This window comes from Cyprinus carpio, unplaced genomic scaffold (genome assembly GCF_018340385.1).
Source record: "Cyprinus carpio isolate SPL01 unplaced genomic scaffold, ASM1834038v1 S000000972, whole genome shotgun sequence".
NCBI lineage: Eukaryota > Metazoa > Chordata > Actinopteri > Cypriniformes > Cyprinidae > Cyprinus > Cyprinus carpio.
The window spans coordinates 3,996-76,084 of NW_024873695.1; the positions used below are offsets into that span (position 1 = coordinate 3,996).

Below are 72,089 nucleotides of genomic sequence, written 5' to 3' on the forward strand. Positions count from 1 at the left end.
ACACATCAAATGAGCCCAACACATGTGAGAGCAGAGTCTCTGTCAAGTCCAAATTTGTCGCAAAGCGATCTCCATCTCGAAAAACCCCACACCGATGTTGATCGCTGTTTTTTTTTTCTCTGTTTGTCCCAAAGCCTGCTTGCCTCAGTTGATCTACGTTTACCTTTTTGGGATTTTCTGTACTCGCCAATGAATAATCATGATCCATGATGACTGAATGACATAACAGTTGCATGCTAGATGCTGTATAAACCACCACTTCCGCATTTGTCCACGTGGGGTTTCCATTTTTGCTACAAGCGGTAACTGAGGATAGTGCAGATATTACGTCACTTACAGGTGACAATGACAAGGAACGAGTCATTATCTAAAATTTTAATTTCACTGGATTTACAAATTACAAATCCTTGGGAACTTTAGGGATAATGTTATTCACCCCATTAGTATGTGGGGACAGTAAATACAGTTTAAAAATTATAAGATGCATTTATCACAAACATACAAGTCAGACAGAGACCTATATGCTCACCTCCCCAAGCACAATGAAATGTTCAAGCTTCTCTCGGAACAAGACTGGCAACATGACAAGTGCTGTTGAAAAACAATGACTGAAAAATAAAATATGACGTACAAATATCTTGGAATCCAACCAATGCTAGAATTAGATGGGCCTAATAAAGAGGACAAAGTTTAAGAGTCAATTAAAAACACTCACAGATTCTTCTCTAGCTTCTTTGTGCAGCTTTGCTAAAAGAGATTTCCCTCGAGCGAGCTGTAGCACATTGGATGCAATGTTTCCAAAATTTTGTGAAATTGGCAGCATAGATTAACAGATTTATACAGGAAACCAATTTCTTGATAAAGCTGAAATTAGCTAAGAAAGACACAAGCATAAGAAAATGTAAAAATTTTAAAACAGGATTTTATACACTTTCAGTATCCTACATTCTAATGGATTTGTATAATTTGATAATTATAATTTGCACACTAACCCCTGATGGGACTCTTCAAGAATGGATATTTGTGGATAAAAGTATTGATTTCTTAATAGCCATCTCGCTAGTAATCTCCTTTTGGTCCTCCTAATTCTCTCTTCAACAATGCGAGTATCTGGCTTTGTGCTTCTGTACTGGTCCTGCAGGACTTTCAAATGTCCCTCTATTGATGCAGCATTCTCTCCAACAATGTCCTTGTGTATGGACAAACAAAACATCAGGCTAAATATTACTTCTAATTTCTAAGAAAGAAAATGAAAATGTTTGCACCTTGCCACTTGTAATAATGATAAATTGGAGAACACCACACTGGAAACATGTAGCTGTCACAATCTCTAGCTGGAGTGCCTGTGAGCTTCAGTAGAGGGTACACGTAACAGAAGACTTCGCCAAACAAGGATCCAGCAGCCTTAATGAGTACATCCAGGTCAGTCATGAACCCAGTGGCACTCCGTGGCTGTGATAAGGCAGGTAGAAAGTTTCCCACACGGCCTTCATAGCCGAGACAGTGCAGGCAGAGAGTTCACAGATGGCCTCCATAGCAGTGGCAGGACAGAACGAGAGTTCACTGACGGCCTTCATAGCCGTGACAGGACAGGCCGTGAGTTCGTGGATGGCCTCCGTGGCTGTAACAGGACAGGAAATGAGTTCATGGATGGATACTACTGACACCCTCCGAAGGTTCTGCAGCAGTTGCAGCCACCTCTGGAGGTTCCACAGCAGTAACAGTCTCCCTGACAGCAACACAACAGGTTGAGAGAACATTGCTGGGCGCCACCACCTCTAAAGTTTCAGTAGTGGTGTACACAGCCCAAACAACAAAGCGATCCCCAGCTGTGCGTGCAGATACCAGCGATGTATCCCTCACACTGGAACCCAGACTGGGATACCAAAGGACTGACCTTAAATATCTGGGTGCTACAGACAGGATGAGACGAGACTCTGGATGATCAGCTGAGACGAGACGAGGCTCTGGAAGTTCACAAATTTACCTGTGGTTTTACTTGACACATGGGGTTTAATGGTGACTTGACCTGACTCTGGAGGGTCAGCGGTGACTTGACCTGACTCTGGACTGTCAGCGGTGACTTGACTGGACCTTGATTCTGGAAGATCGACAGGGTCCTGACTTGACTCTGGAAGTCAACTGCGGCTGCCATCTTGTGCAGAGGTGTCGGGCTGGCGGCCATCTTGTGCAGTGGCTCTGGAACGGCGGCCATGACGTGAGTGAGTCCAGGGTCGTGTGCCTCCGCGACACCCACAGTGAATGCTGAGCCAACAATCAGCGATGCATAGTCCATAAACTGACCAAGAGATGAGCGGGGACCCTCACTGATTAATCGTGACTTGAGCGGTTCATTTAGTCCATCACAAAATAAAATCTATCAGCACAAAATCCAGCAGATCAGAGAAATAAGTGAGGTCTAAGTACTCTTGTACATAGTCCTCAAGTGATCCCGTGCCCTTCTCGAGGGCTAATAATAGGCTTGCCATATCCATACCTGGCCAGTGTCCATACGAAAAGCTGCTGGATCCTGAGCGGCGAAGTCTTCTGTTACGTGGAGTCAGAGACATTCGGATCCATTTGCAGAACTTTATTAAGAGTATGGTCGGACAGGCAGTAATCAGGAACAGCGTCAGGTATTTTAGGGATATCCAGAATCATAAACACTAACAAGCAGAGATCAGGGCAGGCAGCAGAGAATCAGTCAGTATAAACAATCCAAGATCAGACACGGGGAAGAACAAACACAGGGAAACTGCTCGGAAATGCTAGACGGGCTAAACAAGACTTCGCCCAGACTGAGAGTGATTGTGCTTAAATGTGTGTGTGTGTATTAGCTGCAGGGGTGTGTGTGTGTAATTAGATACGGGTGTTGTGTGTGCAATCAGTCCCAGGAATGAGGCAGGATGGGAAATGGAGTTCTGAATAAGTCCTGAGTGGAGTGCCCTCTACGGAAGCTCACAGGCACTCCAGCTAGAGATCGTGACAGTAGCAATGTAAAAAGATTATGAAAATATGCTTTCTTGTTCCATGTGTGCTATTTAAAATAATATTTGGACAAAAACAAAAACAAACAAAAATTACACAAAATAACAAATTGCACAGACAGAACCAAGAGTAGGACATTAAAAGTAACCCGCCTACTTACTTATCCATTGCTCTCTTTGTCTTCTAAAAAAGGTGTACCTCAGAGTCAGGGCCATAGCCACTTGAACATACTCTTCATTAGTTGGATACCTACAAAAAAAAATAACTGAATAAAATTAAACTGAATGTAAGCCATTAAGACATTTGCACAGTTAATGAGAATTACTTACATCTTGTACTGAGCCATGCTTTCATACAGTTTTCAATAAAAAAAAACTGTGTCGAAAGTTTGCATTCTTTTCAGTCCAATTTAGCCTGAGCATTAAAAAGGAAACATCAGAACTTCGAAAAAGCTGTCGATGGGTTTTGATATTACTATGGTAAAAAAGAGAAAGTAAAAATTTGGCACTGCAATGTTACAGGTATAGGCTACATACAATAATATAAATACTGTTTAGTACCAGTACTTAGTACTGAAAAGACAAATTATTACTTAAACAAACAATAACATTAACTTCAGCATTTCACCAAGAAAGTTTTAGGCCTACATGAAATATGTGCCCTACCCTTTTCTTTTATCATTTTAGTAGTCAATTCACAATACACTGTGGTAACCTAAATGAATGATTATAATGTAAACATAATAGAGATGCACAATTCCACGACAGAAGCACAAATGACCTTCAGTGAAGTAACAGGACACTGCTTCAGCATCACACTGGGCTTTGTTAGTGGATAATGCAAATAAAAAACCTTACCATTATTTAAAAACAAATATGTCTTTGCATTTATTTTGGATCTTAATTCTGGATATAGATTTTTCCAATCGAAAACTGTTGTTTATTATCTATATCAAATAATGTTTTATGTCATCAAGTGTTCTTTAACAAATAAATGTTCGCTTGCGTGCTGTCCTTTTACTTTATTAACCCTCTATGGTACGCATTATGTTCTAACCATGAAATATTTTTTTTAAATAAGATTTTATTACATGAAATAGCTTCAATTATACAAATCCAAAAAAAAAAAAAATGTAAAAAATTTTTTTTGGGGGGTATTTAGGAAAACGTTGCCATATGGCAACAGTGTACCACAATGGAAAATGACCAAAAAAGTAGTTTTTTTCTATTTAACTATGATTATCTTTTCTATTTAAATTGACATTTCTTTTAGATATTGATAGATGTTTATACTTGGAACTCATGCAAACCAAAAGTAAGCAGGTTCCTATCATTTAACCTTCAAAATAGTACTTAAAAGTATTATAATAAGGCTTGCAAACGGACAAAAAAAATTCGCTTTTGTACCATATATTCATATCAAATTCATCAACTTTTTATTGTTTTACATCCACAAAGATTCCAACAACAAAAACAAGTCTTTTTGAAAGTATTTTATACAAGTTAAGTAAATGTATGGTAGCATGGAACATGCACTAATACTAAGTAGAACATGAAAACATAAAATTCAGGTATTACGATAGGGGGCTCCCTGAAGTAAAGTGAAAAGTGAAAGTTGTGACATTTGCCAAGTATTGTAACCCATACTCGGAATTGGTGCTCTGCATTTAACCCATCCAAGTGCACACACACAGCAGTGAGTAGTGAACACACCGTGAACACACACCCGCAGCAATGGGCAGCTATATCCAGCGCATGGGGAGCAAATGGGGGTTCAGTGCCCTGCTCAAGGGCACTTCAGCCATCGGTATTGAGGGTGGAAGAGAGCGCTGTTCATTCACTCCCTCCCACCTACAACTACCGAGACTCAAACCGGTGACCTTTGGGTAACTAGTCCAACACTCTGACTTTTAGGCCACAGCTGCCCCTCAGTGTGGGTTTTCCCAGTCCATCAACTGTGCACATGTCTCAGTCCAACTCAAGTCACATTTCATGACATCCCATGAAACTGCAAAAAGCAGTTCCTTTCAGCTGTGATGCAAAGGTGCAAGTCACATTTGCTGCACTTCATGTGGACGATCCCCCTTCAGCCAGGGTATTTGTACTTCCCTTTATTCTCCATGACAGGCCAACTCTGCACTCTTCCTATTGCCCTTTCCATAAAATATAGCTGTATTCATTTTCTGAAATGAAGACATAATTGTGTTATTTATACATAAATACGACTATACTACAATAAACACTTCAAATCTTTAAATAACTGTGATAATTTTATTGATGCTACTGTCTATAAAAAATCCCAATGGGGAAATACATTACTGCAATTCCACTGTGGTACAGTGTTGCCATATGGCAACACACCTATTTTTCCATAGTGGTACAGAGTTGCCATATGGCAACCTTGATATTTTCTTAATTTACAGTAAAACTATGTTAGACAAAATTGATTTATGAATAAAAATATCTAATTTACTTACCTAAAGATGTTGCAAACAAATCCCCCTTGAGAAAAGATGTTTAGAAATTAGGTTAATAGAGCAATTTCTGGAGCACTTCAACAGGTGTGTTCTGTGTGAGGGTGACAGTGGAAAAAGGAGTTTTGGGAGGACATTCAGTTGTCATGTGACTTAAAAACAGCACATCATTGGCTACCTTAAGGCCTACCCCTTTTAATTCCCATAATGTGATATATCGTAGTTTTTTCAAAATAACAAGGAAATGAGTATAAATTAATTGTTGCCATATGGCAACTCCGTACCATAGAGGGTTAATCACTTTGCTTGCCATTTGATGTCTCAACTCAACACAAAATGGCCGTGTATAATCTGAGCGAGTGCGTTGGGCAATTCTTGTGCGGCCTATAACAAAATGTCATCACACTCGCTACGGCGAAAAAAAAATGTCTCAAAATGTAAAACATTAGTTAATCCACTAATTACAATGGCTAACATGCAAGTGTTGGCCATAATTATTATTAAAGCAATAAGATATGAAAGGTTGTGTAAATTTAGTCACGGATAAAAGGTGTTGTCACATTGAGAAAAATCTTCGAGAAAATACTTGATTTTCTTAAGACGTTTCAACATGTTACAACATACTATTACTCACCTTCAAAAAACACCCTCCTCTCCTCTTCTGTCACTTGTATACCAAATTGCATTAGCCGTAACATCTTCCCCACAGAGGTTAACGTACTCCAGCAAATCTGGTGCAAGTTCTTTTCGCAGGCTTAAAGCAGTGGGAACAGAGAGTTCGAGAAAATCCACAGAACATGGTGTGTGACACATGTAAAAATAAGAATATAACATTCCGCATTTACCTGAGAAATCCAAATACTCTGCATTTTTAATCATGCAAAGTTCTGTCAAAACAGGCCCACTTACTCACTCGCTTCAGAACCAAATGACCTTAGCCAAGCGGGGGACATTTTTCTAAGCAACAACAAACATAACGTCTGCATAAGCAATAATGTACATTTTGCATATAATTATTTGAGTATAATTAATTGTTGCCCATTCCACATGGTCCTTATTCGTGGCAGTCATGGCCTAATGGTTAGAGAATCAGACTTGCAACCTGAAGGTTGTGGGTTCGGGTCTCAGTACCAGCAGGAGTTGTAGGTGGGGCTGGAATGCAAACTCATCATGGGTGACAAGGATGAGCACACCCCAACCCACCCATCCAAAAATAAAACTAATATTTTTTTTTTACATTTTTTATAATAATTTAAAGCCTTAATTATTATTTTCTAACACTGTCACAATTCACTTTAAATGTTCACTTACATTATTGAAGAAGACAGGGAAAAAAACTGTCTCCTGGTGAAAAACTTAAGGGGATACTCCATCCCAAAATGAAAATTTCGCATTAATCACTTACCCCCATGGTTTGTTCCAAACCCGTAAAAGCTCTGTTTGTTCTTCGGAACACAATTTAAGATATTTTGGATGAAAACCTGGAGGCTTGAAGACTGTCCCATAGACTGCCAAATAAATAACAGTGTCAAGGTTCATAAAAAGGTATGAAAGTCGTCTTCAGAATACTCCATCTGCCATCGGGAAAACTTTTTGTAAGCGAAGAAAACAAAAATAACAGCTTTATACACGTAGATAGAACAGCACATCTTGTTTTTTAAAAGCAAAAAGGCATTCTCTGAATAGAATAGCCGCTTAGGCTCACTTGCATGAAGCGCCATCTACAGGTATTTCCCTAAACAACCACGGGTTAGATGTTTCTTGCACAGAATGAGAGCTTATTAAATCACGAACACGATTATTTTTTTTGCTAATTATTATTTTTCTTTAGTTTTTTCAGTTAAAAGCCCAGCTTAAATAACCTGTAGGGCCTGTACTGTATACAGCAGTAGGCTTTCAAGTCTAGGCCACGCCCTAGATTTCTCTGCTTCTCCCTTCACATCAGCTACACACCACAGCTTTCCCCGGTGCTGGGCCTCCTTTGGCAATGTCTGCCTCCCTCAATGACCACCTCCCCCCTAACGAGAGTATACCTCTGCTAGGAGCACTAGCTTAGATGTCTCTAACCCTCTCCCCCCTGTCGGTGGTCTGCCTATGCTTTGTGGCACAGTCTCAGTCTTCACAGCTTTTTCCCCCTCCTGGCGTCTCTAAACTCTGTCCCCTATCCGTGATCTACAGCTCTAAGCAGGCACTAGCTTGAAGATGCTTCCACTATCAGCGAAGGCCTAGACGTGTTATTTTCCTGCCCAGTTTCCTTCTTTCCTTTCCCTACCCTCCTTGTTTGCTCCCCAGCTCCCAGGGGCCGCCCCAGTGTGAGGCTGCCTCTGCAAGCAACCTCAGCCCTGGCCCTTCTCCCTCCTAATTCTCTCCACCAAGCTAAATCTTCTTTCTCTCTGTTCTCCAAAACACTGATGCCCATCCCACCCCGTACCGCTATCGCCTTGGAACTGCCCTCCCATCGCCAGCAAGCTCACCCCTCAGTCTTCCATGCCAACATTCATCCCAGGTGAAATTGACCAGCTATGTCCCCACAGCCAGCAAAACACCAACTTTGACTCCTCTGCTATGGGATTGTAGAAGAAAACACGCATCTTTCATTTTCAGCAGACAGGTCTGCAATAATGCTCTTGCCCGCTCAATATGCAATTTGGCTTTGCAGAGTGATTACACAGGGAGGGTGGGATCTTGGGATCTACGCAGGGTAGGGTGGTGGGGATCTTGCTTTTAAAGCTAGCTTGCTATCACTAGCCTTTCTGTATTCAATATAATGAGAGATGAGAGTCAATTTAATGAGAATAAACCATGTGATCCAAAGGTGACCTCAAAATCCCTGCAAAATCACACTGTTTATTGCTGAATCATGCATTCATTCACTTATTTGGCCTTTTATTGCACTTTATGCCAATATGTTCATTAACAACTATTGTTCATGTAAATTCATTTGTAGAATGCAGTTGTCGCTGGGGGCAAATAACTGAAATACATGTGTTCAAAACAAGATTAAGCTCAGAAGGGGACACTGTATGTAACTGAAGTGTGCACATGGTCTTTAAACAACCCATAAATTAACTTGACGAGTCAAGCAGTTTTTCTGCAGTGTGGACCTATTTCCTAACGAAACAGGATACTGGGTGCAGGACATATGGAAGGGCTTTAAACTTTACTGATAAATCCAAAAGGGTACATAAGACAATAATAATAATATAATAATAATAATAATAAATAATAATAAAGAATAGGAAAAGCTGCTCCCTTCACTTCTCTCTCTATATCTGCGGAGTCACAGAGGAATTATAATTTCTTTTGGTTTATGAGGCTGAACAAGAGACAAACTCACTCAAAAACAAACAGTTAATTTTTTATCTTGCATCTTTCAGTCTATTACTACTTACAATGTTATCAAGATATACTATACACTTTATCAGTATACTGTAATATATATACATAATCACTTTTCAGAGCATTCTCGTTCACCATTCCTGGCTGGTGGAATGATCTTCCCACCCCTATCCAGAATGCTGAATCCCTGACAATTTTGAAGCGATAGCTGAAAACTCATCTTTTTCTAAGCTACTTGACTTCATCATAGATGAAATTGTCTTTCTCTTTATTTATTCCTTCTCTTTCTAGCTTGTAATTAATTGAACAATGTCTAAAACTTGGTATTACAAGCATTTCCTGTTAATGTTTGTCTCTTTAAGAAGAATTGCTTTATGTATCCCCAATTGTAAGTAGCTTTGGATAAAAGCATCTGCAAAATGAATAAATGTAAATGTATGCATGATTTATTGTCATTACTATAGTAAATACATGTAACATGGAACAGGGAGACTTTAAAATAAAGTGTTACCCTACCTCCTCCCCATCATCTTGATTACTGTATTTGGAGTTTGCTGAATGTTTCTTATATTAGTAAGTACTGCAGTACTGCATTACTGCACCCGCAGCCAGGCTGCATGGGGTGGTCCAAACTGCACTTTTCATTCCATTGAGTTCCAATCATACACATGCAAATGAGGGAGACAGGAAATGCAAGCTCACATGAATCACTTTCACTGTGTTCCAAATTTCAAGTCTGGTGAACTCTGATCTGCGATTAAGAATCACATGAACACGTCTGACCGATTGATACGACTGATGTTCACAGCATGACCCTTTTGCTGAATTAAAGGATGCAAACTTTAAATCAGCAGGATTGCAGTGTTGCAGTAAAGTAGAGACTATAGAGAGAAGAGGCAACAAGAAGATAAGCAATGCATCCTCTCTGCAGGATTAAGGCACATTGCTCCTCTGTCCCACTTTTGGTTTTCCACTATTCCGCTGTAAATGTTATTTTCCTATTTTTTAATATCTAATGATTGTATTTTACAATAAATAAGTTCATTTATTATGTAGATATTTCTGAAATCCCATTTAATTCCCCTAACCAATGTACAACAATATAAAAACAAATGCAAATAAATGTACAGTCATGATCATTTCGTCCAACAAATTCCCCAAAACACCACAAAAGCAGTCCTAAAATGACTTATTTGCTACAGTCCTCTGGAGACAAAGAATAGATTTTTTTGAAAACAAATTACATTTTGTTACTTCTGTAAAAGAAAGAAATACAGAAATCACACCCCCCCCCCCTTCACTGCAGCTCTCAAACCTTATTCAGAAACATTATCATGTCATAATGAAATCATACTCTTAACAAAACATGAAACATAATCTAAAAACAAGTCAATGGTATTTGACATCAGTGACATCAATTATGCTGCCTTTATGAAAAAAGAGCAGTTCAAATATTATGCAACAAAAACAACAACAAATCTCCTTCTGTGTGTTTTATGTAAGCTAGAAAATTACACAAAATAGTTATAAAAGCATAGAAGTTTAGCCTTTGGGTAATCAAATCTTTTTAAATGAGCTGAATATGACACCAGACTGACATTTGAGAAGATGTTTTTAAGAAAGTGTGTTGATAAATCCACTTCAGGATTTTTTAATTAACAAAAAGTCTTATTTGTGTTAGATCTGTATGAGTGTGACAGAGGCTATATGTTTCTACCAGCATACAAAGAGCTGTTGTGCTTATGTTGACTGGGTGTGAGTCTGGCCTGGGTCATGTTCCCTCCCTCTCTCTCTGTGCTTTCCAGTCAGTTCTTCAATGTTCTCTAATTAAATAAAAGCTAATAAATGTTACATACAGTGTGGTGATATAAGTGTTGTCCGTAACTCTGATGGATGCAGATTCAATGTTCAGTGTTAGCATAATTCTTAACTACACACACACACACACACACACACACACACACACACACACACACACACACACCCCACACATATATATATATATATTATATATATATATGCAGCCTATACAACCCCCATTCACAGACCATGCACATACAGTAAAAATCCCAATACATAGAATATTCAGTCCCTACAATGGAAGTGACTGACACACAGCCAATAAAAACGTATCAAATAATACACCTGTTTCACTTTTCTTTTTTTTTTTGGATAGGGCTACTATTCTTGCCCGTTCAAACATTGGTTTTCACTTTCAGAGCTGTTTTAACTTCAGAACAACCTATAAAAACATATAAAATCAAGTCCCTTATTATTTACTACCTGCATTTCATGTGTCATATTGAGATGTCAACACACAATATACTAACTGAGAGAAAAACATTTAAGGAAATGAAACATCTTGCACAATCATAGTTTAAAGTCCAATGAATCACAAGATTAAGACAGTGACGCAAAACAAATGAAAATCTTTCATGTTTAATGTCACTGATTGTAAGAGATATATTAGACTGTAGTAACCCGGACTGTAACTTCTGATTGCTAAGGGAAACATAAAAATTCAACCATTTAAAAGTGTTAATCAATAGTATGTTTAATCACAAAATATTTAACATTTTAAAAAAGCCTCACAGAGTAAAAGCACATGCACTGAGATCATTCAGAGCCCACTAACATGTTTAGTTCCTTTCTAAAACAGGATGTCACTAAGTTTTTGAGGGGATGTGAAAGAATGCCACACAAGTCTACAGACCACTGATGTGGTTTCATGAGAAAGCAGACCTATATGCCAAAGAAATCTGCTGAAAACTGTAAAATAATGTAAGTTTTGACTTTATCATAATTAAGTCAAAACCTGAATTACTATTATTTACAGTGTTTATATTATGCATTTCATACGGCAAGCAATCCATGTTTTATGAATATAGAATATCACATTTTCAAGAATATCACATTATCAATTGTTATTTTAATCAGAACAGGTCTGAGAAATTCCCTAAATATGCCTATTTCCCCTCTCAAGTCAAATCCCTAAAAGAACCCAATCAATTTGGTTAATTTCAGTTTCTACTGTAATGTCATCTGTTGCTAGGAAATAAAGTTTTTAGAATTTAGAATAGTCCCAAAGTTTTTAGAATAGTCCTTTTACCAGCCCTGAAGACTGCTCACTGCTGCCACCTTCTGTCTACAAGAGCCTCGAAAAATAACTCAAAAGCACTACATACGCACTTTCATGAGATCGGGTTAGCATCATAGACTGTATAAAAACAGGTTAGCATACCAACACTTAATTTGTTGGCTATGAGTTCATGACATGGGTAAAAAAAAAAAAAAAAAAAGGGGCTAATACAAATAATTTGAATATCATACAAAATGCGTTGCAGAAAATCCTTTACATGTTAAGGTATTCAGAATAGAGCAACATAAAAAAAATTCTGAAAAGCTGCTATACAATTATAAGTTTTACAAAGCCTATATATGCCATTATAATTAGCGTTTTTATTTTTTTAATTTACGAAATTTATAAAATAAAATGCAACTTATAATCGGGCCTGTTTTAGGCTTTTCCTTATTTTTATATTTTAGATATCCATCAGATATGGTGATAAAAAAAAATGACTCGCAATCTCCTTGTTGGACGTGCCTTTAAAGAGATGAGAAATGCACGGATTACATAACGAAAGAGTTTCTATTTTTCGATTTAAATTATTTCGTTTTAAAGTAGGCTGGTAATTTAAAGCTTTCTTTAGATATACAGGTGCTGGTTATATAATTAGAATATCATCAAAAATTTGATTTATTTCACTAATTCCATTCAAAAAGTGAAACTTGTATATTATATTTATTCATTACACACAGACTGATATATTTCAGATGTTTATTTCTTTTAATTTTGATGATTATCACTGACAACTAAGGAAAATCCCAAATTCAGTATCTCAGAAAATTAGAATATTGTGAAAAGGTTCAATATTGAAGACACCTGGTGCCACACTCTAATCAGCTAATTAACTCAAAACACCTGCAAAGGCCTTTAAATGGTTTCTCAGTCTAGTTCTGTAGGCTACACAATCATGGGGAAGACTGCTGACTTGACAGTTGTCCAAAAGACGACCACTGACACGAAAGGTCACTGCAAAAGAGGCTGGCTGTTCACAGAGCTCTGTGTCCAAGCACATTAATAGAGAGGCAAAGGGAAGGAAAAGATGTGGTAGAAAAAAAGTGTACAAGCAATAGGGATAACCGCACCCTGGAGAGGATTGTGAAACAAAACCCATTCAAAAAATGTGGGGGAGATTCACAAAGAGTGGACTGCAGCTGGAGTCAGTGCTTCAAGAACCACTAAGCACAGAGGTATGCAAGACATGGGTTTCAGCTGTCGCATTCCTTGTGTCAAGCCACTCTTGAACAACAGACAGCGTCAGAAGCGTCTCGCTTCAAAAAGGACTGGACTGCTGCTGAGTGGTCCAAAGTTATGTGCTCTGATGAAAGTAAATTTTGCATTTCCTTTGGATATCAGGGTCCCAGAGTCTGGAGGAAGAGAGGAGAGGCACACAATCCACGTTGCTTGAGGTCCATTGAGGTCCACAGATGGCAGAAAGCGTTTGTTTTCTTTATTTTATAAAAGCACAACGTTTTGCTGATATTGTGTGATTGCACACAATAAAACTAGCCCTCCTCTGTGTCTCTCCATATCACTGTATGCTGCGTATGCTCTTCTGTGTCCTCCACGCCACAAGGATTTTTTTTTTCAAATCAAAGCTAAATACACGTAGAAACAGTGCATCCTTGTGGCGCGGCTGATACAGAAGAGCATACACTGCATGCAGTGATAATGAGAGACAGAGGAGACCGTTGACAAAGGAATTATTGAGTAAAGTCTTTATTTTTGTTTTCTTCGCTTACAAAAATTGTTCCCGTCACTTCATATAACCCAGATTGCACATTTGATGGCAGATGGAGTATTCTGACAACGACTTTCATACCTTTTATGAACCTTAACACTGTTATTTATTTGGCAGTCTATGGGACAGTCTCAAGCCTCCAGGTTTTCATCCCAAAATATCTTAAATTGTGTTCCGAGGACAAACAGAGCTTTTACGGGTTTGGAACGACATGGGGGTAAGTGATTAATGACAATTTTCATTTTGGGATGGAGTATGTTTGGAAGTTATTTCCACTGTTAGAAAAAAATGGAAGTCGCGCTGGCGCCTCCATGTCCTGCAGTGCGCGCTTCAGCTTCAACTCTCCGCACAAACGTCTTGGTTAAACATTTAAACTAACATTGAGATATGCTTGAACTGTTTTATATCTATAGATTTTATTTTAGGCAAGTTGTGATAATTTGAGAAGGCTAAATTGATCAAATATATAGGCTATGATCAATTCACTGTCTGCCGCAGGCAGTTTAAAAAAACAACAACAACAAAAAACAAAAACATACATTTAACGAACAAAAAATGCTTCAAACATCTTTCTAAATTTACTTTATAAAAAAACGAAACGAATATAATCACTTTTCCATTACATACAATCCTGAACTATTTTAATAGCTGAAACAGTAGTATAAGCTTTTTTTTGGGGGGGGGGTGGGGGGTAGTGGAAAAATACGGGCTAGGGCCTATATTTGAGGCCCTTACAGTGCTTTAATCCACTATATCCAACGCTGTTTTGTTCTCATCTGTGAGCATGCTCTTGATATATGTATTTAAAGCCATTTATACAGTGGCCATGAAGTGAACTGGGTTTGAGCCCACCTTTTGCCAAACTTTTTTTTTTTTTTTTTTTTTTCCCTTTTTCAAATCTCGTATCAATCTCGATTCTATTTACACTAAGTGAAAATAGCAGTATTTTTAGCAATATGCTCCTCCTTATTATTATTGCCTCTAGTTTGAGCTCCGTCACGTTATTTCTTTATCGTATATTTTGTATTCTTGAAATCTATTTTTATACACCATCATTTTCGTTTCTATAACGTGTGAATATATCCTATCGTATTCTACAATAAAAACAATCAGAGCGCCTTGTCTCTAGTTTTATTTTGATTTCCCGAGTCCGCTAGTAGCTTATAGCCCATTAGCATCGCCAGCGTGGTTGTCGCTAAACCCGCGTGCATTGCTAATACTCTATTCACACACATTACCATTGATTTACTCACTGTTACTTGCTGTAATGGCGGATGTATGTCTACCTTTGAGTGCAGATGACGACACGTTCGAGCTGCATTCGGTGCAGAACCAGATTCGGGTCCTGGAGCAGAGGCAGGCCCAGCGGAGAGCCGCGCTGGAAACCTCCCGGGCTGACGCTCACAAGTCCAGGGTAAATATGCAGTGCGCTACTAACAGTCCCACCACCTCCACCCCCGTGTGTTTCTCTGCACAGGCCCGGTGCACCCAGGACACGATCTGGCCAGATGTCCTTCACTCCGGTGCCGGGACAACCACGGACCCTGGGTGCATCCGCAGTGGAGGACGCGAGCCAGGCCCCGGCGCGACGACCTCTCTCCCCCTCCGGTCTTCGAGATCTCCACACGGAACCGCTTCTCTCTCCCTCCGCGAGACGGAACGCGACGCTGTGATCATCGGAGACTCCATCATCCGACACGTCCATGCTACGTTAGCCGAAGGTAAAGTGCACACTCACTGTTTCCCTGGTGCTCGTGTTCTCGATGTTTCTGCGCAAATACCCGCGATCCTGAAGGCCCACGAGAGCCCCAGAGCGGTCGTGCTTCACGCCGGGTTTAACGACACCACGCAGCGGCAGACGGAGGCGCAGAAGAGGGACTTCAGGAGTCTGATCGAGACGGTGCGCAGCACGACGCCCGCGGCGACGATCATCGTGTCATGACCACTACCCACGTATCGACGAGGACACGAAAGGTTCAGTAGACTTTTTGCTCTAAATGAATGGTTATTGTCATGGTGTAAAGAACAGAAACTGCTCTTTGTTAATAATTGCAATCTTTTCTGGGAGCGTCCTAGGCTTTTTTGCGCTGATGGCCTGCACCCCAGCAGAGTCGGTACGGAACTCCTTTCGGACACATCTCCAGGACTCTACATTCCATTTGACTAGTAAGCCAATTTTCAAATAACTGCTATGATGGCTTTTGTTCTACCCACTTAAATGTTAGAAGTACTTGCGCTGTCCAATCTATTAAGACTGTGTCTGTTCCCCGAATAGTGAGGTCAAAATATAAATTTAATGTAGGATCTAGAAAAAATCTTATCGTGATTAAACCAGAAAAACGTAAAATAAATTAACATAAACAATTTCTAAAGTTTGGGCTCATAAACATTAGATCACTCACACCCAAAGCAGTTGTTGTAAATGAAATGATCACAGATAATAGTTTTGATGTACTCTACTTGACTGAAATCTGGTTAAAACCAAATGATTATATTGGTCTAAATGAGTCTACTCCACCAAACAACTGTTATAAGCATGAGCCCCGTCAGACTAGTCATGGGGGATGTGTTGCAACAATATATAGTGATATTCTTAGTGTTAGCCAGAAAACAGGATACAGGTTTAAAATCATTTGAAATACTTATGCTTAATGTTACACTGTCAGATATGCAAAAGAAATCTATCATATCTCTTGCTCTGACTACTGTGTATAGACCACCAGGGCCGTATACAGAATTCCTAAAAGAATTTGGAGATTTCCTCTCAGACCTGTTGGTTACCGTTGATAAAGTGCTAATTTTTGGAGATTAACATTCACGCTGATAATACAAATGATGCATTAGGACTTGCGTTTACTGACTGACTGTTTTGGAGTAAAGCAAAATGTAACCGGGCCCACTCATCGGTTTTAATCATACGCTAGATTTAATTAGATTGCATGAAATCGATCTTACTGATATAGATATCGTACCTCAAAGTGATGATGTTACTGACCATTTCCCTTGTATCGTGCATGCTGCGTATTACTGATATTAACTATATGGCTTCGCGTTTATCGTCCAGGCAGATCTATTGTTCCAGCCACCAAAGACAGATTCGCAAATAACCTGCCTGACTTATCTCCACTGCTCTGTGTACCCATAAATACACATGAACTAGACGAAATGACTGGCAACATGGGCACTATCTTCTCTAATACATTAGAAGCTGTTGCACCCATCAAGTTGAAAAAGGTTAGAGAAAAACGTACTGTGCCATGGTACAACAGTAATACCCACTCTCTGAAGAAAGGAACTCGTAGTCTTGAGCGCAAATGGAGAAAAATCTAACTTGGAAGTTTTTAGAATTGCGTGGAAAAATAGTATGTCCAGCTATAGACGGGCTCTAAAAACTGCCAGGGCCGAGCATATCCACAAACTCATAGAAAACAACCGAAACAATCCAAGGTTTTTATTTAGCACAGTGGCTAGATTAACAAATAATCAGACGTCACCCAAACTTAATATTCCCTCACAGTTAAATAGTGATGACTTTATGAATTTCTTTACTAATAAAATTGATAACATCAGAAATACAATAACAAATGTAGATTCTACAGCATCTAATACTTCAACTTCATTCATCGCACCCGAAGAAAACTGCAGTGCGTTACAACTATAGGACAGGAAGAGCTAAATAAACTTATCACTGCATCTAAACCAACAACATGTTTATTAGATCCTGTACCCACTAAATTACTGAAAGAGTTGTTACCTGTAGCAGAAAAACTGCTTCTCAATATTATTAACTCGTCGTTACCTTTAGGTCACATCCCAAAACCACTCAAGCTGGCGGTTATTAAGCCTCTTATTAAGAAACCACAACTAGATCCTTGTGAACTGGCAAATTACAGACCCGTTTAAAATCTTCCATTTATGTCTAAAATTTTGAAAAAGTTGTGTCTGCTCATTTGTGCTCCTACCTGCAAAAAAATGATCTCTATGAAGAATTTCAGTCGGGTTTCAGGCCCCATCATAGCACAGAAACTGCACTTGTTAACATTACAAATGACTTGCTTCTTGCGTCAGACCAAGGCTGCATCTCATTACTAGTTTTACTTGATCTTAGTGCTGCGTTCGACACCATAGATCACGAAATGCTCATATATAGATTACAAAATTTACCAGGTATCCAAGGGCAGGCTTTAAGATGGTTTAGATCCTACCTGTCCGATCACTACCACTTTGTTTATTTAAATGGGGAGTCATCTCATTTATCATCAGTAAAATATGGAGTGCCACAAGGATCTGTCCTAGGTCCTCTGCTATGTTCAATATACATGTTGCCCCTTGGTAATATCATTAGAAAATACGGGATTAATTTCCACTGTTGTGCTGATGATACTCAACTATATATCTCAACGAGACCAGATGAAACGTCTAAATTATCTAAGCTAATAGAGTGTGTTAAAAATGTAAAAGATTGGATGACCAATAATTTTCTCCTATTAAATTCAGATAAGACAGAGATATTACTTATTAGACCGGAAACAGTACACAGAATCTCGTAGATTACAATTTGCAATTAGACGGATGTACTGTTACTTCCTCTACAGTCAAAAATCTGAGTGTTATATTAGACAGTAATTTGTCTTTTGAAAATCATATTTCCCATGTTACAAAAACAGCATTCTTCCATCTTAGAAACATTGCCAAGCTACGAAACATGTTACCTGTTTCTGATGCAGAAAAGCTAGTTCATGCATTCATGACCTCTAGACTGGACTATTGTTGTCCTGCATCCTCAATAAACAAGCTACAGGTAGTCCAAAATGCAGCGGCTAGAGTCCTTACCAGGTCAAGAAAATATGATCATATTACCCCAATTTTACAGTCTCTGCACTGGCTACCTATTAAGTTCTGTATCAGTTTCAAAATATTATTACTTGCTTGTAAGGCCCTTAATGGTTTAGCTCCTGCGTACCTAACTAGTCTTCTACCATGCTACAATCCATAACGCTCCCTAAGGTCACAAAACACTGCACTTTTGATAGTACCTAGGATAGCAAAGTCCACTAAAGGAGGTAGAGCTTTTTCGCATTTGGCTCCCAAACTCTGGAATAGCCTTCCTGATAATGTTCGGGGTTCAGACACACTTTCTCTGTTTAAATCTAGATTAAAAACACACCTCTTTGGCCAAGCATTCCAATAATGCATCTCATAATTTTGGACTGCTCTATTCTTTAGCTTGAGTTAAACTAATTAATTTTACTTGGCTGGAACAGTAGCTACGCTAATTATGTCTCTATTTGTTTCTCTGCGGTAACTAGGATTTCCACAAGCTCCAGTCTGGATCCAGGTTTCAGTAACCGCAGTTAGTGTTGAAGCAGCCATGTCAGGGAGATGCTGTGTGTATCTAGAAGAAAGCAATAGCACTTTATTTGGCCTTACGAAAGTAGATGCTTTTCGGAATCTTTAAGATTACTTACAACAGAACAGCAACTCATTCTATGGACGACCGTTTCGTGAACCTAGAAGAGGAGGTAGTTCTGACTTTGCTATGACAATCTGGTGCTTCTGAATCAGCTACTGTAAAGTATGTTTTGTTGTTAGTTAAGTATTTCCTATTGACTGTTCAAATGCAGAATTTTGCGCTTCGTGTGTGTGTGTATCATAGACTGTATAAAAACAGGTGTGTATGTATGTGTGCGCGTGCGTGTGTGTGTGTGTGTGTGTGAGAGAGAGAGAGAGAGAGAGAGAGAGAGAGAGAGAGAGAGAGAGAGAGAGACAGGTTCACACAGTGGAGTCAGCTGTCTTAACTGTCTGTGGCTTGTGGTAGTAGGCCTGGAATCTTCAGAAATGCACTTTTCGCTCTCATGGTCTGAAATTCGTTTTGTTGCTAAAAGTTGCTAAATGACATTGTGACGTAATTGCGACATGACGTCATTACGTAATCGCAACGCAAAACTACATAGATATTATTTGAAATGCTAATTTAGATTTGTTTGTAAAATAAATACATCCACACACAGCATTTTTAAAATGAATACAAACAACACTTTTTCATGACCAGATTTATTTTTATTTTTAAACACAACATTGATATTGAACAGTTAAACACTTTTGAACAATTACATTTTATGTAGGCTATTTTCCTTTTAACCAGTGAAACTACACATGAACTGAACAATTAAATCCCTGTGGTAGTTAATATGCTACCTAAATGATCAACAGTTATAACAAGATGTATCAGTAAATTAACAATTAGGCTATATTGAATTGAACAATTGCAGCTAGCATCTTAACTTAAATGTGTTTTGCTAGGGTGTTTGTCTATTGCTAGGCACCTCTTTACACCTCTCTACATAGAATGGTGTGGTGTGCTGCTGGGTTGGTTAGCTGTTCAGTGGTTTCCTCGATTCATTCACAGTGCAGTGTACACTGCCACCATCAGCCTGGATTCCCTCGGTTCCGGAAAATCCATTCCTTGATGAATCATAGATTTACAAGTAAATCATCTTCATCTTCACTGTCCAATGAGCTGGTATCAGCAGAAAAGGGTGGCATGGCTTTAAAGCTGTATGCTGCTGTGGTGCCAAACTGTTGCAGAACTTCACTGGGTAGTTTATGCTGGTAACAAGTATCGCTGTGGTGCCAAACTGTTGCAGACACAAGGAGTATGGAGTTGAGAGTGTGCAGTGACAGTCTATTTCTTAGCTTAGACTTGACCACACTCATTTGGCTGAACAGCCGTTCAACCTCTGCATTTGAATGTGGCAAGGAGAGGGCAGCCAGAGCAGCTTTGCACAGTTCTTCAAATGGTTTTAACATTTTTTTTTTTTTTTTTTTTTTTTTACTGAAGCGTCTGTGTAGTTATACACTTCGCTCCAAAACTCAGTGGTATTTTCAGTTGATTCCCACCTCAATAATGGATATTTCTCCATTGGGAAACAATTTTGTCAATTGTCTGGGGCTGGTACCCCAATAGCTCAGCTACTTTAATAATTTCATTGGTGCCTCTATTGTGTTTTAGTGTTTCCTTAACACTGAACAGGGGCATGTTTCGTAAGGTTTCGAGATTGTCTGGGAGCCTTCCTTGCAGCTCCTTGCTTAGAGCAACAACATAGTTGATGCACCATCTCCGAATTACTTTTTCGTCCTCTGGCGCAAGGCTGAGTTGGGACATTGTGCTTTCGAAAAGGTACCCAACATATGGTGCTGGACTGAGATGACCATCAATGGCATCCTTCAGGACATTAATTTTTGCCATAGGGTTGACTACTTTGCTACAAATTGATGATATGAGATGTACCAGATTGTCCAAAACTTGACAGGATCTGTATGTTCTCCCTCAAATGACTTCACTGCAACTTGAACTTCAGACAGAATTGATTTTAAGAATGTAAGGTAAACATAGTTGGTCTTGTCCATGTACATGGCATGGAGCACATCTGCCATGTAACAATGCTCACTGGCCTTTGTCAACTCAAAGTGGAGTTTCAGATCTTCCCACTGCTCCAATATGCGAGTAATCGTAGGCTCAATTGATAGCCAACGTGTGGCACACACTTTGGTGATCTGCAGGGGTTTCTGACCGCAATTAATGGTGGCATACACTGCTTTGTATGCCTCTTGCCGTTTTGGGGAAATCGAAAACCAGTTGTAGGTTTCCCTGATTAAGTATTCAACACATCTAAGGATGGTTTCTTTGGATGCTACACTGACAGCCAATTGTAAAGAATGGCACACACAGCGGATGAGTACCAAATTGGGCAAAGCACATTCTTCCTTTAAAATCTTATGTACTCCATTGTGCACCCCAGTCATCACAGAGGCATTATCAGTGCCAATACCCTGAAGATTCTCTTTTTTAAGGCTACACTTTTCAAGAAACTAACTATTGCTTTTTGTATTTGTTTTGGATCTGGCGTCTCCAGTTTAACCAGCCCAAGAAATGTCGACACAAGTGTTCTTTTTTTTAGCACTACAATACCGAATCACCACGCACAGGTATTTTGAGACACTGACATCAGTGGACTCATCCAAAAGGAGACTGAACCTCTCATCCCCCACATCTGACGTTATCCTTTTCAGAAAATAAGGAGCCAATACTCACTTAATCATTTCTGTGCACTTGGTGCGGTGCATTTGGAAGTTTGTTGCTGCCACAGAATCTGAAAAGGCAGCTTTGCAAGCCATACCTAAATGGTCACATGCTAGCAGTGAACAGTGTTCCGCAATGAACATTGCCATAGTAGCTTCTGCACTTTTGCAGTTATCCACTTTCTTAACTAGCTGTGGTAATGTAGACTGCTTTGCGGGGTTATATGGTTTTGATTATTTATATGCTTTGCTGTAGCACAATGTTTTTTGATGTCATACATTTTTGCAAGCATATCTGATTTGCAATACGCACAGTATGCTCGACAGTCGTCCCCAACTACTGGCTTCAGCCAACCTTTAAATTCAGGTAAAGACTCCCACTCTTTTCTGTACCTCTGGCTGTACAGTTTTGATTGAGACATGTTGATAGATGTAGTTTCTAATCAATGGCTGTACAGTTTTGATTGAGACATGTTGATAGATGTAGTTTCTAATCAACAATCAAACATCAAACACATTAAAAAACAAAAAATACTTAATTCACTAAAGTTTTGTGAGCAGTGAGTGAACTAGCATGCATTAGCCCTTTTTGAAGTGCTAATGGTACTTGTGTAGGAAATTATAAATTTGTCCTTTTTTTTTTTTTTAAATTGTGATTTGCTAACCAAACAATTGTACTCTGAACTTAATGCGTTGAAATTATTTTGCCAAAAATGTGAAATGCGTGCGTGCTACTGCTGGTGCACTCAACAAATAATTTTTGCTACTGTCGCCTGCAGTGCAGCGGCAGCCTTGTGCCTGGCTATATATAGACCTTGTGTAGCCCCGCCCCCACTTGTTGTCTTTTGTCTTCCGGTTTTTACAGCTATTTCCACAGCAATCTTAAGGAATTATGAATCAACCGCTCAGTCTATTTAGCTAGCTTGTACGTGTGCTGTTTTGGTTAGAGTCACTTTTCAAAAGTTGCTAAAAGTTGCCAAATAAATGTTAAAAATTGCTAAATTTGTTGCTAGGTGCTTTTTGGAAAAAAAGTTGCTAGTGTAGTCTGAAAATTTGTTGGTTCTTTTAACAATATTGCTAGGTTGTTTATAATATTGGTTAATGGATGTAGGAGGAAGATTGCTAAATTGTTAACACTGGGCAAAGGCGGACGGTGAGCTGATTGGTGTAGAGATGTGTGACGCTTTTTACAGCTTATTGGTGTAGAGAATTATTACGCTGTGAGAATGCATTAGTAGACATTCAAATGAATACTTTTAATATAAATAAAAAAGCGAATATAAATTGTGTTTTTGCGTTTAATGTTGCGTTTCCACAACATCCCATGAAAGTTGAAAGCAGAATATAAATAAATGGTCTAATTTACAATTACTCCCTCAATGGCTGATAAACATATACATATATATGTGTGTGTGTGTGGCAGACTGTCACCAGTCTCTAAACGCCACCAATATAGTAAACATTCCCTTAGCCCCTACGAAAATTACCATGGTTTTGCTACAAAAATTATAGTTAACTATGGTGTTTGTATGGTTACAACACATGGTAATCGATATGCCAACAAATATTTTTACTACAATAAAACCCTGGTTACTTTTTGCAGGGAAGGAACTATACAGGTTCTAAAGAACTTGAACCCAAAAAACACTCATCACTTTTTCTGTTATTTGTTATCTGAACTGCATTACTGAAAAACCTCATTAATCATGAATTTATGTAGTTACCCACTTTTATATAAAAACTTAAAACCATAATACATTTAATCACCCCTTTAAATACTCTTTAAAATCATTGGTAATTGAAATATAACACAGAATTGTCACAACTAAATTAAGAATTCATTAATTAGATGGACTTCATGCCTGCTTAAAGCAATGCATAGCAAATTATGTTACCATCAAATATGAGAAACCTTTAAGAATGATAAATGTAAATGACTGAAACCTGTTGTCATGCACGTGTTTGCCATAGCTTTTCTATTAAAACACTATACACTGCAAAGTTTAACTTTAAATTACATCAATTAATACATCAAAACCAGTTGATCTCAGTTCATTCTCTCTTTCACTTCTATGAACTTAACACACCAATGTGTTTCCTGACGCAAAAAAAAAAAACAGTCCTGGGAGCAAAATCCTGTGCAAACATCTGAGTAAAAGAACAGAAGTTCACCACGTCGGCCTCTTCCCCTACACCCTGGTGGGTATGACTTGAAAAGGGCTCTGCACTGCAAGCATTCCCTGCTGCTGTATATCCGTCTGAACTCTTTCCGGTAGACGGGAGTGAAATTCTTCCAGCTGGCCACAACTTATAGTGTAAAGACAAAATACAGGAAAGATAAATAAAAAAGTTTAAAAGCCTCATAGTACAAAATTCAATTGGAGAATGTGCATTGAACAGGGGAAAAAAAATCTTACTGTCTAGCCAGGCAAAGTGTGCCGCTTTCCGAAAAAAACGTCTTAAGTGACCCACATATATAACCTTCTACATACCAGAGAAAGTGTCAAATATGCAGAGTCACCCGTTGACAAAATAACTTCACTGAGGATTTCAGAAAGGATTTCCAGGGGAAGCTGTTGAAACAAAAACATACATATGTTTATTTATACTTGTATATAAAAGTTATTAAACATTATATAAACACTGACTACAGACAATCTTGGTTTAGACAAACCTGATAGATTGTTGTCACAACTGCATACTCTGAATAAGAAAACAATAAAGAGTAATATTCTTTTATAATACTACTAATAAAATATTACTATATACAGTACCGTGCAGAAGTCTTAGGCATGTTAGTATTTTCACACTGAAAAAAATGGTTTTTTAAGACAATTATTTACATCTTTTGCAGTAGTGTGTCAGTAGGAAATATCAGTTTATAGGTTTACATTTCCAAACATTCATTTTGCCATTGATTTTAACAATCCAGTGAGATTTTGTATGTACAAGGAGTCTGACAACAGCATTGAATATAAATATTTCTGTCTTATATGGTGAACACAATCCACATTAGATCGCAAACAGAAGTTATTTCAAACACTCGCTGCTGTCTGAAAGTGAGTTAAGCTGAAATATTTTTAAATTTCTTTGATGCTGATGTTAACTGATAGCTTTAAATGAAATGATCCGCGGTGTTGACCAATATAGTACTTGTACATAATCCCTTCAATTTCATATCTGAACCACAATGTAGCTGTTAATACTACAATAATAATAATACTACATAACTATGTAGTTATTAACAATTACTATTCAAATTTAACCTACCATGGATAAATAAATGATCGAACATCACGTCAAATGACTCTGTTCCCCTTTTGGGCTTGAACTGATGAAAAAACTAAGGAAATTATTAACTGTCTTTACATTTATTTTGAAAGTTGAAGCTCGCGATTATGGAAAGTGGCGTTACATTTCCGATGAGTGCTTGCGATGCTGTCTTTACATTTATTTTGTGGGTTGGTTGTCGAGTTTGTGGAGAGTGGGGTTGTCAGAAGGAGGGACTTTGTAGAAAACGACGCATTTGAGAAAGGTGGGGCATAGAGGATCGAATCGGGAAATCAGACAGATTAACCACAGAATTACATAAATATTAGTTTTCATAAAGTTTGCTGCTAAACTGCTTTTAGATCTTTGTTTCAGTTGTTTCTGTGATGTACTGAAATATAATTACAAGCACTTCATACGTTTCAAAGGCTTTTATCGACAATTACATGACATTTGTGCAAAGAGTCAGTATTTGCAGTGTTGGCCCTTCTTTTTCAGGACCTCTGCAATTCGACTGGGCATGCTCTCAATCAACTTCTGGGCCAAATCCTGACTGATAGCAACCCATTCTTTCATAATAACTTCTTGGAGTTTGTCAGAATTAGTGGGTTTTTGTTTGTCCACCCGCCTCTTGAGGATTGACCACAAGTTCTCAATGGGATTAAGATCTGGGGAGTTTCCAGGCCATGGACCCAAAATTTCAACATTCTGGTCCCCGAGCCACTTCGTTATCACTTTTGCCTTATGGCACGGTGCTCCATCGTGCTGGAAAATGCATTGTTCTTCACCAAAACTGTTGTTGGGTTGTTGGAAGAAGTTGCTGTTGGAGGGGTGTTTTGGTACCATTCTTTATTCATGGCTGTGTTTTTGGGCAGAATTGTGAGTGAGCCCACTCCCTTGGATGAGAAGCAACCCCACACATGAATGGTGTCAGGATGCTTTACTGTTGGCATGACACAGGACTGATGGTAGCGCTCACCTTTTCTTCTCCGGACAAGCCTTTTTTCCGGATGAGCCATGCAATCGGAAAGGGGCTTCATCAGAGAATATGACTTTGCCCCAGTCCTCAGTAGTCCATTCACTATACTTTCTGCAGAAGGATCAATCTGTCCCTGATGTTTTTTTTTTGAAGAGAAGTGGCTTCTTTGCTGCCCTTCTTGACACCAGGCCATCTTCCAAAAGTCTTGGCCTCACTGTGCGTGCAGATGCGCTCACACCTGCCTGCTGCCATTCCTGAGCAAGCTCTGCACTGGTGGCACTCCGATCCCGCAGCTGAATCCTCTTTAGGAGACGTTCCTGGCACTTGCTGGACTTTCTTTGACGCCCTGAAGCCTTCTTTACAAGAATTGAACCTCTTTCCTTGAAGTTCTTGATGAACCTATAAATTGTTGATTTAGGTGCAATCTTAGTAGCCACAATATCCTTGCCTGTGAAGCCATTTTTATGCAACACAATGATGGCTGCACGCGTTTCTTTGCAGGTCACCATGGTTAACAATGGAAGAACAATGATTTCAAGCATCACCCTCCTTTTAACATGTCAAGTCTGCCATTCTAACCCAATCAGCCTGACATAATGATCTCCAGCCTTGTGCTTGTCAACATTCTCACCTGAGTTAACAAGATGATTACTGAAATGATCTCAGCAGGTCCTTTAATGACAGCAATGAAATGCAGTGGAAAGGTTTTTTGGGATTAAGTTAATTTTCATGGCAGAGGAGGACTATGCAATTCATCTGATCACTCTTCATAACATTCTGGAGTATATGCAAATTGCTATTATAAAAACTTAAGCAGCAACTTTTCCAATTTCCAATATTTATGTAATTCTCAAAACTTTTGGCCACGACTGTACAGTATGTGGAAAATAATGTGATAAAAACTTAAGCAGCAACTTTTCCAATTTCCAATATTTATGTAATTCTCAAAAATGATCTTTAAAAAGCATCATATGACACCTTTAAATTTCTTTCTAACATACTGAGTTGTCAGTCCTATATCCAAATTATTTTTCAGTAATTCATGTAATACAATGTGTATTTTGAGTTTTCCACAGGCACTAACACAGGAAACAGTATGTGACAAAAAACAGAAACACAGAACACACTGTGCATGCAGTTGATTTCAATATTACAACATAAAGCATAGTGATGGATCTCTGTACTGAAAAGATACCAATGTGTCACTTGACCCTGAGGGTTACCATGACAACATACTAACTGAAGCCTTTGAGTAATATATTCACATCTATTCAGCTACCATTTAATTAATGAATATGTAAAAGATAAAATTACAAGAATCACAGTAGCTGGGGACTTAAGCTCAGACTTTTCCTGATGGAGAATAGGAGATGAGCTCCATTGAAACTTGATGCTCAGTTTAGCGCTTCTGTGAAGAGTAACACTCTGTCAGAGAACATGGACTGATTTTAAGAGCTGTGATTTTGGTGAAAATGTTGGAATTTGTCTAATATTAAAATGTTCTCAGGAGGGTGTACAGTATGACAGTGAGTTCACCCCTGCAGCTAATTTCTCATCAGTTAATGGAATAGTTCACCCAAAATGTAGATGAGTTTGATTTATTTTATCAGAACAGATTTGAAGAAATGTGGGTGCCATCAGTATAGCTGATTAAAACATCACAATAATTCACAAGTAATCCACATGACTCCAGTCTATCAAATTCACTGCAGAGGATCCACTGGTGAGCAAACAACGTAATGCTAAATTTCCCCAAATCTGTTCTGATAAAGTCTCATCTACATAATTTTTTTTATTTTTTTTTATTTTTTATTTTTTTATAGTGTTAAACTCTCCATGTTGTACTCCTTAACCAATTCAATCCCACAATAGTGAATATAAAGAAATTTTTAATTTATGAAGCTCTAAAAATGTTACTGGCTGCTGTTTTAGTGAATTTCTGGCAAATATGGAGAGAATAAATGGTCTCAATTAAATTTGTGTTGTTTCACATAGATATTGCAAAATATAACATGACCAGAACAGTTTAAGTATATCAGTAGATGATGGCTGTATCAAAGCTCCAGCACAAAAGGTTAGTAAAGTATGTTAACATAAAGACATTACACAGATTTTTGGTACACATCATCTTGAAGGTGTCTAGTATTAATATATGAAAGTTATTCAGTGTTGTTGAGTCTGGTCATAGAATGAGTAAAGATGTTGATGGCAACAATAGTGACCGGTGAGAAAATAAAGATGGTTGTATTTTTATTATTAATGTTTTTTTTTTTTTTTGTACCTTTTATCTCATTATTCCTGCAAGTGTTGTATAAGGGTTTTTATATTTAATAGTAAGCCTAAAATGACAAGAAAAATATTAAAATGTGTTAAATAACTGGGCTGATATAGGCTAAATAAGAATTTTCAGTATACACATTATTCCACTGGTCACAATTGTGACTGAACATAAAACACATTTTTAATGACACCTCATTTGGAAATTAAAACACATTTTTAATGACACCTCATTTGAATATTTGCATGGAAAAAAATATTTTTTTGTTATTTTTTTTGTTATACTACACTCCATATGGTTTTATATTTGGGAAGAACACAAATATGTGTAGAAACTTGAATTAAAATCTCTCTGTCCAATGATAAAAAGCCTAATAATTCAGTCAATCATTATCGGTCAGTGGGTGTATAAAGTACCTGAAATCCATAGAGATATCTTACTAGAAAATGACTTTGGTAGAAGCTGAAGTCACCGTTAAGATTATTACTTGGGTAAAGTCTTAAAGTACTGTATGTGATATTTATTATACTTAAGTACGAAACGATATATATTTTTTTAAATCTTAAACTTACTTAAGTACTGAAAATAAAAGTACAAGTAAATGCAAAATGGAAAAGAAGCAAATACATATTTATAAAATAAATGTTCATACACAGCTCGAGTAGCAAGATTGTGTTCAGTTTTAACTCTTTCTTTCATTTTGTATTTTTGGGTCAGAATAAGAAGCACTTCATCCGGTACTAAGTGTCTTTCATTCCGACATAAAAAAAACATTTCTGGAATCTGCATATGAAATAGCATTTAGATGTATTTACACAGTTAAATGTAGGGTACAATGGGGCTTAAGGCCATTAAAATGTGCCATTCACTGCGCTTAAAATGTATAATTGCAGAAAAAATATATACATTGTATTTGAACATTAATGGAGCAACAGATTTTGCATCAAAATAAATCATTCAAGTTGTTTATTTTGTTTAATAATCTTATAAATGTATAAGGTGGCAAGAGGGGTCTTTTACACCACACCCAGTACACAGTATTGATACAAATTCTTCAACTAAAATAATGTTTTTTTTTATTATTATTATTATTATTGAATAATGTCTAAGTTAAAACTTGTTCAAAACAACCACTTTAGCAAAGTATTTACTATTTTCTGCTTATTTTGAAAAATAAAATATTTTTTTTTCAATAAATATACTATCATTAAAATATGTTAATATACAAATATATTTTTAAATACAGAAACAAAATCGTTTTCATAAGTAAAGATTCTGAAAGTATTGAAGATCCAATAATAATTGAATATATATAATATATAAAATATATAATATATATATATATAATATATATATATATATATATATATATATATATTGAATATATATAAAACAAAGGATGTTTTATTGTATGATTTGATTAATATCATGTTTTAAATATGATGGTTTCATTCTAAACATGGTGATTATCTCTAATATAAACACCCAACATAATATATCATATTTACCATCTGAATCTAACCATGTCATGTCAACAATTGGAAAAGTCAGCCATCTATTATCTTGTTAATTACTGTGTGCCTTTAGCCCCAACAGCAGGGGCGCTTAAATACATATTTTAAAGTATCTTCAACAAAACTGAAAATCATAAAGAAGACCTTTGTCTCAAAATATATGCATTCATTTTAGCGATTCTCATTTGCTACTTAAATTTACAACATTTAAAAAAAAAACGTAAAATATTGGATCAAGTAAGCACAGAATCAACTTTGCGCTGCTGCCTGCAATCGGGTCAAGGATCAGACAAAAATACATGTGCATCTTGAGTGGATGTTTTGGAAAGTGCTACGCTACGTTCTTGGTTTAGAAGAAAATAATATGAGAGGTGCCTTTTACCCCGGGGTGCCCTTATCCCAGTTGTACCCTATATCAGAGGGGACATGGATGCATTTAACCTGCAGTTACAGATGGATAAATAATGTTTTGTTTTTAACATAAAACGTTGAATACTTAGATTTGAAATTATTTAAAGGGGTCATATGATGTAGTTTCAAGTTTTCCTTTCTCTTTGGAGTGTTACAAGCTGTTCGTGAATAGATAAGATGAGCATGAATACCTAGAGGCAAAGTGAAACCACACGCCTCATAGTCTGCTGAAATAGCACTCCTGGCCCAGTGGGACATCCTCTGCTTAGTGACAGCTTCACCTCTGTTATGACCGCTGTAAGTGTGGTGGAGCAAGATCTCTAATACTGAGTGACCAGGGCAGTGAACTGGATCCAACCTGTGCTCTTTACAGCATGGCATAGATAGCTGCCACTTACAAGCATGAATCTGCCTTGTTGAGGGAGCCCTTGCATTTAAGATGGTTTCAGAAGAGAGGCCAGAAACCATCAAAGTATTTTGTTCAGACACCAGACCCAGAGGTTCCACAACTCTGGACAAGCATGAGAAATTGTTCCATAAGCCTGAGACACAAGTCTAGTCCGAGCAGAATCTCCCAAGGAGGCCCCTCTAAGACCAGTTAGATTCCACACCTGGCATGACCAAAATGGAGCTACTAATACCAGACAAATTTGTCGTCCCTTACTCTCAAAAGAACTGCTCAAAGCAATTGGTGGGAAAGCATACAGACTGGTCTTGTGCCACATCAGTGTCAGCTGCTGGCACAGCATCGAGTGAACCTATGAAAGGGAAACTTTTGTTTTGAAATCAATATATTCTTTTGTTCCCCTCCCTCTAGTTGTATTACAAAGCATCACAAACCACTTTATCATAAAAAGTGCTTTCTATTCGTCACGTCATGTTCTCATTCCTGTGCTGTTTGTTTATAGTCTTACTGAGAATTGTTGACGGAAGGCTGAGAGCACAGGCTTGTCACCTGAGGAAAAAATATTGCCCACGATTATGATTAGGTTTGACATTATTATCTGCATGGTGTAAGCTGGTTATATGAGCCGGGAAGAGATTATGTGGGACAGTGAACTAATCATTCCACTGCCCTGTGTGATCGGTCCAAATAGGCCAGAAACTATAGGACTGGGAACAATTGGACAATCAGAATAAATGTTGCTCTCTAAGTATTTTGCGGTTGTTTTATATAATTATTTTAATCTTAAAACACTTGAAGTGTGTAGTTTTTGTACCATTAATGACATTAACACTATAAAGTTTTTTTTTTTTTTTCAAAGTATTTTAAGTTACAGTGTAATTACACAAATAAGTACTGAGTAGTATTAATTAACTACATGTACAACAGGTTAAGGTAAAAGTTAGGGTTTGGTTTATGGTTAGTTGCTTGTAATTTTGCATAATTCACTCTTACTGTACTGTATAGTAAGTGCCTGTAACACGTTACTGTCACAATAAAATAAAAAGTTACCTTGGGTTGATCAAATGAACAAATCAATGTTTTAAAACATCATAACATTTTTCATAAAGTCAACCTTGCATTAGAATACAAGAAAGGATTTTTAATATTGTCTGGCCACTGCCTGGACTGCTGAATATATCCACGTTGTATAACTACTGATTTGTTCTTGAGTCACCTTTTCACATAAAAGAGTGTCTTTTTTCTTTTGTGGCTATTTTAGCATGGGGCTGATTGTGTTACGTGTGGTGCAGTTGTTACTCAGATAATGCATCATTGTTGAAGTGCCAGTTCTGTTTTTAAGTTGCTTTATGTGGGGCTGACATTCATAGACTGCTGTAACAGCACTGGCTAACATGAAGCAAACGTGAAAAACCAAAATCTATCCAGACGTTGTGATCATTACACTAGACATTATTCATCATATATGACAACACCGGTCCTATAATGTTGTGTTATGTCCTTGAGGGAAGTTAGCTAATGAAACTCAGATTAGTTTACATCACATCAATATAAATTCAAGTTTTTATTTAGGAGTATCCTGCATAAAATAATATTGCATCTAATGAAAAATGAGCAGAACAAATTTTTGCATTCTTATTTACATTGAGACACTGATTCAATTTGAGAAGTTTACTTAAGTGTGGTTTTACGGTGGTTTTGTTTAGAAATTCATCCTGCTATGTTTGTTTTTTTCTGTGTATTTTATTGTTTTTGAAATAGTTGATTTACTTTTTTTTTTTTTTAATTTTTTTGTTTTACAATATGCATAATTGGGATTTACTGAACGTAATAAATCAGCCATTATTCAAACAATCTTTATTCACAACCACCAACTATTTCTATGTCATCCAATCACACAACAAAGATATAGTCTTTAAATACTGAGGCCACACTGTTGCTGCTAGCCAGAAGTCAGATTCAGAATGTTAAAAGAATAGCTAAAATTACAAATTCACTCAGTCCCATGTACTTCCAGAACACACTTGGAATACAAAAGGAGGCATATAGCACAATGTTCACTCTTCTCTTCTCCATACAATGATAGGGAATAAGGATAGATGCTGCTTAGGTCCAAAAATGACTAAATAAAACAAGAGAGATAAAGAAAAAAATAACATAAAATCCATTAAGGCATACCATAGAAACTGTGCAATGACTTTTGTCCGCTTAAATATGGCACATTAAAACATTTTTTGCCAGGTTTGATGTCAGCGATGGCAAACAGCATTGGTTCTCACATGTTTTAGGCTGTTCGTGATGTCCCATGTATGAATATGCACTTGATTGAATGAGAACAGACAAATGCAAACTGATTTTCAGCAAATCACAACTAGCAGTTTTGGACAGATGTCATTCATTGTTTTTTTTTTTTTTTTTTTTTAAAGATTCTTCAAAGTAATCTGTCTGCAACAGTAAATCAACTGTTTATCAACAGGCCAAGTAAGAGAGAAAGAAGGTGTCTTGTCCTTGCTAATTACTTAGCTGCCTTTAAAATGTATGCATAAATTGAAAGACAGTAATCTGTAACATTGATAACGTCAGTAACATATGAAAACATTCTAAACCCAAAACTCAACAATGGTAAGACGTGACGAGGTCGAATCACATAAGCCACTGCTCTTTCTCCTTACTGAAATGTTCTGCCCACTTCCTGGTGAGCTCTAGATAGTGGTCTGGCTGATGGGGTTTGTAGTCCAAATACAGACGGGCCACAGTCTTCTTAGGCACGGCCCTCTCAATCTGAGTTCCTTCATGCCACTCATTAAATGACGTTACTGTGATGATATCAGGCCTTACGGACATCGCTGCCTGCAAAGAGGTCTCGTAATATCGTCCATTCACTCGGTTGCGTGTGTTGTGGTTGTTCCACGGCCGGACGGCGGTGTCCATATAACCAGGTCCAGCACTAGGCACAAACAGCAAGTTGTTCTTGTCGCAAAATGCTTTGATCGCTTTCCAGTTCTGGTGAGACGATCCAAAGGAAAAGCCATTAGAAGCAAAGTAGGTGTACATGCCGTCGAACCCACCAGCCAGGATGTCCTGCTTGTGACGCTCTTCCACTATGAGAGCGATGAAGATGCCATCGTAAGGAGTTCCTCGCAGACTGAGAGAGCCTCTGACAGTCAGCAGCTCAGCCCAGGCCTCCGGTGGGGTAAGGTAGGAGTCGTACACATAAAAGAGCGGAAGGATCTTCCCAGTGCTGGACTTGAACCTGTAGAAAGCCCTGTGTGTCCCGTATCTGTAAATATGAGTTATTTAATATATATATTTAAATAATCTTTTTATATAATCTACATATACTGCAATTTTTTATGAATTATAACTTTTACATAAAACAATAATAAATTAATTAGTAACACTGAATTACTTAATACATTAGATATCGTGAACTAACAATACAACATTTTTACAGCATTCATAAATCAAAGCATACTATAATGCTAATTCATGAATATATATTCATTTTTAATTCATGTGTTCATAATAAATTAACAAATATACATTTTTACAATTTGAAATACCAAAAATGTTTATTTAGGAAAATGAACATTAACCTACTTTACTTAAAAAAATATTGTTCATTGTTAGTTCATGATACCTAATGCATTATATTAATGAAATAAATCTTGTGGTAAAGGGTTACAGGAAGTTATATATATAAAACCTTTCTGTGCCTTGACTGTGGTAGTTACCTTGCTGTCTATGTAGGGTTAGAAAGCTCTTGGATTTCATCAAAAATATCTTAATATCTGTTCTTTCCAAAGCATTCATGTTACTAGAGAACAATTCAAATTACTTTAACATAGTCATTTTGTTTAGCAAATATATTACAGTCAGTAGACTGTCATAGTGTTATAGATTTACACACTGCAGCCATTGTTCTCTTGAACCTGAGTGAGTTAGCCACAATACCATCGGGTCATGTTATACGTTCTGTTTCATGATTGATTAATGGAAGAATAGACCTCTATTTTTAAAACACCACTCTCCTTTCTGTTCGCCAGGCTGGATTGAATTTCACCCCAACTCCTGAGTTCAAAGCAAGCCAGCTCATCAGGATGGAGAAGGGCTAGACTTTCAGGTTAGCAAAGTGATCTTTAGTTCTGGTATGGTGCAGGAGGTATTGAGGAGGTGCAACTTACTTGTCAATGATGTATTTGATGTTGTCGTGCACACTGAGCTCTGTCCGGCCTTTGTAGGGCTGCAGGTGAAACGCAACCTGAAAAGAGTTGAAGTTAAAAAAGTAAGACAATCTCTAGAAGTTTCTAAATCATGTATCATTCAGTCATACTACACATCTGTCTGTATACCTGTAATAAACTGATACAAATCTTGATAATGATATAATAGAGGGCATACAAATACTACTAAAAAGTAATTGGACACTTAAGTTACACAAAAAAATGTGTAAATGTCATTGCATTAAATGCAAAAATATCAAAACAGGTGTCATCTGATCAATTAAATGCTGCATGGAAAATTTTGTGCTGGTGTGTAAAGTTCACTTCTCTCAAGTTCACACAGGCGTCCAAAATCACAGGTGTAGTTCTTTAAATTTAACCATGAGCATGTTCCTCTAACATTTCACAGCTATAAAGAGTTCACTTTGAACAATATTTCCATTTTTTGGTCACACTTTATTTGAAGGTCCAATTCTCACTATTAACTAACTATGAACTAAGACTTAAAAAAAATCTTATTAATTATGCTTATTAACAGTTAGTAAGGTAGTTGTTAAGTTTAAGTATGGGGTAGCATTAAGGGATCTAAAATATGGTCATGCAGAATAAGCCATTAATATGTACTAATAAACAGCCAACATGTTAGTAATATGCATCCTAATAAGCAAATAGTTAACAGGGAGAATTGGCCCCTAAAATAAAGTGTTACCCTATTTCTTTCTACAACAGTTCTTAAGTTCACAATGCCCTGGAGATGAAGCTTATCTGTGAATATTAGACATTACTTCATTACCCATGTTATCAGAGATACTACTACTTCTGCTGCAACACCTTTGTAAGGTGGCTGACAGATGACTTTCTCAATGTCCCAGAAACATGGAAGCTGAATACACAGACGTGTCATGTTGAATACTCAGAGGAGACAGACCCTCTCCACTTCAGTGACGGCAACATGCACAAGGGTGACTGAACTGCAAAGCCCTTATGGCCTTGAATGAGAAAAGCCAAGCGCAAACACCCACCATTTGTCCACACCGCCAATCCAGAAGGTCTTCATAAACTGTTTCCATGACAACCTGCATTTAGCGATGCAGCTCTGTCTGTCATGGTCAGTTTGACATCAGACACTTTGGACATGAACATCTGCACTATACCAGTCTTTTGAGAAGGAGGTTGCTGATAATACAAAATAGAGGTGCTCAACACCTGAAATGATCCACTGACCCTCTGTTTCTTGAGGATTGACCGCCAGTGTAGTCAATAACTGGTTACAGCTACACCTATTTCTATAGAAATGACTTGTAATGGTAGAGTCAATGAAGAAAAAAAAGCCTCTGTCCATGTTTATTGTTTAAACTTACAAAGGTGACACACTCACATGATGCATTAGAACAAAATGATGGTGCCCTGAACATGTTCTGTTGAATTATGAATTTGCTTTGACACATTTTTGCAAATCAGAAGTGTCAATTTCCTTCTGAAATCTCTTTTGCACTGCCATCTAACAGCCAAGCACAAAATGTCTCTTTAAAAAAAAAAACGTTTTAACCATGAAATGCAAATGAGATTAACATTTCAAGGGAAAATGTAGTGCTTTGGTGGTTGGAAAGTTTTAAAGATGTTTAGAAAAACTAAAAATGACTAAAGTACAAATTCATCCCAGATATGATATCCACAGCGCATGGACAGGTTCTTTAAGGTTTTCTGGAAGGCAAGGTGTCTAAGTCACATCAGTTGACTCAGTGCCTCAGGGTTCAGTGGTTCACAACACATTAGACTCGATCATACAAATACACCATCCTGACAACCTCAAAGTTTCAGCATCTAGCTCTGCCAGCCTTTCTGACATCTCAGCCGGGATGAAACAACAACTTCAGCTCAGCCTTGCAAAGACAGAAGTGGGTTGGAATTTCAAGCTCAATCTTCTGTTACAATGCAAGTAATAATAACCTGCTTTCAAGTAAAATTTTCAAGTTACAATAATTGGCAAAGTTACGTTTGCTGATTAGCTGATTGGTAACATGGTAACAAGAACTGCAACCTTGCCTTGTCTTGACTAGTCGTAGATGATAAAATTATATATATATATATATATATATATATATATATATATATATATATATATATATATATATATATATATATATATATATATATACATACACACACACACACACACACACATCATTGTCAAACATAAAGCCCAGACTCCAACACTATCAATTCCGATGTGAAACAAAGCACATGCAGTGAAGAGATACGCTTCATTCATCCACTGCTCAAGCACCCACTGGGAGCATTCATGAATGAGCACAAATGACTGTTATTGCTTTCTGTTTCCAAACTAATTCATATGTTTTCTTCAGAGACTTTGCAATCAGCCCCTAGTGTATTTCAAGACTTAAAACTACATACAGAATACTGTGATCTGTGTTTACCCGAAACAATGCAGTTGAGCAGGTCGAGGCCCCAATGTTACGGCTAAAATTTAACCATTCCTAGACACATGGGAAGAAAACACAACTAATACACTGACAACAACATAACAATAATCACTGGTATGGTGTTCCCGACTGGCTTCTCTAGACACCAGGGGATTCTGGGCTTACAAAACAAAACAAAAAGGCCCAGTCACACCTCATCAGGCAGAAATGGTGAACACAGCTATAAACAGTAAACTAAGACTTTTGCAACCACTATAGGCAAGCTCTAGAAATTACAATCAGTGGCTCATCTACAAAAGCACAAGCGATTCAGCGGTTGCAACAAAACTGAAAACCATGTTTAGTGCCTATCTACTATTTTAGTAACTCATAGATCTTGTTGAATTTTTAAATGGGATATTACAAGGAATTATCATATGTAAAATCATATTTACTTCCTTTTATAAGGAAACTGATAAGATATAATATCAGCTTATGTCCTGATATTTATACACCATATGGATGATGTAATGTGAAAACTGCAAATACATAACAGATGTCTTTATATGAAGTCTTACAATAGAGGCTATATATTTGTTATTTTAAAATATAAGCACAGACTTGGTGTGGAAGTTGTTTTACCATTCACCTTTACCGTTCAAGGTGAACACTTTAGGTTTAAGGTATCAGGTTAGGGTCACTAAATTGTCATGATATGACATAACCACATACTGTAAATATAAGCTCACATATACATTCACACACAGAAAAAAAGGGTATATTTAGGGGTACATAAATTTGTCACTGGGGCATCTTAAAGGGACATCTTTGTATTTAAAGGTTTTTAAAAGATTCCCTTAAGGGTACTACTCTAAGGCAGGGGTTCACAAACTCCTGGGGGATTGAGAGGGAACTGCAGGGGGTTTGTGAATTGATGAAAAGCATGTAACATTAAAATTAACAAATGAGGCTTCACAATTAATCAATAAAACTGAAATAGCAATATATCTTTTAAAAGCACAATTATCAAATAAAATACTGCAATCTAAAGAAGTAGCTATATAGCTAAAGAAGTAGATACAGTATATAGTTAAAACATAGCTGTATAGTTTACACACAGGCAGCTTGTAATACTGTTTTCAGAGCAGCTCAGTTCACAGTTAATGCATCTTTGACAATCCCATCTTTGCAAGTGCCGTGAGTTTAATGAACAATTTTTAACTTTTTTTATGTACTGACATTAACAGCATTTCAGCAAAATTTAAAGAAGCTTTACCCCTAAAGGTACATATTGTGCATATTCATTTCTGGCAGTGTTTAAAACAAATACATCAGAAAAAACTCCATAAACCAAGTGTTTGTGTAAGCAGATTAGTTTTATGGATCTCTCGCCAGGTTACCTTGATACTGTGTCTATGGGCAGCATCCATTACAGCTGGCACTACATCCTCAGTGGGTTTGCCATGTTCATCTGCCACACCAGGAGGGTACCAGGACAGGACCAACACACCTGGCATCAAAAGTGGAAATACATTGTTCAACAAGCAACATTTTGTCTTTTTTTTTAAATGATGAACGACCATCTACATTGTACTATAATAGTCAAAGAAACATAAATATAATTAATGACAAGCATAATTCATCAAATTGCATCTTGGCCATAAAACCTGCAGCCGCCGCTTCGATTTGTGCCATGTGGGATTCAATGACATCTGGATCTCTGGAGCTGTAGGGTCCCAGTTCAGGGTAATAACTGGACGCAATGTCATCTGGAGGATTGTGTCGTCCATTTGGGTGACTGGCAGCTATTTTGGGGTCCCAGTGTGGTACAAGTACATGGTCCCAGTGTATATAACTACTGTCCATCTGTGGCGAGCCATACCATAAATAATAGAAGATGTGAATGTCATAAAATATGCTGTGGTCGGGACCAGAGCTGGAAAACACTATCTTGGTGTCACTGCCCCCAGCAGTGTGGTTTTGACCTGCTGATTCAACTACCTGATTGGGTCTCTGGTCTATTCGCTCTCCAACCAAAGGCATCAACTCCATTCCTGGAGCAAGATCCGAGAAGCCATCGGTGGGTTTGAGGGTTCGTAGGCCCATCATAGTACCAAAAATGAACAAAGTGAACAACAGAAGAGCCACGCACGCTTTCCTGCGTAACCTGTTTTCATGGTCGCTGTCCGTGGTGCTGGAAACGGCAGTTTCAGACAGAGGTTAGTATAATCGAGGCCTCCAAAAGTGGGCTGTGAAATGCATTTCTTCCATCTCCAATTCCAGTTTTGCCCTCTATGAGACTTGCATTTGGCACTCTGGACTGGTCGCTTGGTCCTCATCAGGAAGCATTATCACGGCATATTCACAACCTGACAGAGCATGCTATATTTCTAACTCAATAGTGCATAAATTTGTCGCACAAACCCGTTTGATTTCGACGGAAAAGCGTCCATGCAATCATGCATTTATGACATGCACCAGTACATCCGTCTCCATCGCTTCATTTGCGCTGCTTCCAACCTGCAAACTGAACGCCGTCTTCTCTCTCGTGTTCTCCCACGCGTGGACCTGTATTCTAATCGTTTTGCGCAGTATGAAACACTTTCAAATCAGATGCACTGGCTTTGTGGAAAGCATCGGCTGATTTCTGTGCCTCTGTCGCCAGTGTTCTCGTGATAAATCATCTCTTGTTACTGGAAGGTGGAGTCTAGTGGGTTTGTCATCATGCACGCATGCTCAAACAAGAACACTGGCTGTGATCACAATGGCGTGATTCTGGCTGCATACTAAGCAGTGCATACTGAATACTGCATACTATTTAAAAGAAAGAGTAGTATGTAAAAAACAATGCTTGTTATGCAATGATATGCATTTCAATCAGTAGGATGTTTTACTTTTGTTACCTCTTAATGTATGTATATTTGATTCTAGTTTCCATCTTTAAGAAATATGGTTATTTTTAATAATAAAAAAAGCAATATGAAGTGAAAACGTTTGATAGTTATAAAAAAGTCACAAATTGTCATCAAACATTCATCAAAATGAAAAAAAAAAGATCTTATTGCTCAGAATACTACTGCTTGCTGCATTTTAGTATTTACCCACTGTTTTTTACACTGTTTTATCTAGAACAGAATGACATTTCAAACTACTTTCACACAATGACCATGCACTTTTACACTGATGTTAACCAGATTAGTTGGAACCATTGCTTTTATCACGTGAAGAAATTAGAAACACATCAGCCTGATCAGTGGGTTTTATACTCATGAGAGATTACTATGAGAGATTCTCAATCCCAACACACGTTTTCAATCTACCAAACTCTCTCTGTTTTCCGTTTGAAAACGTTGTTTTGATTACATTTAATGTCCTGAGACGACATCTAGTGGAGAATAATGCATTGAGCGCAGAGCGCTCCAGTCCAGTCTATAAGTTCAAGTTCCAGTCCGTCTGTCAGAGTCTATTGATTTTATATGATAGTTTGGTAGATGAAGACTCTTCGAATACCTTAGATATATAAAATGAGATCACAACAATCCAAGTGACATTTAATGTCAGAACAGAACATTAAAAAATCAAGAAAGCACAAAATTCAGTTCATAATGAGAAGAGCTTTTCATGGTTTGCTCTTGTACATATTGACATTTTATATTGACAATTGCCAATGCATCACATTGTTACAGCCACATCACTTTCCATAAATTAATCTGTTTAGTTTGGAACAAGTTGAACAGTAGGCCTACAGACAGTAACCCACATCTTGAGTAGAAACACTAAGCCGTGTTGTTTCTTCATATACATTCTGACAAGATAGGTAAGTTTTGTATGTAATACTATACAACATCATAATGTGAGAATCGGTGAGAAATTAGGATTAATTAATATGGCTAGAGAGCCCTGAATCAGCAAATGAGTGTTTTTTGTTTTAGAAATGTTATGGGAGCAAAGGGAATAGTTGGACTATAGTTGTTATTTACTGTTTAGTTCCACACATTCTTCTAAATATCTTCTTTAATTTTCAGTTGAATAAAGAAACACATGATAGGTAAAAATTTATAGCCTGAATGCACTGTAAGTCGCTTTGGATAAAAGTGTCTGCTAAATGCATGAATTTAATTATTTTAAATGTAAATTTATTTTATACAGGTCTGGTACGACTTGAGAGTGAGTAAATGATGACAGAATCAAATTTATTTATTTATTTTGAGAGTGAGTAAATGATGACAGAATCAAATTTAAATATTTCTTATTCTTTTCAGTGCTTTATTTGTTGTATTTTTAGTTTTTTTTTTTGGTGTGTAGAATTGAGCACAATAAAGCAGTCCGATCCCTCTCAGAGCTGCCCAGGACAAAAACATGATGAACAGAAATGAAAAACCATCCTGCTGTAGGGCTTCTCATCATTGGTAAGTAAAGCTTTAATCTAGAATACTAAAATGTTAATACTGGCCAGTATTATAGATTAGCATCTCTCTCTCTCTCTCTCTCTCTCTCTTTAATTTGACTATGAAAAGTCATGCATGTTAAGATATTACAGCAGTTATATTACAGCATATTATAAATATAATATAAATATTAAGGCTGTTGTAAACCCAGTTAACATTTGCTTTCTCTCTTTAATTTGACTATGAAAAGTCTTCTCGAATCATCCTTGACATTTGCAAAACAGTAAGTGCATTTCTCAAAACAACTCGTACAAATAGCAAAACACCATGGATTACCTGCAAAAGCCAGTCTCTTGCTCAAAATCCTTAGTTCATCTCTCAAAAAATAAATATCTGTGTCAATGAACATGTCAGTGCCATCAGAATGACAAGTCCTCCTTGTGTCACTGTGTACGGATAAGACAGTCAAATTACTTAGTCATGTTGTCAATATATACAGTGTACTCTGGAGGGATGTTCTGATGTAAACTATGGCATATGGATGACAGTTACTGTATTGAACAGTATGCCATATGTTTTATGTATGTCATATATCTATTTCAAAAGTACAAATTACTGTATGTGGGATATTGATTTAAAGAGATTGGATAGAATTCCCATAACACTTTTACTAGTAGTCTGACCAAAAAAAAAAAAAAAACCTTTACAATGTCATTGTGATATAGAGAAGGAAAAAGAAATATGGGCACAAAGATGAAAATAAAAAGATAAGTCCACTTTCAGAATTTGTAACTCTTGTGTTGGCCTTCTGTCTATACCGTATATGCTTTCCAACTGAAGATTCATGAGATGAACCTTTTGAGCTATTTCAGAGAAATGGTTTATCATTGGTTTATCTACATTCTCTTTATTAGTCAAGATTCACTTGCACAATTCATGCCAAATTTACAAAAAGTCTAATAATAATGTGTTAAAAAAAATTGAAAAATTAATTCCAAATTTACAAAAAGTCTAATTAGATGAACCATTTTGCATTCAGTGACATATTCGATGAACTAACGACCAGATGTTTTGAGGGGTAAGACTATTGCACAGAAAACTATACAATACATTTTGAGCAACATAACATTAGCAACTGATAATGTAGGAAACCGCAGATAAATGTGCATAATCAATTGCATGAATGTACAAAAGCAATCGCAACTTATTCAAAAGAATTGAGGAACTGGTTTCATGATGTGTATAAATGACTAGATGATGTGGAGGGTTGTACAAGTAGTTTTGAGAATTTCATTTCTGATTTGAGAAATGCAGCAAAGCGACTGAGAAAAACTGAGGCTGTTGTATTTTGAGTTATATTTTTTAACATTTTGCTGTTTGAGAGTAAATGTAAAATTATCTTCAATATACAGTGGGTACGGAAAGTATTCAGACCCCCTTAAATTTTTCACTCTTTGTTATAATGCAGCCATTTGCTAAAATCATTTAAGTTCATTTTTTTCCTCATTAATGTACACACAGCACCCCATATTGACAGAAAAACACAGAATTGTTGACATTTTTGCACATTTATTAAAAAAAGTAAAACTGAAATATCACATGGTCCTAAGTATTCAGACCCTTTGCTCAGTATTTAATAGAAGCACCCTTTTGATCTAATACAGCCATGAGTCTTTTTGGGAAAGATGCATCAAGTTTTTTCACACCTGGATTTAGGGATCCTCTGCCATTCCTCCTTGCAGATCCTCTCCAGTTCTGTCAGGTTAGATGGTAAACGTTGGTGGACAGCCATTTTCAGGTCTCTCCAGAGATGCTCAATTGGAATTAAGTCAGGGCTCTGGCTGGGCCATTCAAGAACAGTCACGGAGTTGTTGTGAAGCCACTCCTTCGTTATTTTAGCTGTGTGCTTATAGGGTCATTTTCTTGTTGGAAGGTGAACCTTCGGCCCAGTCTGAGGTCCTGAGCACTCTGGAGAAGGTTTTTCGTCCAGGATGTCCCTGTACTTGGCCGCATTCATCTTTCCCTCGATTGCAACCAGTCGTCCTGTCCCTGCAGCTGAAAAAACACCCCCACAGCATGATGCTGCCACCACCATGCTTCACTGTTGGGACTGTATTGGACAGGTGATGAGAAGTGCCTGGTTTTCTCCACACATACCGCTTAGAATTAAGGCCAAAAAGTTCTATCTTGGTCTCATCAGACCTAGAGAATCTTATTTCTCTGTTTTTTTAGCAAACTCCATGCGGGCTTTTCATGTGTCTTGCACTGAGGAGAGGCTTCCGTCGGGCCACTCAGCCATAAAGCCCCGACTGATGGAGGGCTGCAGTGATGGTTGACTTTCTACAACTTTCACGCATCTCCCGACTGCATCTCTGGAGCACAGCCACAGTGATCTTTGGGTTCTTCTTTACCTCCCTCACCAAGGCTTTTCTCCCCCGATAGCTCAGTTTAGCCGGACAGCCAGCTCTAGGAAGGGTTCTGGTCGTCCTAAACATCTTCCATTTAAGGATTATGGAGGCCACTGTGCTCATAGGAACCCAAGTTCCTTTGACCTCATGATTCTCATTTGTTCTGACATGCGCTGTGAGCTGTAAGGTCTTATATAACCAGGTGTATGGCTTTCCTAATCAAATCCAATCAGTATAATCAAACACAGCTGGACTCAAATGAAGGTGTAGAACCATCTCAAGGATGATCAGAAGAAATGGACAGCACCTGAGTTAAATATATGAGTGTCACAGCAAAGGGTCTGAATACTTAGGACCATGTGATATTTTAGTTTTGCTTTTTTTTTAATAAATCTGCAAAAATGTCAACAATTCTGTGTTTTTCTCTAAATATGGGGTGCTGTGTGTACATTAATGAGGGAAAAAAAGAACTTAAATGATTTTAGCAAATATATATGAAATCAGTTACATTAAATATGATCATTAATAATTATCTTGAAAAATAATAGTGTATTTGGCCTAAACTGGCATAGCATAAGCTTTTTCTCCCATAACATCAGCTATGATTCATGTTCTTTGCTTGGCTATGTTTGGTATAGAAATGTAATATGCAAATGCAAATGACAGGGTGCTTTAGAAATATGCATTTTCTCTCCTTTTGTTTTTAATTATTTATTTCTGATATACATTTTCAGACAAGAGTTAGGTAGATTTATTAATGGAAATTGAGTGTAATGTGAGTATGAGAAAAGTGCTGATAAAAAATAAATAAAACTATTTAAACTATACCATAATAAAGTGCTGAAATTTACAAGAATACATTAAGGTTCAGGGTGTGTTGTAACATTTTGTTTTAAACTAAACTCTTTGTAACTTTTTACAACATATTATAAAATGTCAGCAAGTGCTAAATACACTGGCAACACGCTAGAAACATACTAAAACATGCTAGTAACACTTAGCTAAGTGCTCTAAAGCATGCTATTAATGCAGTGAAACTGGAAGTTACTGTAACTCAGGCATGCAGTGTCCAGTCTGCCCCAAATTTAACCAGTTTGATAAGAGTTCTGTACTGAACACATCAATATGCCCATATTTGATTATAGTCATAGCGCCACCTGCTGGCAACAGGAAGTGTCATGTTTAACACTGTTATGGACTCCTGGCAACATATTAAAAAGCATCAACAAGTGTTAAATAGGCTGGCAACATTTTAGAAGCATGCTAAAACATGCTAGCAACACTTAGCTAAGTGTAAAAGAATTGTTTTATTGGATTGAAACATTATATTAGTGTGACTTGTGCATACAATATCCAATTTGCCTTAAACTTCACAGGTTTGATTAGAGTCCTGGCCTGAAGACATCTACAGTACATGTTCATATTTGGTTATAGTTATAGCGCCACCTAAAGCATGCTATTAATACTATGAAACAGGAAGTTGTTGTAACTTATGCATACAATGCACAATCTGCCTCAAACGTCACACGTTTTATAAGAGTCCTGGCCTAAACACATCTTGAGGCCAATATTGATTTATAGTCAAAACGCCACCTGCTGGCAACAGGAAATTACTTGTTTTACACTAACTTAAACATGCAATGTCCGATCTGCCCCAAAATTCACATCTTTGAGTTGTTGTTGGTTTTGAGTAATTTGCATGATATTATTCAGTTGTAATAATTTTTAGTTGTTTTGGCTTAAGATGCAATGTCCGATCTGCCCCAAACATAATTATGAAAGTCTCTTTAGTTGGATGTTGATAATGAACTGACTTTAACTGAAAAACTGAGTGTTTTCTATTGACCTTCCTATTATCGACATACTATTTTCCTGTATAATCCTGTAAAGATGCTTTGACACAATCTGTATTCTATAAAGCGCTATATAAATAAAGGTGACTTGACCTGACTTTAACTACAATTAAGTGGCCGTTTATTCCATTAACATTATATTTTGCGCAAGTACAGTTTAAGATTTGAAGCACACCACAAGTGCACATTCAATACAGTTATGCATGCCTCTTTTTCATAATGGCTAACTTTTTTTTTTTTTTTTTTTTGTTTACAAAACTTACAAAAACTGACCACATGTTTGGTATCCTTCATTTCTTTAGTTGCCTGACTGAACACTCCTGGGATGTGGATGGCAAGGGACCTAAGATGCTTCCCAAGTTTGATATTGTGTTATTTTTTGTCAATTGTTGCATACAGATAACACTAACAGTAGAACATTAAATACAGGTAATAAATATAATATAAAGTGCAACTATACAAATATACAAATAGGTCATGTACAAAGAAAGATAAGTAAAGCAGTACAAGGCGCATGGCAGACAGAGTGCAAACCAGTGAAGTAAACAGTGCAGATATAATTATTGTAGTGCAAAAGAGCTTATTCAGTCAAAAAGTGTCAAGTTATAATCATAGCTCCATCTGTTGGAAACTGACAGTAGAGGTAGTTGAATGAGGTCAGTTAACTGCTGAAAGAGGTAGTGAGCAGACCAATGCTGTACAAAGTGTCTGGTGCAGGTCCCAGTGTGTTAGTGGGAGCTGGGGGCGGGGGGTAGGGACTGAGGTTCAGAGTTCAGAGGTGCATTGGGAAAAAGAGGGGGGGGCAAGGTCGGGAGGGAGTCCAGCTTCCTGAGAGCCTGATGAATAAAGCTGTCCTTCAGTCTGCTGGTCCTGGCCTGGAGACTCCGCAGTCTCCTCCCTGATGGCAGCAGACTGAAGAAGCTGTTTGATGGGTGGGTGGGATCACCTGCGATGCAGAGGGCTTTACGGGGTGAGACGGGTTCCGTAAATGTCCTGGAGGGAGGGGAGAGAGACACCAATGCTTTACATATGTGCAAAACAAACAAACAAAAAACACAAACAAATAAACAAACAACAACAACAACAACAAAAAAACGTTTTTGATTTTAGGGTGAAATATATGACCATGTTCTTGACTGGCTTTCAGCCACATTTCTCATAATGCTACAGAACAGCTCTGGCATGACTGTATGCCATATGTGTTTGGAATGTATGCCGTGCCCATGGGGGGCCATCCATCCATCAATCCAGTCTTTGCATTCAATCCTTTTTGCTAATTGAAAAAGATGCTCGGAGACAAAATGATTTATGCCACAAGGCAAAAACAAGCCTGATAACCCTTGTTGTACAGGTTTGTGTGGCTGCGCCAGAAATCTGTAGATTAGAGGAAAGAAATCTGCACCATAATAGGACAGATTTTGTAAGTTAAAAGTGGCTCAGTTCTTCAGGGAGTGCCAGTCTCAGAGCAGGGGCGGATTTAGTGTATTGGGGGCCCCTGGCAAAATATAGGAATGGGGCCCTATACATTTGCACACATTTTCCTAGATCAACCTTGAGGTTCCTTTTTTTTGTTGTGATGCTTGTTACTGCACAATGGTGCCTCATAGTTGTGTCCAATGTTTCTAAATTTTTTCATGTACATGTTATAATGGCCTTTTTTCATGTTGTAGACCATGAAATAGAAACAGATTTACTGTTGAGATACAGGTTTTCCCAAAAAAAAAGTCAGAAGTATAAATTATAATATAAATTTAAAACGGTTTTACTACAGTACATACATATGTTTGTAAGGGTGGTGATTTTGGGATCTTACTGGGAATGTCAAGGCTGCTCATCTGATTTTAAACTAATTATAGTTCGCTTTCACACTGAAAGATCCGCAGCAAGTGGGGAAACAAACTTGAGTTTGATTTGAATCGAACCAAACAAGTAAAAAATAAATAAATAAATAAAATCAACATCGTATTTGGTCCGGACCAAAGCAATTGAGTTAGCGGACTTTCCTGGTGTGAATTACAATGTTGATTTATTTTTTGTTTGGTGAGGTTCGCTTTCACACTTCCCTTTTTGCAAGTGAACCAGAAATTGTAAACAAAACCACACTCGTGCTAAAGGTCATCCAATCATTGGACAGAAATTCTCAAGCAATACCAGAGTTTGTTTGGAACTGGACTGAGACCACCTCTTCAGCTGGGTCTCGGTGCGGATGGGGGAAAAGAACTTGAGTTCAATTCAGTCGAACCAAAAAAGACAGGTGTGAATACACCCATAGAGTGATTTGTGGCTTGTAACAGATGTGTGTGTTGAATTTAAATGCTTCTCAGTAGATGTCACAGAGATGTTTGATAATGTTGTCCATGAGTAAACACACCTGCTCTGAGCTTGCGTTGCACAGCCAAATGTGCAGCTTTTTAAAGGGAACCCCGGGTATTAAGACTTGTATGATTTGATATAATGTAAATTATGTCTCTTACTGAAATATGCAGTAGAAAATCTAAAAGAAAATCTAAAAGATCCACATTATTTTATACATATTTTGGACTATGAGGGGGCACTATTATTTTAGTTACCTCAAATGGTTGCACTAAGTGCTATGGTCAAAGTCCTTTTAAGGCAAGTCATGTCACTCGGTGGCCATCTTTGAAACGCCTCTCGGGCATGCAAGTCCAGTTCCTATCTCTTTGAATGGGGAAACATAAAATTCTCCAAAACTGTTCGCTAAGCTTGATTAAATTTCATATTTGAAATCACCTCTCATAAATTTGTTTTTATGTGTTCCAATATCGTTATAAAAGAGCTTATTTTTCAGGCTAGACCAGCCAGTGTGCATGCGCCAGTCCTGAGCACACCTCTCAGAACGCTGACTGTTTCTATAGCAACCGCGACTTCTAACGGCAGCTGTAGTGGCGCGCTGACTTAACCGTTTAGCGATTTGCTCTTTTACTCAGAAGGCGGGGCTTCGTTCGATAGAGCACCCATATTGAGCGTTGCATTTTTTGCCCATTCAAAACTTTATGAGTGACACACATCTTCATATTCTATTGTCTTTGACTCAGTGAGCTACTGGCACTACTGGTTGCTATTTTTACTGCCACACAACTCAGAAAATAAAATGTAAAAAAAATGTTTAAATAGAAGACAAAAACTTTAATCACATTAATAAAAAAAAATAGAAAAAAAATATATAAAGATGTCAAGGCTATTTACAGATGTTTAATCAAACATGAACTTGCTGTGCTGTTATGCAAGTCAGCCAGTTTGGTTTAAGCCTATGCTCATATCCATCACTATCTATAAGCTCCTCTTCTTACCCCCCATAGTCCAATATATCTTCACAATGGACAGTTAAAGACAACTTTATAATGTGAATTCACAGTAAAACAAGAGCAGTAAATTACTGTGGTGTTAGCATCGTTCTGCTGTTCATTCACAGTCATTTGTAAGAAAATGACCCAGCATGCATTGATTTCACAGCAAATTTCTGTTTACAGTAATATATTGTCAAATAATACTCTTGAATCTTGTAAATTCCTGGTACTTTTTACAGTGTAACCTCAAGCACATCTGTATTTAATAGCTTTTGATCTATTCTGTTCTGATTTTATTTATTTTCTTATGACAGGGAGGTGATTAAGCCTGTGCTTTACATTTCTGTGGATGATAATGTGGCGGTTGCCATGGATACGGAACAAGTGGAGGAGACACATGCACATGCTGTAACATTCTAAAATTATCATTCAAACATGCTGATAAATTACTAACAGGATTCTCATTACCGCTGGTCAAAGGCAGATAAATTTGCATGTCATCAGCGTAACAATGGAAGGCTACATTATGTTTCCTGAAAATGGATCCCAAGGGAAGTAAATATAAAGAAAACAAAGTGGGTGCAAGAACAGATCCCTGTGGTACGCCACAGGATAGCTTGCGTAATGATGAAGAAAAATTTCCAATTTTAACAGAAAAAGTTCTGTTTGTTAGGAAAGATTTAAACCAGTTTAACACTACCCCGCCTAAACCCACATAGGACTCCAGTCGGGAGATGAGAATTCCGTGATCGACAGTATCAAAAGCTGAAGACAAGTCCAGCATGATTAAAATGACAGAAGCTCCCGAATCAGTAATCATTAAGATGTCATTTAAGACTCTAATAAGGGCCGTTTCAGTACTATGTAACGATTTGAAACCTGATTGAAAGATCTAATATATACAATTTGTGGATAAGAAAGACTGAAGTTGCAGAAAGACAATTTTTTCCATCACCTTAGAAATAAACGGAAGGACAGACACGGGGCGAAGATTTGCTAAGATAGATGTATCAAGTGTGGGTTTCTTTAGCACTGGAGTCACTGTGGCCCTTTTTAAGCTATCAGGGATAATCCCTGACTGCAAGCATTTATTAAGTAAAGTTACAAGGCCAGGTCCTACAATATCAATTAATTACTTCAGATAGCGGGGGTGCATAGTGTCAAGGGGACTAGAAGAGGTTTTAGTTCTGGATTTGTTCTTTGTTGTATTATATTTAGGATTTCCCCCATCACACTAATAAAGTTTAAAGCATTAACCAACTCTTCATTACCACATTTAAATGCAATGGAAAAGAACCATCATGACAGAAGTTCACAAATGTATACATGCATACAAACTTACTTATTCAGGGAACTGGAGAGAGATGAGGTGAGGACACAAGATGCAGGAAGTCTGGGCTTTATTAAAAGTAAAATTAACAAACTACACAAAACTACCCTCAGGGGGAAAAACAGGCAGGCAGGAAAGGACGGGACAGGACTATGCACTGCACAGCAAGACAAGGCAACAGGAACATACCACATAGTCACATGTAATGACGCCCTGTTAGTGAAGAGAAGCCATGATCTTGACTCAAGAGCCCTTTAGACTAGGCTTTAGCAGCCTCCACAGGCTACACGTCTTACATTTACATGTATTCATTTAGCAGATGCTTTTATCCAAAAAGATTTGAAAAAAATAAGTGGAACATAGAAAGAGAGATGCAAAAATACAAAGTTAGCTAGAAAAGTGCAAGTATAGAGATGTCAGAAATGAACAAACTGTGACAGATATGACAGTTTTTATTAAAATGTTGTAGAGTTTGAGGTTTTGGCAAGAAGGGCATTCCCACAGTGGACGGGATGGGGAGAATGTGCCTTCCAGACCTATAGTAAACTAGATGAACTCTTTTGGTGCGAGGCCAGAGAGAGAACAGATGGCTTGCTATCAGTGTGTGTGTGTTTGTACAATTCTGTGGGTTAATCACACAGACATAGAATATATTTTGCCATATATTACACTGGATACATTCAGACAAGAGCCAGCCAAGTTAATGTCAGAGTGGGGTGGGTGTCAACATTTTTGATTGGGCAAGCTGTTTTACTAAAACTATGTTCATATTTAACTCGTCTTCATGTTGTTGGAAATCTGCATTGTTTCATCTGTGGAAAACAAAACGAGGTATTTTGAAGACCATGGTCACTCTTTTTCATGCAATTAATTTACAATGAGTGGCAATAGTTAATTAATAACTTAAGATACATACATATATATATATATATATATATATATATATATATATATATATATATATATACACACACACACACACACACACACACACACACACACACACGAGATTTTGCATTTACTGTATTCAAGTATGTGTACTTTCCTCAGTATTGTTTGCTGCGAACACATACATTATAACACTAAATATAATGATGTACATTAAATATATATATATATATATCATATAATTAATAAGGAAACATTATTTCATAGTAGTATTGTTAAGATTCACAATTTTAAAAAAAAGTTCAGATTCTTGTTTTAATTGTGTTTGGGCTTAGTTTTTTATTTATTTTGTTTCATACTTTTATTTTGTTCTGTTTCAGGAAGTGAATAATAAACTGACTCTAACCCTTATATTACCTTATATTATCCAGAGTTAGGTTCAGTGTTAGTTCCTTGTTATTACCCAGTTATTGTAATACTATAAAAAATACATAGTATGTACATGAGGAACATGACTGTAAAACAAAGTGCCACCATAAATTATAAGCTTCGCTCTACTTTTTGAAAATGGCTTTTATTGTTTTTGCTGAATTTTCATCATTTTGATTGTAGAATGGCAGTGGTGAGATGACGGAGGTGGAGGGAGCATTGGATTTTGTGTCATCGGGTCGATCAGGTCGACGTAATGCTCTGCCTGACATCCTGGGTTCTCCTGCCGGTGTCAGTCCCTCGGACCTGCCCCTCAAACTAGCCGAGCTCTCGCTCACAGGTCAGCCAGATACTCTGAGACACACACACACACACACACACACACACACACACACACACAGAGGCAAACACACACTCTAACACACACACACACACACACACACACACACACACACACACACACACACACACACACACACTCATTCAAACACTCATACACAGACACACACACACACACACACACACACACACACACACACACACACAGATTTGGTGTTCTGTGTGTTAATCTGTGTTTGCTCTGCAGACGGTCCCGGAGGAGCTCAGTCTCCATCATCACAGGAGGCTCCACTCCCTCCAGAGAGCTCAGAGGAGAAACAGGGATGCTGAAAACTCCTCCTCACCTCCTGTCCAACATCACTAATGGAGAGAGAAAGAAAAGCCTGATATGTCAAGATATGTGTTCAGACTAACATTTGGAGAACTGCACCTGCAATGGCCCTGTGTCTAATGAAACACTTGCAGGTGGACTTGCAGACTCAGCCTGTGTGTCTGCTGTTTCAGTGAGACTATAGGGCAGATGTCTCAGATTACTCGGTCTTTGTTCAAATGGTCTTGTCTGTCTATGGCCAGTGGAACTCTCATTGCAGACTGGGCAGGTAGGAGTAACATTACATGATCAGAAACATCAGAATGTGGCTTTGAAGCCACCAGTGTTGTTATTTTTAACTAAAACTAAAATGTAAAATATTCAGAAAAAAATTGGTGCCACTTTATACTAGGTGTCTTTAACTACTATGTCCATATTTTTTGTTAAATGAATTCAAATGATTAGTAATTAGTAATACTGCACTGGAAGTCATGGTCATAAATGATAAAAAAAAAAGGAATCGTTTCATAAATGTGCTATTTCAAAATCATTTTATTTCAAATAGACAGTCGAATGAAAGTGTCTGAAGTAGCTGTAGCATGTCAAAATGGAAAACGGACATCAGTCAAGTAAGGCACGTCTCAGTGTAGAGAGCTCTGGTAATTATGATGGACGTGGTCTAGTTTTATGATGTAGATGAAATGCAAAGTAATCATTTTCATTTCAGCTTTATTGATGATTATGAGCAGGCAGTCATTGATGATACATCTGTGCATTTAGTAAGACATGTGGAGAACAAACATACACAGACACACAAACCTACATTCACCAAGACCAGAGACTATGAATCACTGAAGTGAAGCGATGAATAAACCAGAGCTGTGTTTCTCAACGGCATCGTTAGCCAAAGTAGATCATAGACAGACTGGCACTAATTATCTCTACTATCCACTAATGCAGCCCAGGGGTCTCATTCAGGGGCGGACTTAACCAATAAGTGAGGTAAGCAGCCCCAAGGGCCCCTGGGAATACTGGCAAAACATATTTGGCAAATGCTCCAGTGTGTATTTGTGTTCTGGATATGTACGCACCGTACGGACATTCTAGACCATGCGTACAAACTCTTTTTTTCTGGAGTGAGAAAAGCACTGAAGTAAACAATGATTTTAAACCACCGCTGGATTCGGTGGTCGAACGGTCCATTGTCCGGCTTGAATAGGTCCAGTGATAATAACTTACAACCACAGCTGCATGTGTTGATTTAGTGCGAAGACATCTTCACAACATTAAGAAAATTACCACTGTATTTGAAGGATAAAGCTGGAAGAAGACGGTAAGATTTGCACGTTTATTATACTTTGTCAGTGACGCACGAGTCAGACAATTGTATATGCAATGCAATAAATACAGGCCTGTCTGTATCCACTAAAGACAGCTTAAAGATGCTCACCTTATCATCGAAACTGCAGAAATAACATTTGATTTGAATTGTTTAAAACAAGTGAAATACTATTTGGCCAGTGGAAATTAATGAGTTCAAATCTAGTAAAAAAAAAAAAAAAAAAAATTATCTGAGGACTATTTTAAACTGTTTTGTTTTTATGGATATTTTGATATATTTATTGTAAAACATAACAAGGATACTGGATGATTTTTAGCAAAAAAAATTATGTATGGCACAAATGGTATTTATAGTCCGTATCTCACTAGCTCCATATAAGGTGATTTCAGGGAGGAGTCAGGGTGGAGATGAACGTTAGCACAATCTTCCTCTGACTGGGATTTATAAAGGGATTTTGCGCAGATTCTGTCACACACATGGTTTTATAAAACTGAAAACTTTTGTGCATATGACCCCAGGTCATCTGAAAAACAACTATGCACTTTTTAGGTGCCCTGCATTGTAAACAAATATGGTTTGATTGTTCTTACAAACTGAGGCTTGAAATGATTTTCTGTTTCATTACTCAGCACTATACCACAGAAACTGTTCAATGAACCCAAAACATACGGTAATACTTTAAGTATTACATTATTTACAAACCAGTTATTTAGGAGTTATCAGTGGTTCATAAGATCATTTAGAACAGATAACTGAGTCACTAAATCTCCTTTGTAAAAGCTTTACGAGGCATAAATAGTCCTCACTTAACAAAATAGTTAACTGACAACTACTAAATGTTTTATAACAACCTGAATTAATCATGAATGCATGTTAATAAAGCATTTCTTAACACACTATTACTATATGTCTAAATAATAAGATATATAAATGTACATTTAAATAGTTTATTAATCATTTACTTACACTTTCTAAATGATCTTATGAAACACTGACAACTCTAAAATAACTGGTTTGTAAATAATGTAATACTTAATTTAGAAATGATAAATTGATCATTAATAAAGTATGAAAATACACTTATTAAGCACATTATAGATATGCTTATACTGTATATCAAGTACAGCGCATTTATAGCTGTATTTATAAACTGCTTACTAATGTCTATTAATGTAGGGACAATGCTTTATAAATGATGAATTAATTATTTACTAATGCTTAACTAATGATCCATAGCGTGCAGTTATTATAAAGTGTTACCTTGTATGTTAATACCAGTGATGCTGTGCTAATGTGAACTTGTAGCCAATAACCTAGAGATAAACAGATTTAAAAATAATTTCAAAAACCTCCAGAGTGAAATAATCCAAGTTCTTTCAGGCAGAGGGAGAACTTTACTCATCATGTGCTGAGTAAACAGATTTGCAATTGAAGATTTTTTTCTGTTAAAACTGACTCTGGTCTTTTTCTGCTGCATTCATTATCTTTTCACACATCTGAATATGTGTCATGGCACCCGTGTATTATAAAAGCTTTCTTTTAATCTTAAATATCACAGTTATGGTGTATAACAATCAGAGTGGCATTTTAGGCTTTTGAAAGAGGCAGGTTTCCTCTAACAGAGATTTTAAAGTGTTTAAATATTCGTTTTTATACGTTTATTGACAGTAAACAGTGATAGTGTGTCATCAGCGTATGTTGAGGGAACTGGCACTGTTACTGCTGTTGCTAACACAGTGTGCATCGCATCTGAAAACACAGCTTTCAGTGTCACATCCTGCCAGTCAGCAGCTTGAGACAGACGTCTGTTCAACTTCACAGCTATAGCACATTAACAGACGGGCCAGTCTAGAGACACATGACCTTACAAACGGGACGCACCGTGACTGATCAGCTGTTTATGTAATTTGGGGTAGGATGAGGTGTATTTGAATTTATTTAGAGATTAAATGTCCTAACATGTTTATAATCAATATTTTACAAATGCAAACTACATCAGGTTGTCTGTTTTGACTCTTTATAGTGAATTTCTCAAAAATCAGAATCGAATTCTTCTAGATTTGAATGAAAGTACCAGAATTGTTTTGATATGTTTCTTGCTCTGTTTGTATGTCTGATTCTGCATATTTCGGCTCAAGCCATGATGAACTCTTTCTTTCTGATATTTTCAGGTAATATATATATATATATATATATATATATATATATATACATATATTTAAATTATAACTTCATCATTACAAATGTGTAATTACAAATATATTTAAAAATGCATGACATACAAGTTTTTTCTTTAAATATTAGTTTACCATAAATGCTCAGTCAGTGCTGTTCAGCAGTACACTCAAATATTTTTTCACTCATTTATTATAGGGGTAAGTTATTAATTTACGGTTATTTTTTTGTTTGGGTGCATATTATTAATATATTGTATTTTTTTTTTTGCTTGTATATTACATATTCTGCATGACCATATTCTATATCTCTAATCCTACCCAATATGTATGATTATATACTACATTACTATCCACTTATAATAAGCAAATTAGGAGTTTATTAAGGCAAAAGTCGTAGTTAATAGTTTGTTAATAGCGAGAACTAGACCTTAAAATAAAGTGTGACCGAAATTACATATAAAGATGTACTTAAGTCCTACTTAAATGGGTCATAAAAGGCACTCTCATATATAAAATAAAATATGCTCTTAATATAAATTTAAACTAGAATACATTTTCATAAAAAAAAAGTTTGAAAACATTGCATTCAGTCCACACTTAAGTATATACTTTTTCACACTAAGTATCTACTCCTTTTTTTAAGTATACCAAAAGTGTACTTCTTTTTCATAAGGAAATACTGTTTTTTTTTTTTTTTTTTTTTGCCATATTAAAGTATCTACTGCTTTATCACTTAAAACCTGAATGTTTGCTTGAAAATGTGCTTGTGCTTCCTTTTTTAAAAATAAACAATACTTGCTTTGATATTTTGTGTGTAATGCAACAGGATTCACAGATATATTTTTTTAGGTGTGGTGTAAATGTCCAAAAACACTGCATGTGGCTCTCGTCTGAGACTTTGACCTTTCAAAGGAATTACTATCACAAAACAAATGACAGAGAATGATGGGAAGACTCAATGACTCTTATTTGTAATCCGCTGCGACTTGTCTGAACGTATGCAAACCTGAAGAAAAAATGTTGTCAGACAAGTCGAACACACACTGAGCAGCATGCCCTGCATGAGCATAAACACATGAACATTGATCTTTGACTTATACATGTTCATTATATTCATGCAATAGAAGAATATCTCAATAATACTGCCCTGTTTGTACTCTAGATGGAGACTTTCCTCTTTCTCACACACTGAAACATGTTTACTCTTATTACACAGCTGAGGAAGAAACCATCTTTAATCACAGAGTAAAAAGACACTGGGGAGGATATTAAACTGTCATAAGCTGGACAGCTTGACATTGGTAATATGAGAATGTGTATATGTAAATTAAATACATTAGATAATGACTCATAGGCTGTTGTTTGTACTCTGTTCCTTTAGTAGAAGTGTGTGTTTGAAGAACAGTAAAGCGGCTCTGTGAGACTGTCCCCCTGCTGATGTGTTTCTAGACTAGTCTTGTCTAGATTAGTGTCTGCTATTTTCCAGTCTTTTTGTCTTATGCCCCGTCACAGCCAAAAAACAAAACCAGAAATCTGTTCCTATTAGAATAAATTACATTGGATTTCAAACAGGCAAATGAGTGTGTGTTAATTATAAATGTGGAAATTAATTGTCATTCGTTATTTTATTCTTGTCGCAAGATTATTTAAAAACCCAAATATCCCCCAAATATACTTCTGAGACATTCCAGTTTGACATTATACACTGTTCTTTAATTAGTGCGAAATGATTCTCTCCTGAAAGTTGACACGGTCTCAGTCATGCAAGGCTGCGTCTCAGTGGGCACGGTTGCTATGTAACTCGTTGCTATAGTAACATCTTCTTTGAATGCCGTCTCATCCAGAAGGAACTCACTATTTTGGAGAGCTGCTCGGGACATTTACACATCATTATCTGTCAGCTTCTTCATTTCAGTAACATACCTGTTCATAAAACTCACAGTTTAGCCTTCCTTTCAACTATAGACCTGAGATATAGCCTGATATATAACTTGTAAATTATGCCGTTTAGTAGTGATTTCAACCTGATCTGGGCCTTAATTGTGGTCATTACAGTTTTTAACACAAAATGCATTGAGGTAACACAAATGTAAAATGCTTGAACTTCTCTTACACACAAGCTCAACCAAGACCAAAACAATGTAATTTTACCGGCAAATTTTCAAATGATTTCACACTGTATGTCAGAACAGATAACATGATGTTCTAAAACTAACTTATAGGCTAAAGTCAAAGTGAACAGCTATTCACATTGTGAACTGAAGCACAAATATGCCCCTGTATTTTATTCCATTGCTAATGAGAAAGAGCTTATTGAAATTATGCAAATATATAAATTACAGCTTATTTCCAACAAGAAAACACACTCAGGTGTTGAGGTTCTTTCAATCACACGACCATATGATATACAGTAAAAGAGGACCTCTTCGGGCTGATCTTGTGTGGAAAAATATTATTCTTAAATTCTGGAATAGTACTATTCTTAAAGAAAAAAAATACTTAAAAAATAAACACTAGCTTTTCTAATATTTTTGTATTCTATTTATTTTCTTTTTATTTATTATACAATTAACAAAAACAAAAAAAGTCCTCTAACACTAGCTTGCTCTATTCTTTTTTTAATTATTTTTCTATTCTATCTGTTTTCTTTTTATTTATTATATAATTAAAAACAAACAAACAAAAAAAAGAAAGAAAAAAAAAACTGCTATGTATACTGCGTTTAACTAACTGAGACTTGTTATAGCACTTACGTCTTATTGCTCTTTTGTTGATTTTGATTGCTTGCATTGTCCTCATTTGTAAGTTGCTTTGGATAAAAGTGTCTGCTAAATGACTAAATGTAAATATCAATGTAATGAAAAGTGCACTTGTGCATAAATGTGAGACTTCAGAAGATCTGCACCAAAAGACTAATGCCAGAGAACGGGGACAGGTGGGAGACCACTTTCATATATATATGATCACATGAAACAATCTGCTATTCCACCATTCCCAGCAGTCAGAGCCTGGTTTGACACCCATTCGAGAATGATGTCTCTTTTTTCCCTTGCTCTTACTACCCTTTCCTCAACCCCATTGAGGAGTTTCTCTCAACCTGGAGATGGAAGGTTTTCACCATCGTCCCTCCAGATGTCCCTCCAAATGTCCCTCCAGAATGCAATGGATGCTGAATGCCAAGACAACAATACCAGGAAAGATAAGACATACCAAAAGAATCATTCCAAGATGCCTTTCCAGAGAAGATATCAGGTGTGATGTGGATGAGACCATGTGACCAAACGCAGAAGACCAGGCAGATAAGATTACATTTATTTATTTATTTATTTATTATTATTCTGTGGCTTTTTCTGTTTGTATATTTTGTATATTTCACATAAAACAGTTTTTTTTTTTTAATTGCTAACAAGCGTTTACCAATACTTAAAGTACTTTTTCTAAACTCTTAACACGGCAACACACCTACATCACACAATTAGCCAAATAGTTAATTTTCTGGCCAAAACCACAATTTGGTAAATAAATACAAACTCTACATTTCAAAATGCTGAATACCTTTTTCAACATATACTAACTCTATCAAAACACAATGAACACAATTCAAAATTGAGTCATTCGGACAAAACATTAGCACTACATTTCTATCCAATAGGAACATATAGTCAATCATAGCACAGTGACTGTCAAAATACTAACAGTTGATGGCTTTACAAAAACTGCATTACTTTCTTGTACATGTTTGACATACATTTTTCAGTTCTACCTGCATATAGACAATATAAAAATTCATTATTTTTTTTTTTTAATTTAGTTACCTTCAACTGAAACCCATTTTGTATTTTTAAGTGTTGAATGTGTTCATTCTTGGCAACACACTGTCTAAAACTGAATGAGTCATTACTTTATAGAATGTACAATAGAAAAAATAGGGTCCTCTATGCAGAAATTCAATTGGAACCTTGACTGAAGTTGCTCTCCAGTGTGTGGGGGCTGGATGTGGATGGTAGCTGATGCCAGTGATCAGCAAAAAATACAACATGCATAGCCTTTGGTTACTATGCAAGCTTGTTTCCGTCACAGGATAAAAAAAGCAAAAACGGTAATTGTGAACTTTTTATCTCACAATTTGGACTTCTGTTCTTGGAATTGTGAGTTTACATCTTGCAATTCAGACTTTATCAGATTCACAATTGCAAGAAATAAAAGTCAGAACTGTGAGATGAAACAAACTCACAATTACCCTTTACCCTTTATATTCCATGGCAGAAATAAGCTTTCACAGGTTCCACATGTGTAAGAGGGAAAAACAGACAAACAAACATAAATATACAGTCCAGCACTCATTCTTACCACCACCCTTACTTCTTCTTCTGATCTAACTATTCCTCTTCCTCTCCCAGGCATTATTTTTTCTCTCTCTGATTCTTTTTGTTGTTCTGCATCAGCAAAAACAGTTCAAAGAGGTCTTTTTTACTCTATGTTGATGTAATTGAAAGAGCATCAACACCCGACTATTCCTCCAACTGAGACTGGAATCAGCTATTTCTGAATATTTTAGTGATCTGTTACTTAAAAATGCTTATCAGTTGTTACAATATTTTATATAGAAATATTTTTCAATACTTTTGAGTTGCTGTTGTTGCAGAAGTAGAGGCTTTACACTATATTTAAAGTTTGGAACATTACGTCTTCATTTCTGTCATGCTGTGTTTAGGAACATTACGTAAGATAAGAAAGATCTATGATTTTGGTATGGGGGTAAGCTTGTGTGAAAATAAAATGTAAGCATTTTAGAAACGTGTTAATTTACTGAATATTGTGTGAAAAACAACATGAATTGTGTTAAAGGTATGGTCACAACAAACTGATGTTGTGCTAATTGTGTATAGTGTTTTGAAAATGTGACTACAGATTGGACAAAAGGATGTTAGCAACTGAAAAAAAAAACTGTAAATGACAGCTATATTGTACTTTTTTTTCTTGCATTTTTGTTTTCTTTTTAGTTTTTAGTTTTTTTTCTAATGTCCTGTTGCAAATAAAGCCTTTACTGCAGCAATTCTGTCTCTGCCCCCCCACCACACCCCATACACCTTTCATTCTATAAAGCTACTCTGAGATGGGTCATTCATTTTTTGTATTGAATTTCTGCAGCAAAAAAAAAAAAATAATAAAATAAATAAATAAAGAAAAGAAAAAAAGAGATGCATTTACTAAACCCAAAAAGAAAAATAAACTGTAGTGTAACACACAATCTATGATCAAAGCAATATACTGTCTATTGTATAAGGTCAGACCTGACACCTAAAATAACACAGTTTCTGTAATTCCATTTGATGTTAGTGTGTTTTTTATGACATTGTGCTATGACTAACTAAATGTTTCTGTTGGAAGAGAACATGTGTTAGTGTTTTGGAATAATAATTTGATTTTGATGATTTTTTGGACATGTTTGCAGTGTTTTGGTAGATTTTGTTTGGTTTTTTTTGTTATTTTTGTATTTTTGATGTAGTTTATTTAGTTTGTTTTTTTTGTGATTTTGTTAATTGTGTGTTGTAGATGTTGTGGTTCGTTAAGAGTTTAGGAAGTTTGTTAGAAATTGTTTTAGAATTATTAGAATTGTAATGTGTGTAATGTGACCGTGTCATACGTGAAAATAGATCATGCAGACCTCATGTTGGATGGGGTTAATTTGTATAATGTTTCTATGGTTTAGATTGTTTTGCGAGATAAAATAAAATACATTAAATAAAATGTGGATTTGTAAATAGAATGCAAATTTTAAATTAAGCCAGTAAAACTAAAAAGGATTGAATAAGGTATAGCTTTTCATAATATTTTGTTCAGTATGAATTACCCATAAATATTATCATACACGTATATCAATCTTTTTTGATATATACCACCTATAGTATTTTTTTGTTAAATTAAGAATATGTTAAGATATATCCTATATATATATATATACCTATATAATATATATATATGATATATATATATATATATATCTATATATATATATCTCTATATATATCTTATATATATATATATATTTAATAAAATAACTTTCATTTTATAGACTGTTACTTCTGTATTTTTTTGGATCAGTGTTGAAGTGTTGAAGTCAATTTCTTTTCAACAGTTTTGCCCAACTCATCCAAAACCAGACCAGGCACAGGGAAGTCATTAATGAGTCTGATTCACAACTGATTCAGACTCAGTGACCTGCAGTATCTCCAGCAGCGATCAAACCCCTACAGAATCCCTCATGTGGCGTGTTTACATCCTTTCACCGCTTGACTCAACAGATCAAACCATTCCTGATGAAGTGGGCAGAGCAAACACTCACTATGGTACTAATTACTGACAGAGGATGATCTGAATAGATTCTGCTCATGTTTTCGTATATTTTTATATTCTAAAACAGTTTCAAAAATGATTTTTCAAGAGGATTGGATTTGATTTCACTAGTTGTTTTGCTCTTGTAGAAGGTCTCTCTTTGCCTTCCCTCTTCTGTATTTTAGGATATTCTAGGTGGTGACTTCATCCTTTGTCCTGATTTGGACCACAGAGCTGTGAACAGCACACACACACACACACAAAAAAAAAAAAAAAAAAAAAAATTACACACACACATCACTTGCACGACTTGGGGCTCAGAAGCAGTTTGGCAGCAAGCGTTTATATATAATTATCATCCTCTCATGATTTCATCTCATTGGGTGACATCATACTCTCAGGGTTGTGGTGTGATGCTAATGTGGACAGATTCAGCATCTCACTTGGAATATCTTGTGTTTCTGACACTGTTACAAATTGTACATTATTGTACTGACAGCAGCCTCCTATAAACAAGTCTGTAACTAATATGAAATTAAAGGCTACTCCGAGCATATTAGCAGTGATCAGTAAAGTGTTACTCACAGTCATTTTTACTTGTCGCAAAGATCAAAGGACCACAGATTCAAACAAGTTAAAACCACATTAGTCAATACTGTATAATTAAAAAGACACAGCCCAGACTATTTGAAGAGATCTATTTAAAACAGCAACTTCTGATTAAAAGAATGTGTAGCATGTAATATTGTCAGTACGTTAGATCTGAAAGTGTATGGAATAATTCAAACAGCACATTACGTATGCTCTTTCAGCATCCTCCCTTCACAAAGTGACATGTTAGTCCAGTTTATTTTAAAATATAGACAGAAACAAACCAGGCAACTTTATTTGTATGGTCTCTGAACACAGGCCCAGAGGAGAACAATGATTCTGTGTTGAACTGACTGCTCTGAAAGCTCCTCTGATCACTCTAATATGCTGATCTGCTGCTCAGTAAACATTATTGTCCATATGAAATAGTTGCTCTGCTTAAAGAAACCTTCAAATGGTAGTGTATATAATCACATTTACAAAGCAATTAAATAAAAACAAATACATTCATTCATTTGTGTAAAGTAACAACCATCAAAACTTAATGCAAAAGATTTCTACACCTTAAAAGGGCTTATGATTTTCAGTTGTCATGAATACTGATTGCTATAACCAGCACATAGTGGGCATCTTCTGTGTAACAAAATGAGCCCGGAGAATCCCACTGCCCCTGTGGGACACGGCTGAAATGGCCTTTGCTGATAAAAAAAATTGCTCACACACACCCACATTTGCTTTTCCCTTTCCCTCCCTTCCTTCCAGCTGCAATTTCCTTTGTTAGTAGACATCGTATTATAGTGTGTTAATTCTCATACGGTTTTACTACTCAGGCTTTGACCTTGTGACCTCTCCTTCAGCAGATTTTTCTGACCTGTTGTCCCTTCAGTGGCGGTGATTTTGAAGAGTACAACAGCTTATAGTGCACGTGTACAGGTGTGATTGTTCAGTTATTATTGTTATGTTAGTAGGGTGTTATGAGTTGGAATTATTTGGCAGCCATGGTAAGCCCTCTGTTTAGAGTTTCACTGTAAAATTACTGTAAACCTGGGCTTCTTCTGATATAATAATGTCCTATGGAGTTTACATAAAAATGAACACATTTTATGTTTGATTTCATGTAAATTATTTTGTTTACATTGATAGTACATTAACTATTACCTGCTGTTTTGGGTCACCATTGCATATCTGAGGTGCATGCTGTACACCATCTCAGCATTTCTCTGTTGTTTTGTCCCGCACAGGCAGGGCTTGTGGTTTGTTGGCATGGAGCAACCAAACACCATCTGTTCCTCCACCATTGTGCCTGGATACAAATACACATTATATTAATCAGCATTTCTCAGACGATTACATACGACCATGCAGCAGTGTCTTTGCCATTGACTGCCACAGTAGACTGACAGAAAAATTATTTGGGGATAATTAACATACATGTATACACATATAAACTTATTAATAATTTGCCATTGGCAGGCTAACTACTACAAATTGCTCATGCCTCTAGTTTAATAGCTTTAAATCTTTAACTTTAGTGCATAACCTGTTCTGCATTATTTGTGCTTCAGGTGTTTAATGTGTGAAATGTGAGCAGAATAATCAGGAGATTTTAGAGTTTTTATTGTAAATATTAAAATAATGAAATTAGTTGTGTTGTGTGTGGTGTGTGTGGGTGCTGAATGTTAAAATATATCCTACCATTAAATAGCTTTGTTTTACAAAGCTACAAATTCTACTTCCATCCTTCTCTCCCAAACTTCTGTGTAACAGTAACTGTCAGAGAGTGTGAAGAGCTGAAGAATAACCAGGAGCTATTTACAGATTTCCAGCCTATTGTCTAACACACACACACACACACACACACACACACACACACACACAGATGCCACACTGAGAACATGGACATTCACAATCCATTTGTGATTTATTTCAGATTACTTCAAACATTTTGTTTTATTTTTGTCGTGGACATTCACAATCCATTTGTGTTTTGTTTCTTTTTATTTAATCTTAACACAGACTCACACCTACATAACACAATTGGCCAAATTGATAATTTTCTTCTCAAAAACACCATTTTGTTAAATATATACTAAACTCTTCATTTCAAACTGAAACACATCTTTCTCTGCACACACTAACTTTACCAAAACACTGTAAATCTGACTCAAAATGAAATTATTCTGTCAAAGAATAAACACTTGTTTTCACTTCACAAGGTACATGGAGTCAATCAAAGTACACCCAGGTTTCAAAATACTGGGCTAGTGTTGACATTACAAAAACTGCATAGACTTTTATGTTTCAGTTTTAACAGGTATTTGCATGCAAAACATGCAATCCACAGTTTTTTACACTAAATTTCTTGGTTGGAACTGTAATGTCCACCATGTACAGTAATGTTCACATTCTAAAGCTTTCCATTAAAAAGCATATCAGTTTTTTTTTCCTTTACTGTTTACTACAGGAGGTACAGTAGAAACACAGTATGATAGAACAGAAAAAGTTTTACAGTATTTCCTACAGTGAAAAAAATATCCATGAACACACAACAAGCATTCTGAATACAAAAAAAACATCAGCAAAAAAGCCCATATAACGGGATCTTCAGGGTTAGGCCAATGTTTTCATCACCATCACATCTGATATTATCCAAGGCGATGCACCTGGGATAAAAACTGCTTGGTATGTCGGATACACCCTTGGCAATCATGAACTGTGATGTCCCTGCAGCCAGCATCCATGGCTTCAAGGAGGGACATCTGGTCATGTGGCTGATGGTCATAAAACCTTCCACCTCCATGCAGAAAATAACTCCTCTATGGGGTTTGAGGAAAGGTGAATAGGGTGGAAGGAAGACACTTACCAGTCTTGGGTGGACTTCACAACCATGTTGGTATTGCTTTCGAATGATGGAAAGCCACATTGTCCCAGGTAGTTACAAAGGTCCTCAAGTTTTTTACCGTCCTGATCCTGCTCTGGAATCAGGCACTGGTGGAGATCATTGAGAAAGGCAAGGGAGGCGCTCGGTATTATAGGGTTCCAATCTGACATCTGTGAAGGAGTAATCCCGCATTTGCAATTGCTGCACACATGGTAATGTTTGCCCCTCTCTCGTCCTGGAACATCAACTGTGGCCCTTTTTCCAATTACAGTTCGTCCACGTGACGCCTTTTTTGGCCAGATTGAATCCTGCCTCACTATGTATATGAATTCATGAGGGGCCTGGTTGGCTTCAATTCCATAACTCTCTGAAACAAAGTTTTATGTAAATCATGTTCATTACTGTATAACATACTGTACTTTAACCTATTGCTGTGTTGGGTTTACTACTTGCAAAGTGCAAAGCTTCTAGAACTGGACATTGAATTGAATCTACACTATACCTGGACATTATTGTCGTCATAGCTCCCTAGACTCTCTCACTGTTCCTCTCAAAGGGAACAGTGTAGAGCTGCTTCATCCGCACTCTGTGTTTGGACAATGTATTTTGTTGTGAAATATCTCATGGTCCTCCACAATTCTAGTTTTCATTTCATGCAGTTTTATTGCATTATTTTGCACACAACCATTTCTACATGGCAAGCTCTTGATCATTATTGAGGAGCTTTCCTCTTCACCCAGAGGGTGGAAGACTTTGCATTCTTAAGAGGGACAAAAAATTCTACATATGCATTACTGTATGACCTTATTACCATGTCAAGTGAGAATAGAAACAATCCATGTAAAAGGAATACTTACCTGTTTGGTTTGTGAAAGATGCGTATAATGGAGGCAACCGTGACCGCTTCAAATTGGGCTGCACTCTCGTTTTAACCAGCCTCATCTTAGTGAAAGACCATGGTTGATTACATTGTCAGTGATAGTGGCACAAATTTCATCACTGACTAATGTTGTCTTGCAGCCCTTGGAATGCCGCCACCACAAATTCTTACACCTCTACCTTGCCCTCTCCTTGGGCATGCTCTTCTCCCTGACCCTGCTCCTCTCACTGCATCTGCACCTCTCACTACTTCTCTCACTGCTCCTGCACCTCTCACTGCTGCTGCAACCTCTCACTGCATCTCTCACTGCTCCTGCCACCTCTCACTGCATTTCTCCCGCATTCTCTCACTGCTCCTGCACCTCACTGCACCTGCACCTCTCACTGCTGCTTGCACCTCTCACTGCATTTCTCCCTGAATCTCTCACTGCTCCTGCACCTCTCAGTGCTGCTGCACTCTCACTGGATTTCTCCTGCATCTCTCACTCTCCTGCACCTCTCACTGCACCTGCACCAACCTCTCACTGCTGCTGCACCTCTCACTGCATTTCTCCCTGCATCTCTCACTGCTCCTGCACCTCTCAGTGCTGCTGCACCTCTCACTGCATTTCTCACTGCTCCTGCACCTCTCACTGCATTTCTCCCTGCATCTCTCACTGCTCCTGCTCCTCTCACTGCATCTGCACCTCTTACTGCACCTCTCACTGGCACCTGCACCTCTCACTGCATTTCTCCCTGCATCTCTCACTGCTCCTGCCACCTCTCACTGCTTCTCTCACTGCTCCTGCACCTCTCACTGCTCCTGATCTCTCAATGCATCTCTCACTGCATCTCTCACTGGGCCCCTTGCTCTTACTCTTCCTAGTCCAGACATTACAGTGTTTGTCTTTTTGCTGTTTCTGTTTTCAAAAACATCACTTCTCAAAGTTCCTCCCTTTTACTGAATAAGTTGTCAATGTAATAGAAAAAAAATAAACCCTGCCATGAGTCTACGAGCCAGACTGGAATCAGCTGTGGTTGGCCAATTTTAACCAAACATAAATCACTATGTGTAAATTATTCAATTGTTTTGTTTATTATCAGCTGAGATATATTGTTTTTGAACTGATATCAGTGCAGAAGCAGAGGTTTTTTTATACTGTATCTAAGGTCTGGAATATTGTTTTTTTGCTATTGTGGGATGTTGTGTGTTAACATTCGTAAAATACTACAAAAAAAATCCATAATTTTGTTGGAGGTATATCTTGTCTGTTTTAAGAAAATGTAAGCATGGTGGAAATGTGTTCACTGACTGCATATTGTGTGAAAACGACATGAAATGTGGTGAATGGTATGGCCACAAAAGACTGATGCTGTGCTAATTGTGTTTAGAGTTTTGAAAATGTGACAACGGGTTGGACAAACGCTTGTAAGCGACTGAAAAAAACTGTAAAACAGCACAGAATTAATGTTTTCATCTATGGTCTATCTTTTTATCCATCTATAGCTTCCAGCCTCAAATGAGTGTGAGAAAGATGACTAAATTTAAGCATGCTCAGGTAAAGGTATTACTCTAAATCCCTGTACAGGATTTATTTCATGGTGAAATGATGAGTCACTTCCCTTTGCCCAGCAACATTATGCAGTTCCAAATTTGGAAAACTAGGTAACCAGTCACGGCTTATGACATGGGGGTGAAAAACCAGATGGCAGTCTTGGCCTGTTACATGACATGAAATACTGCCAGAAGACAAGTCAGTTAATTTAATCAGTTGATTATCAGTTTAGTTCATGTACTGTATGACTATGCATGACTGACAACCACCATAAGTCTTTTGCAGCCATGAGACTGATCATATTGACTGACACTGATATACATCACTATTTGAAATGCTTGCAAAACAACTTAAAAGGATAGTTCAACCCCAAAAATTAAAATTGTGTCATCATTCACTCGCCCCTCAAGCTGTTCCAAACCTGCATGAGTTTCATTCCTCTGCTGATCCTAAAAGAAGACAGTTTAAAGAAATGTTGGTAACCAAACAGTTTGATGTTCTCCATTGACGTCCATAGGATTTTTTTTTTTTTTCATACTACGGAGGTCAGTGGGGACCAGCGGTTATTTGGTTACCCGTATTCTTCAAAATATCTTCCTTTGTGTTCAGCAGAAGAAAGAAACTCATAAAGGTTTGAAACAGCTTGATAGCAAGTAAATGATGACAGAATATTCATTTGTGGGGTGAACTATCCCTTTAACCAGACGAGGAAATCACTGTCTTCTGGTAGCAAGATAGCCACTCAAGTAAATTAATAATGAATTGGTTTGAGGGTACAGGAACGGAATAGAAAAATAAATTAGAAGAAAAATGTCATGCCCTACAATCATCTTCATGCTAAAAGCTCTCGATGACAACAGAGACAACTTGGACAATTTTAACTGACAACTCCTAGAACTAGTAAAATACATTTATCACACTCCGTAGGCTTACTATTTAAAAGAACTGTCCGGTTTGATTCAGTTACCAAATCAGACCATCAGGAGACTACAATGGACAGTCTGGTTTCCCCCCGCCTAACCTCCCAGATCTTTTACACCTCCAAAGTGTTAATAGGCTAAGAAAACCACTTTGGACCCCTCACACACACTCTCTCTTTGAAACCGTGCCCTCTACTCGCCGCTGTATAGGCCATTCAGCCTGAACAATTAAAACTTGCATAACTATAGGCCTACATGGTACATCATTTACTAACACATTTATATTGCAAAAACTGAAAATTGTATATTTGTAAATGACATAAACTGTGCACTTGGAACATATCCATACATTCATTAAAACAATTACATGTTTTCTCTCTATATTTATAGCTACTCATATATAATATAAGTTTGTTTATATATATTTTTTTCCATTTTTCTTACATAAGTGTTTATATTTCATCTCTACTGTGTAAGTTAATTCATATGCATGTCTGCACTATCATCCTATGTTTGCACTTTGAGTAATAGACCAAGGTTCACTATCATCAGCAACCGCAGTTACGTAACACCACATCTGACTCAAACCATTCTTCCCCAACAGAAGAGACTATTCAGATATATTACTTTCTGACGTTGCCTAATGCACATCGATAGCTGCAAAAATGGCAAGTAATAATAACTATTCCGCCGCGTGTTTAAGCGTGTTGTTGTCTGAGATAGAACTACATTATCCGGGAACCAGTGAGCGCAGCCAATGGGCGTCAAGAACACGAGGTGACGACACGAATTCGATCCTTTTATGCGCGAACTTGACCTGCTCTGAGAAAACGGCGCGAGCGAGGCGAGCTTTGCCATCAAACCCGGATCGCTTTGTCTGAAGGTGGGTGTGCCTGCATTGTTATGGTAAAAGTTTTTTAAAAATGCGTACGCGTTCTGTTAATTTGTGCGATTATCTGTATGCCTACGATTATTGGAGTGTAGTGGGTTCATATATTTCTGTGACATGCATGATGTTAAGTGTTAATGGAGGCAATCGCTTTCTTCTAGTCCACACACATTGCGTTTTTTTTATTCTTGACAATGTATGATGTTTTCAAGGTTAAGTCTTAATTTAGGTCACATTTAAGTAAGTATTCAAATAAAAATATCGAAAAGTAACGAAATCTGACCTATAATACGATAAGCTGCCTCATGCATCTGAATGGCTGTTTAAAGATAGGTCGTATTGTTCGTTTTTGTATTTTTTGAGTTTTGAGATGATTGAGTTGCGTGTTTGATGTGTTAGTTGAGGGTTTTGGTGCATCATGTATTTTTAGCGTGCATGAGTTTTCATGGAGCTGTAGAAAGAGCTTAGCGCGCGGTGGCTTTGTTTGGATCTGTTCTCTCTGACTCTAATAAAAGCGTCTTTGTTTTTGCCACAAAATGAACTTCAGTCTTGTGGCTCATTCTACAGCAGCAACACGTTAAAATGGCATACTTAGTATAGAGTATACAGTTTTTTCCTCCTCAAGTCTGTGTTTTCCACATCACATGTGCAGGCAGTAGCCCCTCGGGTCACGTGTGTGTGTTTTTGAAGAATACGCGCCAGTTTTTTTCCCCGCGAAACTGTAGCAAACTTTTGCGCGCTAAATTCACCACATTTCGTCTTTGCTCTCTCTCTTTTAAAATGGTTGGCTGCAGTTTGGGGACCCAGTTTTCCACAAAAAAAGTACTGTTGGGCACATCAGGAGCCGTCGTCAGTGGAGAAAACTATTACTTTTCTTTAAATAAATAAATAAGGTGTAAGAGTTATGTATACTGTTTATATTAAGTCCAATAGGTCTGTTATGTTTCCACTTTTATATGTAGCTGAGTAACATATAATATTGTGTTCAGTATGACAAGGATTATGTGTATATTATTGATGTACAACAGTGTTGTATGGAACAGTAATGTCGCTGATTTGGTTTTCAGGCATACGTCGACCCCTCTAGTCTTCTGCAACAATGGCTTCAGGAGGTAAGACACCGGCTTGTGACCGGATCTGGATGTATTTGTAGTAGTTGAGGCAGAGATTAACAAGAAAACTTGTTTTCAGATATTCATGTGAAGGAGCTGGACAAGCGTGCCTCGGGACAAGCTTTTGAGGTCATCCTTGGGAGTCCTGCTCCAGATGCCAAGGCAGAGTTCCCGCTCTCTCCTCTGAAGAAGAAGGACCTTTCCTTGGAGGAGATCCAGAGGAAACTAGCCGCTGCAGAAGAGAGACGCAAGGTGCACACCTATACGTGTTTTTTTTTTCCATTTTCTCCAACATTCAAGGCATGCCAAGTTACGTCGAACATGTTTAAGTCTTCATAAAACATGTTTGATAACAATAAATGTGGGTGTGTATGAGATTTTCTCCAGAGGCAGTTATTAAGGTTCGTTATACAAAAGGTTTTTTGTTTAACCTGTTCCTGGAATAAACGTCTTGCATTGATTTTTAAATCTGACAACATCATATTCCTAGCTTCAGGGAGTCAGATTAATGCATTTTAATTTTATTTTTTTTCCTCTAGTCTTATGAAGCGGAGGTTCTGAAACACTTAGCAGAGAAGCGTGAGCATGAGAAGGAGGTGCTTCAGAAAGCTCTAGAAGAAAACAACAACTTCAGCAAGATGGCAGAAGAGAAACTGAACCAGAAGATGGAAGCCAACAAAGAAAACCGTTCGGCCATCATGGCAGCCATGAACGAGAAGTTCAAAGAGAAGGTAAAGGGGATCTGTTTTCATACATGGGTTTTTTATGATGAGAAAAAATGATTAATACCTTCTGCTTCTATTTTAGGACAAGAAGCTGGAAGAGGTTCGAAAAAACAAAGAAAACAAAGAGGTCACCTGTGAAGAAAACTGAAAAATGTACAATTACAGGGGATCCTGGTGGGGTTTTTTACATTTCCAAAG

The 72,089-nt window shown here is 37.2% G+C and overlaps 2 protein-coding genes across 2 annotated transcripts in view; one reads left to right on the forward strand and one right to left on the reverse strand.

Moving 5' to 3' along the window:
* Positions 1-33,028: 33,028 nt before the first annotated feature.
* LOC109071434 (glycoprotein endo-alpha-1,2-mannosidase-like protein) lies at positions 33,029-39,600 on the reverse strand. The gene is made up of 5 exons (XM_042753986.1): positions 39,566-39,600; positions 38,919-39,445; positions 38,652-38,761; positions 34,790-34,866; positions 33,029-33,885 (listed from the first exon to the last, which is right to left on the reverse strand). Exons 1-5 carry the CDS (start codon positions 39,598-39,600, stop codon positions 33,249-33,251), a joined length of 1,386 nt encoding a protein of 461 aa, XP_042609920.1. The 3' UTR covers positions 33,029-33,248.
* Positions 39,601-71,121: 31,521 nt separating this feature from the next.
* LOC109078605 (stathmin-like) overlaps positions 71,122-72,089 on the forward strand; it is a 1,006-nt gene continuing 38 nt past the window's right edge. Inside the window, exons 1-4 of the mRNA XM_042753981.1 lie at positions 71,122-71,166; positions 71,246-71,418; positions 71,706-71,897; positions 71,974-72,089. The exon at positions 71,974-72,089 is cut by the window's right edge and continues 38 nt beyond it. Coding sequence (XP_042609915.1) covers positions 71,154-71,166; positions 71,246-71,418; positions 71,706-71,897; positions 71,974-72,039 — 444 coding nt within the window. The 5' untranslated portion in view covers positions 71,122-71,153 and the 3' untranslated portion in view covers positions 72,040-72,089. The remainder of the gene's footprint in view (positions 71,167-71,245; positions 71,419-71,705; positions 71,898-71,973) is intronic.

Excerpts from the sequence above, each read along its gene's own strand:
- LOC109071434 (XM_042753986.1), bottom strand. The coding sequence starts at position 39,600 with ATGCTTCCTGATGAGGACCAAGCGACCAGTCCAGA. Across the intron at positions 38,762-38,918 it reads AATCGAAGCGGCGGCTGCAG|GTGTGTTGGTCCTGTCCTGG; the intron begins GTTTTATGGCCA and ends TTTTGATGCCAG. Across the intron at positions 34,867-38,651 it reads CCCATAGACACAGTATCAAG|GTTGCGTTTCACCTGCAGCC; the intron begins GTAACCTGGCGA and ends AACTCTTTTCAG.